The 54,387-nt window shown below is 46.8% G+C and overlaps 4 protein-coding genes across 7 annotated transcripts; 2 read left to right on the plus strand and 2 right to left on the minus strand.

The window, feature by feature from the left end:
• Positions 1-3,806: 3,806 nt before the first annotated feature.
• Positions 3,807-29,837, plus strand: TMBIM1 (transmembrane BAX inhibitor motif containing 1). Of its 4 annotated transcripts, none has more exons than XM_027873716.1 (13): positions 3,845-3,901; positions 10,351-10,410; positions 18,746-18,972; positions 23,986-24,086; positions 24,447-24,511; positions 24,763-24,816; positions 25,346-25,396; positions 25,679-25,718; positions 25,979-26,016; positions 26,305-26,392; positions 26,675-26,770; positions 27,733-27,786; positions 28,232-29,837. In XM_027873716.1, exons 3-13 carry the CDS (start codon positions 18,783-18,785, stop codon positions 28,376-28,378), a joined length of 924 nt encoding a protein of 307 aa, XP_027729517.1. In that variant the 5' UTR covers positions 3,845-3,901; positions 10,351-10,410; positions 18,746-18,782; the 3' UTR covers positions 28,379-29,837. The 4 variants fall into 4 exon arrangements, with proteins under 4 accessions (XP_027729515.1, XP_027729517.1, XP_027729516.1 ...); XM_027873715.1 differs by having other exon boundaries at positions 10,351-10,407; XM_027873714.1 differs by lacking the exon at positions 10,351-10,410 and having other exon boundaries at positions 3,807-3,901.
• Positions 29,838-31,388: 1,551 nt separating this feature from the next.
• Positions 31,389-33,507, minus strand: LOC114051500 (collagen alpha-1(I) chain-like). The gene is made up of 4 exons (XM_027873914.1): positions 33,413-33,507; positions 32,986-33,372; positions 32,405-32,558; positions 31,389-31,741 (listed from the first exon to the last, which is right to left on the minus strand). Exons 1-4 carry the CDS (start codon positions 33,505-33,507, stop codon positions 31,409-31,411), a joined length of 969 nt encoding a protein of 322 aa, XP_027729715.1. The 3' UTR covers positions 31,389-31,408.
• AAMP (angio associated migratory cell protein) lies at positions 33,443-38,933 on the plus strand. The gene is made up of 11 exons (XM_027873889.1): positions 33,443-33,626; positions 34,076-34,234; positions 34,467-34,586; positions 34,945-35,084; positions 35,377-35,521; positions 36,509-36,592; positions 36,730-36,845; positions 37,109-37,212; positions 37,362-37,452; positions 37,602-37,756; positions 38,440-38,933. Exons 1-11 carry the CDS (start codon positions 33,506-33,508, stop codon positions 38,513-38,515), a joined length of 1,311 nt encoding a protein of 436 aa, XP_027729690.1. The 5' UTR covers positions 33,443-33,505; the 3' UTR covers positions 38,516-38,933.
• An 81-nt stretch (positions 38,934-39,014) lies between these two features.
• On the minus strand, positions 39,015-40,400 carry GPBAR1 (G protein-coupled bile acid receptor 1). The gene has a single exon (XM_027873890.1). The coding sequence runs from the start codon at positions 40,398-40,400 to the stop codon at positions 39,402-39,404; it is 999 nt and encodes a 332-aa protein (XP_027729691.1). The 3' UTR covers positions 39,015-39,401.
• Between the last annotated feature and the right edge of the window lie 13,987 nt (positions 40,401-54,387).

Below are 54,387 nucleotides of genomic sequence, written 5' to 3' on the forward strand. Positions count from 1 at the left end.
AATTGCCCTGTGTGTGTTTGTGTAGGGCCTTAAGTCCCCTGGGTTCTATTATCATCTTTATGAATATGACTCCCAGATGTACATATACAGCCCTAATCTCTCTGCTGAGCTCTATGTAGTCTCACACCATCAGCTGCTTGTTGGACATCATTACAAACTGAATGTTTCATGGGCATCTCTTTTTTTGTGGAGGCAATCCCAGTTACAAAGCTAGTAAGTTGTCTCATAGGCACCTTTTGTGTGTGTGTGTTTGTGTGTGTCTGTGTGTGTGTGTGTGTGTAGGCAATCAAGTTAAGTGATTTGCCCAGGGTCACACAGCTAGTAAGTGTCTGAGGCTGAATTTGAACTCACATCCTCCTGACTTCAGGGCTGGGGCTCTATCCGCTGCACCACCTAGATGCCCCCTCAAAGGCATCTCAAACTCAACATGTTCGAAACATAACTCATTATTTTTACCGCTAAATTGTGCCTTCAATTCAACTTTCCTATCACTGTTAAGGTACCATCATCCTCCCAACCACCCAGGCCAGCCTCTTCTACATCATCTTCAATTCTTCATTTATTCTCACCCCGTATATTTAGTTTTTTGTTGAAACCTATCATTTCTACCTTTATACATCTCAATTATGTCTTAACCTATCCAGTCACACAGTCACCACCATGGTATGTGCAGGCCCTCAGCAACTCACACCTGCACTATTACAATAATCTTCTGGTTGATCTCCCTCAGTCTCCATCTCAATTCATCCTCCAAATAGTTGTCAAAGTGGTTTTCCTAAAAAACAAACAGAAAACCAAAACAGGTTTGACCACATCACTCATATACTCAATAAATCCCAATGGCTCCCTATTACCTCTTGGATCAAATACAGAATTGTCTGATTGGCACTTAAAGTCCCTCCTAGGAGATGGCCCCCTCCTATCTTTTAGTCATTTTATACTTTGCTCCCCTCCACAGACTTCCAGCTACGTGGCCTTACTCAGTGCACCTTACACGCAACACTCCATCTTCTGATTCTATACCTTTTTACTGGCTGTCCTCCAAGATTTGAATGATCTCCGTACCCTTTCCCCAGCTCCCTTCAAAACTCAACACACACCTCACCTTCTATAGGTGGCCTTTAGCACATCTTCCCTCTCTTCCCCACTTGTATTTTCACCATATGTACATCGATATTTACATGCGGTCCCTTCCATTAGAACAAAAGCTCTTTAAGGGTATGGATTGTAGTTTTCATCTTTCTTTGTTTCCTTAGCAGTTGGAACAAGACCTAGCAGTAATATGAACTCCACAAACACTTGCTGACTGACTCCTCCCTACACACAAGGGTAGCAAGGAGCTCAAAGGGGCAAGCACAAAAGACAAGCTATCTTTCACCTCAGTTTTGCATATAGGCAGCTAAAGAGTCTGAGAAGGAGCAGAGACAGGTAATAGAAGCAGTAAAAGAAGGTAGCGTCCCCAAAACCAAGGTAGGTGGAAGGGCTGATTAACTGTATCAAAAGCCGAAAGGAGGAGAACCGGGAAAAGACCATTCGGTGTAGCAGGAGATAGCATTTTTAGTCACTTGGAGTCAGAGGCCAGGCTGACTCAGAAGTAGCCAGCAAGATGGCCAGAGTAGGAGGGAGCAGTCCAGCCTAGAGGGTAAATGGGGGGGGGGGGGGCAAGGAAATCTAGGTCCTGGATGTTCCCCAAATGAATGAATGAATGAATGAATGAATGAACAAATAAATAAATAGGGCCATTGCCAGTTGTCCTTATCTATATCTTACCATTGGACCCAGATGGCTCTGGAGGAGAAAGTGGGGCTGGTGACTTTGCACAGCCCTCCCTCACTTAAATCCAATTCACTTGCATGTCATGGCATCACCTCCCTGATATTATGGTCCTCTTTGAGAAAGGACAAATAACAAATAAATAAATAAGGAGATGAATGAATAAACAAACAAATAAAGGATTGCATATATAGCAAGAGATCTCTTGGGGGTAAAACTCAAGGGACATTTGTAAGGCACAAGATGAAGGTTTCTAGTCTGTCTAAATTGCTTTCTGAACTTCTACTGTGTGTGTCCAATGGTTTTCTGCAGAGGGTCTGGGCTCTGTGGGGATATCTGCATTATGTGGGTGTATCTATCATGTGTAAACAAAAAGTATCATGCTTTGTGTATTTGTAACATACATATGTATATGTCATATAGAACATATAAACACAAGGTTTTTTAATATGTGTATGTTATATGTAACAGAAATAAAAACACGTGTAACAATAATATGTATTATTATTGGGAACCTTAGGGATCACCTAGTCTAATACTTCATATGGAGAGTCATTGAAACTCCGAGAGATGAAATAATTTTCCCAAGGTCACACAGTTAATCAGTAGCAGAATCTAGCTTTGCTCAAGGTTGAATTTTAAAAGGTGCTTATAGAATTTGTGTCTAGTTAACAAGAATAGTTCCCTCTCCACACTCAGGAGTGTGGCTGCTTCCCAGGCGAGGTCCTCACTAGACCACCATTTCTGCTTCTTCCTCTCTGCAGCCTGTCTTGGCAGCCTTGAAAGAGTGCCTTTCATGTTGCTTTCCCATGGCACCGTAATTTCTAGTTACGCCTTTGCTCCCAACAGAGTTCCTTTGCTTCTACAGCTGAGGCTCTTTGGACTCCAGCTACATGGCTTCTGACTTGATACTTTGAGAACCAGAATATGGAGCATTCAGGGAACCACTTAGTGTTTACCTTCCTGGGCCTTTCTCCCTAGCAGGGGTGGGAAACCTGCAGCCTCAGGGCGCTGTGTGGCCCTCTAGGTCCTCAAGTGCGGCCCTTTGCCTGAATTCAAACTTCCCGTTCCCCACCCCTGCCCTGGAGGGTGTTCTCTTTATCTGGCCCAGCTGAGAACAGGAGCCCAAGGGTCGAGGCTGACCACTGCTTTTACTAAGAAATGCTTCCAGTAAGCACAGTTTCCTTTCCCTTTCCCCTATCAAAAGCTGCTGTGATTCTCGAGTAGGGGGACGGGGGAAGGCCTGCTGCGAAGGTCCCAGGGCTGAGAATTCCTAGCTCTAATTACAAGTAGGACGGTTCTTCGGCGCTCCTCCCAGGGCCCACACCTCAGCTTGGCTGGCGTCAAGGAGGTCTCACTGGAGGGAATCTTCTATGAAATGTATCCTAGGGCGCAACAGGTTTCTTTCCATCGTTGTAGTAATTTAGGCAACCCCCACAGAATATGTATATGTGTCTCCCAGCTGGTACTCAAAGGCAGCTTTGCAGATGCGAACTCCTCTGTGACACCTATGGATGAGTTTGGGAAAGTAGTAGTTGCTATTCCCGGAAAAGGCAACAGTCCCTGGAGCCTGGTGGAGTACATTAAGCGATGGCCATCGCTGGGAAATGGAGCCTCCGGTAAGAAAACGCTAGGCTCTCAGCAGCTCGCTTTGACTGTCCAGAAGGTAGGGGAAGGAGCACAAGGGCCTTTCCACGGACTCAGAGGGAGCGTCTGAAGGGACGGAAGAGAGAGTGAGGAGAGCCGGAGCGCACGGGAATGACGATCACAAAAGGCAAGAGGAGGGCAACTGTCTGCAAAGTCGGCATCCTCCTCCCGGCAGTCCCGGGCACACACAGAGACCTGGAAGCGGTGGTGCCCACTGGCACCACTGGAGGCGCGGCCGGGATGGTGGGGCCGTCGCAACAAATGTCCGGCTCCCTTGCGCTCTCTGCGGACAGAGCGGAAGCCGCGGGGCCGGGACAGCTGTGGCTAGAAGGACGCCGGAGAGCCGCTGGGCCCTTTGGCCCCGCCCTCCTTGGGGCGGCTCCGTGGGTGGGGGCATTGGAGACCAGCATCCCAAACTAGCCCCAGCCAGAGCCCGAGGGCCGGGAGCCATCGAGAGCGGCGTAGGTCGGCCGACGGCCAGGTAGGAAGGGGCTTCCCGGGGGTCAGCCTGGGTAGGGGAAGGGGCTCTTCCCAGCTGTGCCTTCTCAAACTTTTCCCCACTCAGCCGCCCAAGTGATTTTCCTAAAGCTCAAATCTGATCACGTCACCCTTAACTCCTACTTGGTAAACCCCAGTGGCTCGCCTCTAAGACCCAATATTATCAACTCCTTGGTTGGGCAATTAAAACGCTTCGCCACTTGGCCCCATTCTCCCTTCCCGGACTTCTGAATACTTTCCTCCATGGACTCTGTAAGAACCCTTCAAACCGACTTTCTTGCTGTCCTTCTCTCCCCACCCTCAAAACGAAACGAAACTCGACACTCCTTTATCCGAGCTTATATGCTCGTTCCCCAGGCGGGGAAGACGTTTCCTTCTTCCCCCCCCCCCCCCCCAAATGCCTAATTTCCTTTGAGACCCAGGTTTCAGCTTTGTGTGTATTTGTTGCATCCGCCTTTCCATGAACGTAGTCTCTTCTCTTCGAATATGAGCAACTTGAGGGCAGGGACTTTCGATTGCGTCTTTGTACCTCTCTGTACCTGGCCGGTAATCGAGGCTTAATTATAACTTGTTGGTTGATTGGAGCTATGTATGAGAATGGGGTAGGGAAGGGAAGGGGAAAAAGGAAGGCAATGGGGAAGGAAAGGAAAGGCCTGGGACGGGCTGCATTTCTCAGCCCTTTCTCTACTCGGGTAGCTGCCCAGTATTATATTCAGTCTTTCTAACAGCTGTCGGGAGAGAAGGGTTCCTGGTGTCTAGAAGTAGGTGTTGGCTTTCTCCTTTCTTCTTATCTGTCTGTTTGGATTTACGGCTTGGGTCGAGTCGTTCTCTAGTTCTGGAGGTCTCTGGTCTCGTGTCATCTACGTGTGTGCTTCCCTCTGTGTGTATTTGTATATGTATTTGTATATGTGTGTGTATATATATGTGTATGTATGTGTATATATCTATGTGTGTATTTATACATATATATATATATATATATATATATATATATATCTAGCTAGCGTCTTTCTTCCTCTGCGGTTGTCTTTGTTTTTATTTTGTTGCTGTTGTCTTATTTCTTTGCCTGACTGGCCGGGTGTGTCCGTCTGGGGTTTTTATAAATCTCTTAGTTGTCTGACTTTGGATAAGGGAGTATTTGAGGTGCACCTTGGTAGGCTTTAGAGATCTGGGAGACCTAGCCTAATCTCATAACAAAACTAAAGAGACTTACTCAGAATCTCACGGTTAGAATCGAACTCTGGTCCTGAGACTACAAAGTTAGTGTTCTTTCCACGGAAATTGGTGCTTGAGTATCATTTTGATTGGGTAGGATTGGGATGGGAGCTGCTCACAGACCAGAAAGGAAAGGGCAGTGGGTGGAGAGCCCTCAATTCTTGGAGCGTGCAAGTGGGCACTTAGTTCCAGTTTCCAGCCACCCTAGAATGGACTCATCCTTGGGAGATGCCCAGGGTTCCCAACTAAACTTCTTAGCTTTCTGTTTAGCAGAATTAGGGTCTGGCAGCAAGTGGGGAAATTTAGTGTAGAAAAGGAATATAAAGGAGAGGGAGTATATGGGGAACTCAAGCTGAATGGAGGGCACATTGTGAGGCCAGGATGAAATGACTAATTCAGCCCTGGTCGATGGAGTTTGCCAGGGTTCTTAATGAGTCAGCATTCAGTCCTGGCTCCTCCTCTCTTGGTGCCTCTTTGTAGCTCATTCCCTGCCCCGCCCCCCACCTTGGGCTTGTATGTGTTGGGGGTAATGGGGTCATGGCTTCGAATGGGCTCTGTGGACTGGGAGACAGGGGCAGAGTTCGAAGCCATGGAAGGCAGCCCTGGTGTCTGGTTCTCAGGGGCCTAAAATATTCATCCTATGGGTCAGATTTGGTTTCGAGGCTGATGACTCTGGCCTGGTTAGTGGCTGCTCAAAGAGCCAGGTACTTCTGTCAGATTACTCTGTGTTAGTCTGAACAGGATTAGGGGGAACTCCTTCCCTCCAGTCATAAGAACCACAGTTTGTAACCTGGAAAGAGGTGGCTCTGGGTTGTCCAGCATCAAGAGACACTATTCTTGGTTTTTTGTGTCCTTGCCTTCAGAGCCAGAGAGATGTCTTGGGGCCTCACTTGTAAAACGACAATTTGTAAAATAATGACAGGGTCTGGGGCTTGGAGATCCTTAGATGTCAAATGGGAAGTAATAATCACCTCCGTGGAGTCACTCTATCCCTGAGAATAGAGAGGACATCTATTCCATTCATTCTCCCTCAAACCTCCAAAAAGAAGTGAATGTGTGTGGGGATCCCCATAGTAGCATCTTTGATGACCCAAGGGGTAGGATGGTACCTCCACCCATCTACAATGATTTGTACAGTTGAATGAAGTTAGATTGCCTTGGTAGGAGACAGAGGCTATTTCCGAAAGGTTCTGGAAATCTAGATAACAGTATCCCGAATACCACCTGTTGATTGATTGAAAGAAAGTTAGACTATGATCATTATGCAGGGATTCTTAACCTGGGGTCTGTGAACTTGTTTTTTAAAAAATATTTTGATGACTGTATTTAAATAGACTTGGTTTCCTTTGTAATCCCATGTATTTTATTGCATGCACTTACAAACCTCTCTTTCATCCATCTCTTGGCTGACTCTGCCCTTCAGCCCTGGTCTTAGTAGAATTGGGGAGGCCAGACCTCTGAGAAATGGAGAAGAGGGTATTGTTTTCTTTCTGTTTTGTGGTCCGTGATGGCCCCATCCACCCTTTCTGCCTTGAAGAAGTAAATGGAGGGAAAGGACAGCAGGGGTCAGTGGAAAGAATTCAAGTCAGAGGACCTGGGGTTTGAATCCCAGCTGGGCTTCTTACTACCTGTGTGCCATTGGTGAAGTTGCTTCACTTGTTTGGGCCTCACTGTCCTGATCAGTTAAAGTGAGGGGCTGGAACCAGAGCCTGCTAATAAGGCCTTTTCTAGTTCTAAATCTATAAGCTTGTGATGCTCAGAGTTGGGAAAGCAGGAAGGTAAAGGGTGAGCATTATAGTTACCCAGCGTTTCAGAAATAACATACAGACCCCGGAGTTTTGGTTTTACCAGTTGTTGTCTGCCTTCCCTTCAGAAAACTGTTTCCTTTGCCTCTTTATCTTGCAGATTCAGACCATTAACTTCATTGAAATCACCCTGCTTGGCCTCACCCCTTACTGTCCTTAGCCAGCCTTCTCTGAAGGCTTTAGGGAATGAATGGCTGCAGGGTGGGAGGTAGGGGTCCCTGTTTATTGGTGAGGGGGATAGACACACACTTATACCTAAACTAGCCTTTCTGACCTTTTGTCAATGAATGGCTTCAGGCCAGAAAGGGACTGAACTCTTAACTGAACCATACTTGGTATTTGAGAGACTAAAGGCAATCCTAATGAGGCTAAGGGCTGCTGTGTGTTTCTGGCTCCTGCTTCTGCTTGAGTCATTTCTTTACCATCTTTCCTGAGAGGTCTGTCTCCTTTTTTGGGAACCCTGTCAGTGTAGGGGAAACCTCTCTGCTTCCATCTGGGCTGGAGGTAGGGCCTCCTTGTCCATGGACAGAACAGTTGGACAGGGGATGATCTTTGGAGAAGCTGGGGATTCTGTGACATGAACTGAGGGCAGGAACCAGATGGCAAATACCAGGCCTTAGCCCTTACTATAGGGAGAGCAACATGTCTGAGCAAGAGGGACACGTGTGAGCTGGAAGAGTGGGTGTCTCCCTTCTGTGACATTCCTGGCCTCTCCTAGGAGAGAGGGAAAGGGGGTTGCGTAGAGAGAGAGAGAGAAAAAGAGAGAGAGAGTATTTGTGTGTGTTTTTCAATTTTGGCCCTGGCTGGGTTGGAAATGAGGGGAACTCATGGCCAAGGGGATACTTCATGGCCAGGATAAGAATTTCCAAGCCCCTTGTTTTTCCCCGCATAGGGTTTTTTTTTTTAATCTGTTCTAGATTCTAGGTCCACATTTGGGCCAGGAACTTTATAACCATGCCCCAAAAGCTTCATTAGATGTGGTTGGCAGTGGGCTTGTGTGACCTGCTCCTGACTCCTCGTGACTCATTTTACCCCTTCTGGTATTTTATGTGCTAAGGGGAGGTGTGGTATGGTGTGAATTGATTTGATGTATTGAGGGAAGTGGAGTAGAGTACTTTGGATTAGGAGGAAGAAAGATCTGTAAGTCTGGGGCCAGGGTGAGGCTTAGGGCTAAGCTTTTCCGAAGGGTAGAGAGGGGTGGGGTTTTTCTGAGAAGAGCCCTGCACCCATTCTGAGCAGCTCTTTCCAGTCCCACCCTGGACATCATTTTTCGGCGAGGAGGTGGGAAGCTTGCCTGGATGTCTTGGCTGTTCCTTTCACTTCCTCTCATATGCCTTCTTTCTAAACACTGGGAGTAGAGTCTTTGTTTAGCAGATTCTAAAACAATAACTCTTCATGTGCCAAGTTTTTGGGATTTCCTCTTTCCTCCTCAGAGTCCAGGGCTCCAAAGAGTCACTGACTCCCCAGGCTAGTTTGGAGATCTGATCAACGTCCTTTGGCAGTGTCAATCACCCTAGATCCTTGCTCCAGGACCGAGAATACAGAGGTCTTTGAGAGCACAACTTGGTCTTTATTCCTTCTTTCTTAAGGCTTATGATCTTTGCCTCTGGAAGTTAGTTCTTCCTGCTGTCCAATCTCTCATTTCTGCTGCAGTCTGAGCCCACCTGCTTCTCTGCCAAGATCAGAGACTCACAGAATGGCAGAACTGGAAGGGCCCACTGAGATGCACTGACCTGACCATCCTTCCCCCACCTCTCCTCCACTTTGTCAATTCAGGAAGCCAAGGCCCAGAAAAGTGACCATGTAAGAGGGAGATAAGAAAACAGAAATGTCCTAAAGCCTAGTATACTTCCTTGTCCTTGAGTTGTTGAAGAAAAGGAAAATTAATACTGTACTCTGAATTTTTGGCACATGTCTGCCAGAAGCAATTTTTATTAATTAATTCTAAATTCAATTACTCTTAGCTTAGATAAATGTCCAAACCTCCATAGTCCTCCCATGCTCTTTTCCCCCCACGATAGTTTGTTTTAATATTTATAGAAATCTTGACCAGGGGAAAGGCCACACAATGTGTTAAAATTCAGTTTTGAGTTAACATTCCAGAATAGTCACTCATTCTTCAACTGTTTCTAGGAGTTTGGCTGAGAAATGGAGGAGAGATTTTGGATGATAATGTGAAAGGATGGTGGGGTATAGTGAAAGAAGGAAAGAGACTTGGCCATGTTTATAGGCAGCAGGGAAGGAACCAGTGGTGAGGAAGAGATTGGAGGTCAAAGAGGGCTGATTGAGAAGGTGATCTGGGGGCAGCTAGGTGGCACAGTGGATAGAGCACCGGCCCTGAAGTCAGGAGGACCTGAGTTCAAATCCGGCCTCAGACCAAACACTTGACACTAGCTGTGTGACCTTGGGCAAGTCACTTAACCCCAATTGCCGAAAAAAAAAAAGAGAAGGTGATCTTCTGGAGAAGTGGAGAGAATGGGATGAAGAGGATACATAGAAGGGTTGATCTTGACAAGGAGAAAGGCCACTTAATTATCAGAGGATACAGGAGACAAAATGTGTATATATATGTGGGGGGGGGCGTCAAGGTGAAGAGAAGAGAGAGTTCACAGCAAATGGCCTCTATTTTCTAACTAAAGTGTTGGAGGGGAGGTCCTCAGCTGAGAAGGTTGAGGGAAGGGTAGGTATGGATATTTGAGAAAAGAAGAGAATTTTAGAAACTGTCTCTGTGGGGAATGGGATAGAGTTGAATTAGTAAACGGGTTGACTTGTTGTGAGAGCCCAGTAAAAGAGAGCACAAGTCTGTAGTGGCCTCTGTCAACTGGGCCTTCTTCTAGTTCCATTCAGCAGCACATAAATAAGGAGCAGAGAAGATCAATGTAATTTTAATCCGGGGCTGGGGTTTAATAAGTCATGAGCAATCTTGAAGTTCCTTCTTTCCTAGCCTATGGACTTTCTTTCTGGGGCAGCATGATGAAATGAAAGGGCATTGGGCTGCCATGAACTTGCCATATCACAGATTAAGGTAAGTCTTAAGTAAACTAAGAGTCAGTTCTCCAGGCCTCAGTTTCCTTATCTGTAAATTGAGGCAGTTGAACCATGTGATCTCTGAGGTCTGTCCCAGCCCTAACATCCTACGATTTATGATTTTAACTGGCTCGACAGCTTTCTTCTTTGCCCAGTTGCTAATACGTTGTGGGATTATGAGGATGTCAGCATGGCTAAACTTTCCCATGGAGCTCTGTTCCTGTGTTATTGATTGTCCCACCCTCAGTATTGTTGCATCAGTTTGGAAGAATGAATTGGTTTCTATGGTAGTGTCACCAAACATAGAGATTTGCTGTTAGATGTTAAGATTTAGACCTTCAAGGTATTTAGAACAATCCTCTCCCAACCTTCCCTCATTTTCTAGATAAGAAAACTGAAGCCTGACGAAGTGAAGTGATTTGCGGGAGGTCACGTGACCCAGGTAGGAGTGGAATTAGGATTTGGAATTTGGGTCTTCTGGGGATTCCCCATGCTCTTCCCCCATTCTCTTTCCAGGACATTGCATTTCTTAACTGCCTCTGGCGAGGAGGGTTTGAGGAACTGGCAGCATAGGGCTAAAGCCTGTTTTTCCTCTATTGGTGGTTCCCAGCTCTGGCTCTCAACTTTTGTCTCCAGTGTTTGCTTCTAGGTTCTTGTTTACCCAAACGAGAAAAGTGAGAGGAATAGGGAGGGACTGAAGGGCTCCTGTTATAAGTCAGCAGCCAGGACTCAAGCAGGAGCAGAACCTGTTGATCCAGAGGTTAGATCTAGAACCCGGAGGGACCATAGAAGTCATTCAGTCTAGATTTCTCCTTTTATGGGTGGAGAAACTAAGGCCCAGAGAGATGAAGAAATTTGCTCAGAATCCCATATGTGGACAGCAGCAGAATTAAGATTTGAAACAAGGTCTTTTGGTTCCAAATCCAGTGTTCCTTTCACCATGCTGATTCCCCTCTATAATATCCCTGACAAGTGGTTATCCCTATCTACTCTTCCCCAGCAATCCGAAGACCTCCAGGGATGGGACCCTACTTAGATGTTAGAAACCTAAATAAAATGGGTCCCAAACCAATTTCCCTAAAACATGCTAATTCTTCTGATTTCATTATTTCTCTTAATGGCATTATTAACTCTACCAAGAACTCAGTAAGACCATCCAAGTTCTTTAAATAGTTTATAACTTCATTAAAAAGAGGAAGATGGGAAAAACAAACAAACAAACAAACAAAAAACCCCCCAAAAACCACAACAGCATTGAAAAGTTGGCTCAGGCATTAAGGACCAAAAGACTAGTTGAAGGCCTTATGTCTATGTAGCAATGGTTTTTAATCTTTTTTGGTACGCTGGACTCCTTTTGCTGCTTGGGGAAGCTCATTGACTACTCAGAATAATGAAATACATAAAATAAGGTAAATAGAATTACAAAGGGAACCAGTTATATTGAAGTACAATCATAAAAAATATTTTTAAAAGTTAATGGATCCCAGGTTAAAACTACTGCTGTATAATAACAACAATGATAATATAGTTTATATAGTATATAATTAGCTATTATATATATATAATAGCGTTTATATAGTGCTTTAAGGTTGGCAAAGTGATTTACAGATTATCTCATTTTATCACAACTATCCTGGGATACCTCCCAGGGAGCTATTATTGACCCCATTTTACAGATCAGGAAACTGAAGCAGACAGTGGTTAAGTGACTTGCCCAGGCTCATAGAATTAGTGTTTGAAGTTGGAGTTGAACTCTGGTCTTCCTAGTTCCAAGTGCAGCACCAAACTACCTAGCTACTTATAGTCATCAACTTTTTCTCCAAGAAGAGAGGGAGTCAAGAGTCATAAGACCTTAGAGTATCAAATGTTACCACCAGAAATAAAATTGAATATATGTTAAGAGGAAATAACTGGTTACTGAAGTGGTAGACATTGCCAGTTTAGCTTGTTGGAGCAGAGATCAGAATTGATATCAGATGAGAATAAAAATGATAAAAGTGTGGCAGGTCATTAAAATATGACCTATTTAAAAAAGCTGAAGATGCCCTTGGCAAGACTTGTCTCGGCTTCTCCCAGCATTGGCCTCTGTGGGTCATGCCAGGCTTTTATTGGGGTGTATAGGAATCAGTTTGCTACTGTTCTGTCTCGAAAAAAAAGGCTGAATCAGCCTCTGGATAGGACAAAGGGCAGGCCTTACGCATCAAGCTCCTTCAGAAAATGTCTAATCACAAAATGTTTGACCTGGAAGGGATCTCAGAGATTGGTCCATTTAACAATCAAAGAAGCATCTTGAAAGTCTTAGGAGGGAGAGTATTTGTTTTGTTTGGAAGCATACAAGCTAGCTAAGGCTAAAGCTGGTAAGCCAGCTTTGTCTGGACTCTGCAGTTCTCTGCATCAGTGCTTTCTTCTCTCCCCACTCTAGTGGCCCACCCAACTAGCCACTCATGCATCTCTGCCTTGTAAAGAACTGCGTAGCTTTGCTGGTAGCAGTTGTGAAGTCCCTTCGGTGAAGTCTTTAGAGAAGAGTTGGGTTTCTTCTTGGCTATGCCCTTCTTCCAGGGGTTTTGTGACACCACTCTTTCCTCTATCTCCCTACCTGTCTGACTGTTCTTCTCACTCTCCTTTGCTGGATCATTGTCCATTTCCCAAGGAACCCCAAGGCTTGAGCCTGGCACCTCTTTTTTGTACATTTAGCTTTTGGTAATCTTATCAGCTCCCATGATTCAGTTATCATCTCTGTGCTGATAACCGCCAAATGCACACATCCAGACCTCCTCCCTCTCCTAAAATCCTGTCCTTCATTACTGATGGACGATGGACATCTTCACTGTGATCTCCTGTGGGCCTCTCACAGTGTCTAAAATGGAACTCATTCTCTTTGCCCCTAAAGCCAGCTCTCTTGCCTATTTCTGTCAAGGGTACCACTTTCCTTCTGGATATCCAAGTGTGCAACCTTAAAGAAGATAGCTTTGATTTCCTCATTCTAAAGTCGTGCACCTTAGCTACTCAGTTGCCAAATCTTCTCAGTTCTGCCTCCCCAGTCTCCCTACCACCCCATTCTCTTCACTAGCATGGCCATCCGCCTTGTTTAGATTCTGGTTTCCCCTTTCCTTATCTGTTTCAGTAGTTCTGACTATCTCGTGACCTCAGCCCCTTCGAACTCCAGTTCCTCCTCCACTCATCTGCCAAGGAGATAGTCCTAAAGCCCACGTCAGATGGTGTTACTCTTTTGTTCAAGGAGCTTCAATAGCTTCCTGTTGTCTTCTATGGTACAATACAGAATTCTCTGTCATTTAAAGTCCTTCACACTTAGGCTCCAAGTTATACTTCTTCTCTGACCATTTTCACATTATATCCCCTCACAAAGTCTATATCCCAGCCAAACTGTCTCAATATATATCACTTATCTCCTGACTCCACACCTTTGCATGGACTTGGAATAGTCTCTCTTCCCACATTCGCTTCTCTAACTTCCTAGCTATCTTTAAGACTACACTCAACTGTTCCCCCTGCCCTGAAATTACTTTAAAAAAAAAAAAGCGGTATGTAAGTATATAGTGATTATAGTATGACTGTACACACATTTTTTAAAAAAATTTTATTTATTTATTATTTAATTTATTTATTTATTTAATTTATTTTAGGAGGCAATCAGAATTAAGTGACTTGCTCAGGGTCATACAGCTAGTAAGTTTCTGAGGCAGCATTTGAACTCAGGTCTTCCAGATTCCAGAGCTGATACTTTAACTCCAGCACCACCTAGGTGTCCCTTGTACACACATTTTTAGAAATTTACACCCATGCACATGTTTCCTCTCCTTGGAATGTAAGGTCCCTTTTTTTTAATCTTCATGTTTTTATTGTTTCCAACAGTGCCTGACACATTGTTGTTATTCAGTTGTTTTCCAGTCATGTCTGACTCTTCGTGACCCAATTTGGGGTTTTCTTGGCAGAGAAACTGGAGTGGTTTGCCATTTCCTTCCCCAGCTCATTTTACAGATGAGGAAACTGAGGCAAACAGGGTTAAGTGACTTATCCAAGGTCACATAGCTAGTAAGTGTAGGAGGCCACATTTGAACTCGGGGGAAAATGAGTTCCAGACTCCAGGTCTGGCATTCTATCCACTTAGTCACCCAGCTGCCCCCTGACACATAGTAGGCATTTACTGTATGTTAAATTTAATTGAATAGAAAAGTTGGGTTCTAGGAAGAGCTGGGACTGGGAGAATGTATGTGGAGTAAGAAACTGCTGTTTTCACTAAGGACTCCCAATGAGTCACTTGGGGCTTTTGTTATGTTTCCCTCATCCAATTGAAATGCAGGAATAACTACCCTTTTATTAAGATAACTATGGGAGGGTGGTTTTTCTGGGAGGAGGAAAGGAAGAGATAGTGGGGGAAATCTAGATGATGTAACAACAGTAACTATCTACAAAGATCTATTTTTTAAAAAGATAATTATAGGTGCCCTAGATGCCTGTGGCCACCCACCTATACCCTGCCTCCAGACGATATGATTTCACATGATTTCTGGAGACCTTAGAGATAATCTAGGGGTCTGGAACAGACCTTGAGGTCATCTCGTCCAGCCCACACATTTTACTTTACAGGTGAGGAAACTCTTAGGTCCAGAAAAGGGAAGTGACTTCCTCACAGTCATAAGTAGTAGAACCAGGATTGAAGCCCAGATTCTCTGACTGCAGATATTCTCTCTCCTTTGTCTCTCCACTAATCCAGATAAAGGAATTGGGAGGGGGCACTGTAGTCTGTGGGGAAACCCAGGTGGGGGTGGGACGGATGGTCATGATCTCCAGGAGGTAGAAATTTCATGGGCTTTTTACACGCATTTATATATGCCTTACTATGTGCTAGGCACTATGCTAAGCACCTTTTACAAATATCATCTTATTTGATCCTCACAACAACTTTATGAGGTAGTAGGTGCCCATTTTATTAAATTATTAATTAAATGATCTCCATTTTACAGTAGAGGAAACTGAGTCAGAGGTTAAGGGGCTTGCCCAAAGTCACACAGCTACTAGGTATCTGAAGTCACATTTGAACTTGTGTCTTCCTGACTCCAAGACCAGTGCCCTATCCACTGTACTTAAATAAATTTTTTTTATTTAAAAAATAAATATTATTTAAAGAAAAATTATTTAAATAAATTTTTTAAAAAGTTCTTACAGGTTGTGAATACTTACAGTTCTTTTTTTGGGCCACCAAATGAAACATTTCCACAAACACTGAATGATAGATTGGTAGTGGTGAGAGTGAAGCGTGTATCTTTGGTTTGTGGAAAGAGTGCTGGATTTGGGGACCAAAGGCCTAGGTTTGAATCCTGGCTGTGACACTTGTGGGACCTTGGGGAAGTAACCTCAGTTTCCCTGGGCCTCAGTTTCCTCATCTGTAAAATAAGGGAGTTGATCTTTGAGATCTCATTCGGCTCTGTATTCATGATTTTTATATATTCAGTCACTAGGTTTTCATTCTTTTGTTTATCCATCATTTTCTGTAGTGCATTCTACCCTCTTGGTTGGTCCATCCGTCCTGTGATATTTAAAAAAAAAATTATACTTGGGGTAGCTAGGTGGTGCAGTGGATAGAGCACTAGCCCTGGAGTCAGGAGGACCTGAGTTCAAATTCAGTCTCAGACACTTGACACTAGCTTTGTGAACCTGGGCAAGTCACTTAACCCCATTGCTTAGAAAAAAAAATGCTTATATATTTAGGAATTTCTGCCATGAATATGCCATAGCTTCCCTTCATTCTCTTGTTCTAGTGTCCCTAAAAACCTTGTATTAGGAACTCCTTCCCCTTGTTTCATGTTAGTGGGCCTGTCTGCTCTGACTCTGGCTTCTTCTTTCCTCAGTACAGAAGGATAACTGCTAGGTCTTGGTAATACCAATTCAGAGACTCAAAGCCTGTTATTCAGTCTCTTTCCTCCCTCCTAGCCTTCCCTTTTCTGAATCATACCAGTTCCTGTAAGTTAGTAGAGAAGAGATGAGATAAGCCATTTTTTTCTGAGAGAGTTCATGGAGACCTGGAGAATTATTTCTTGCTTTTTTTTTTTTTTTAAAGACTGGATGGCTGGAGAGAGATATCTATATACCTATATATCTATATCTATACACACACATATATAAATATATACATATACATACATATGCACACATAAATATACACATATATACATATGTAATTTTTAATTTTTAAAATTTATTTTTTCTTAATTACATGCAAAAAATTAACATGTTTTTAAAAAAATTTTAGTTCTAAATTCTTTCCCTCATTTCCTCCCCTTAAGAAGGCAAGCTATTTGATCTAGATTATATATGTAGTCTGTAAAGCATTTTGATATTAGCCATGTCTGCAAGGATATTAAAAAAAACTTTTTTTATCTGTTTTCTTTCCTACTCTCTTGTCTTAGAGGTGGGAAAATAAAAACAAAACCTTTGTGACAGATATGCACAGTCAAAGCAGAACCACTTCTGTCATTGGCCGTGTTTAAAAAGTCTGTGTCTCCATGTGCTCCCTGAGTCCGTGGTCTCTCCGTCAGATGCTGGGCAGCATGCTTTATCAGTGGCTCTCAGCCATTGTGTTTGGTGGCTGACAAAGATATCTTTCATGAGCTCCAAAAGTTTTCCACCAGATCACACATCTAGAGCAGGAATGCTTCTTAGAGTTTTGAGTTCATCTGATCTAGCCTCCCCATTTTACAGATGAGGAAGCTGTGTCCCAGTGAGGTAAAGTGCCTCTTGAGTGACTTGCCCAAAGTCACACAGGTAGAAGCAAATGGCGGAGATGAGGTTTGAACCCAGATCCAAGGACTTGTACCATGAGGGCCGGCCCCTACAAGCAGAGCTCTGTATTAAACCCATGCGCCATCATCAGAAGGGCTGAGCAGGGCAGATGTTGGATTTATAAGGGTCCTAGAAATAATTACTGTTAGGACTGGTCACTGAAGTGGTTCAGGGACTTCTCAGGCCTCTTCCTGGCTTCTTAGCCCATTTACATAATGAGGGTGGGATTGTGTGGGTGGAGGAATTGAGACACAGGAGAGAACATCCTTTTTTGATGGAAGTAGCATTGGGAAACAGAATTCTGGAGCCCAGGACCTCATCCCTGTAACCTTTTCTCTGCTCCAACCCCGGAGCCTTTCCCCAGCTCAGGTAGTCTTTCACCTGATGGGAAGGTCATTAATAACTTCCTTCAAGTCCTCAGTTCTTTGCTCTACCTTGGTGAGTTCAAATCCTGGAGTGAGGGCTAATGGGCCACACGTGGTGCTGTTGTGGACTGTGGAGAGATTGGGCATGAGCCTGGCATCCTTGCGTCTTCTCCAGGGTGGTTGTATGTGGTTCATGTGGCTTTGTTATAGTGTTGCAGTGACTATGACTTCCATGTCAGAGAGAGAGATGGAGAGATAGAGACAGAGAGAAAGAAATGAGAGACTCTAAATCTCTGGGCCTTAGTCTAGCTTGGATATCTAATTCCTAATTGGGCTCTCAGTCCATCCTTCACATAGATGCCAAATGGTATTCCTAAAGCACAGTTAGGATGTCATTCCCTTGCTCAAGGAGCTTAGATGGTTCCCTGTTGCCTCCATGATAACATAGACTAATCTGTTTGGTTCTCTAGATATCCTAGGTCCAGCCCTAAGTAAAATTGTAGGTTCTGTACCCCAACCATGCGACTACTGACACACCCAGATTCAGAGGTGATGGAAATGTCTGCCCAACCTTAGCTCAGCTCAAGCTCAATATTAAAATTACTCATAGAAACAGACACGCCCCCCTCCAGTCCCCCCCCCCCAACATGCCTGTCAGTTGAGTCATATCTGTTATTTGAAGAAACCAGAAAGTCTTGTCCCAGCCCTACCCTTCCCCATATGCCACGATCTCTCACCTAGCCCCAGGTCCCTCAGTTGTTCTTCTTACCCCCAGCTGCCACTTCATAGGTCCCTCCATTCCCTTCTCTCATACCCCCCCCCCCCAACCAGGGCCTCTCCCACCCTGATCCTGGATGACTATTTTCTGAAAGCTGCTTCTCCTCTTCTTTCAGCTAGGCTAAGAGTCCTGGCCCCACCCCAGGTCTGGCTCCCAGCCCTGCAGTTCTCTGCCAGCTGCTATGGGGGCTGGGCTGACCCCTTCAATGGGCCCCAGCTAGCTCTGGGATTCACTGCTTCCCTGGGCCGGAAGAAACTATGACTTAACTGTGGCCATCCCCCAGCTTCCTAGCCCTGCCCTAAAACTGTGGCGTTAGAAGATTTTTTTGAACATCCATAAATAAAGTGATTTCATTGACTCGGTGACTATCGTCTCATACCACTGCTGTTCAGGAATTTTCCACGCTTCACCTCAATTCCTCCTTTTGCTATCCTTCCTGCCCAGCCCAGAAAACTGCTTGGTACATTGAGTGAGGCAGGCCCAGAGAGAGCTGGCAAGGAGTGGAGAACTGGGGAGTGGGTGACTTTGGGAGACAGGATTTGGGACTTGGGGGAAGGGATTAGGAGTGAGGGTTAGGGTCTGTGGAACCAATGAGGAGGAGGCTAGGGAAACCACTGAGACACGTAGTCTAGAAAAGATAAGCATTGGGGTGTGTGTGTGTGTGTGTGTGTGTGTATAATCTAAAGGTTTTACTTGTGAAGACAAAATTGTGAGAAGGGATTTGGAATGCCCTACTGGAGGACCCCACTACAGAGGAACAGCATAGTGGGGAGAAAAAGACAAGCCAGGTTGGACTGGATACTAATGATTTCTTTCATTGTCTCTCTCCACTGTAGGTGCAGGAGGCTGAGGCCCCCTCCATCTTGAGCAACCATGTCAAACCCCAGTGCTCCACCTCCATATGAAGACAGAAACCCCCTTTATCCTCCTCCCCCACCAGGGGGAGGTTATCCTGGGGGAGGTTACCCTGGGGGTTACCCAGCATACCCCCAGCCAGGCTTTGGACACCCAGCTGGATATCCTCAGCCTACGCCTCCCATCCATCCAATGCCCATGAACTATGGTAAGCTGGTGAGGGGGATGGGAGGGCTGAGTATGGAAACAGTAAATGTCTCCAGCTGCATCTGTGGCTTCATTCAGACTTTCATCTATATCTTTGTTTTTTCCTCTTCTTTTTTTCTTCCCTCTCCTCTTTCCCTGTCTTCCTTTTCTTCTTTTTCTGTCTCTTCTCTGCAAGTCCCCTTCCCTTCTAGGCTGGAGCTGCTACTTTGTGGGCAGGTGCCCCTCCCCACAATCCCTTGCCTGTGCTCATTGTGGGCAGCTCTCTACGTGTTCTTTGTAAAGATTGCAGCCTCTTTACTTCCAATCAACAAATGTCTGTTATACACCTATTATGATTATACATTAGTAGTCTGTAGTTAGGATGTGATAAGTGCATAGAAGATCAGAAAGAAGAACATCAGAAACTCAAGGAGGGGGAGGGATCATGTTTGGTGATGGCCATAGATTAAAAAAAAAAATGGCAGGGGTGACTGAGCTGGGTCATGAAGGAAGAGAAGAATTTTGACAGACTGAGAGATGGGTTGAGACCATTCCAGGATGAGATGTAAGGGAATGAGAAATAGTTGGTTTGCCCAGGACATAGAGTATGTGAAAGACAATGCAGTCTTCAAAAGCCTAGAAAACTTTTTAAGTTGGAGCCAGATATCATATCTTGATTTTTTTTCTATCACTTTCCTCATGATACCTAGTCAAGAGTAAGTGCTTGGGTCACCTGATACATGTGGCTGCTTACTTACTCCATAAAAGCTTTCTCAGACTGAGCAGAGGAGAGGTGATCACCAGCCTCCCATAGATGCCCCATCCCTTCCTTCAAGACTATAACCCATAATATACCTGCTTTTAACATACATGCAACACATAACTCTTAGAAAGACTGATGTAAAAATCTATAACTTATACCTCTCTGGCGGGGTGGGAAGGATCCAGGAGACCAACACTTAGCAGTAGCTTGATGATTCCTGGGCTTTCACATATTCTGAACCTCAATTTCTTCATCATTAAAACCGGGGTAAGAATTGAATTCAATTTAATAAACATTTAATTAAGCACTAACTCAGTCCAAGAGTAGGTTGGCTTGTTTAGGATAATAAGATTAAAAGGAACTTTTCAAGCTCTCTAGGAATATGCATTCTTTTTAACTGGCCTAGCTGGGGGTTGTGGGGAGTGGCTTTGTCTAATTCTAATCTCCATAAATAGAAGATAACTATTCTTATTCAAAGTTATCCCCCTAGGAAATTATTAACTTCTTTCTCCTCTCCTTTCATTCTCACTCCCTCCCCCCCACTTTTCCTGAGAAATGCCTCAGGCACCTCTGGGATTGCATAATCTCCTTCCTTTGAGGATGGCGCACATCACACCTTTGGAAACTAATAGAAGCCACTTGACCTCTGATAGATTCAATTCAGAAAACCTGTGGTGGTTTACAAAGAACCATACTAAGCTACAGGCTGAGGCCCCATCCTCCCCTATCCCGTCCCCCTGCAAAAATGGAGAAGTGACTCCTCTTTCCAGATGACACGCCACAGGGCAAAACAGCATGTTTACAGATTTAGTAGATACAAAATTGATATAAGGTAAATCCAAAGTGATTTCCAGTTTGGCATAGGGAGTTGGTGTCAGGAAGACTTAGGTTCAGATCCCATCTAAGACAGTCATCCCCCTAAAACTGCAGATTGCAGAGCAGGTACAGATCTGCATTGGTAGAGGGAGATTGTACTAATGAAATCAGAGGTTCAGGTTCCTACCTCCCCCCCCCAAAAAAGAAAAAAAAGGCCCCTAAGTAATTTGGAGAGTAAAGCAGCATTAATAGCTGAGGGATGTACTAGGCTTGTATCCCAAAGAGATTTTTTTTTTAAAGGGAATGGGACCTATTTGTAGAAAATATTTATAGCAGCTCTTTTTGTGGTGGCAAAGAATTAGAAATTGAGGTGATGTTCATCAATTGGGGAATGCCTGAACAAGTTGTGGTATATGATTGTGATGGAATACTATTGGGCTATCAAAGATATGATGAGCAGGATGACTTCAGAAAAACCTAGAAAGATTCACTTGAACTGATACAAAGTGAAGTGAGCAGAACCAGGAGAACATTGTACACAGTAATAGCACTATGGTATGATGAAGAACTGTGAATGACTTGGCTATTCTCAAGCAAAATCCAAGACAATCCCAAAGGACTCGTGAGGAAAAATGCTATTCACCTCCAGAGAAAGAAATGCTGGAGTCTGAGTGCAAATCAAAGCATACTATTTTGTGCTTTCTTTATTTTTGTCTGTTTTCTTTCATAACATGACTAATTGAAATATGTTTTGCGTGATCATATATTTATAACCTACATCAAATTGCTTGCCTTCTCAATGAAGGGGGAGGGGAGGCAGGGAGGGAGAAAATTTGGAACTCAAAATTAAAAAAAAAAACTTAAAAACTGTTTTTGCATGTAAGTGAGAAAAAATAAAATAGTAAAAAAAATATATTGTTAAAGGGAAAAAACAGCAGAAGGGTATCAAGAAGTCTTTCATCTCAAAAGGAAATGGTACCTCAGATCAGCCTTGAAGGGAGCTAGGGATTGCAAGAGCTGGGAATGAGGAGGGAGAGAATTCCAGGCATTGGGGATTGGACAGCCCATACAAAGATTGGAGCCAGGAGATAGAATGTCATGTAAGAGGAACAACAAGCAGTCCAGTTTGGCTGGAATGTAAAGTTGCGAGGGGAAGTAATATGATATCAACCTGGAAAGATAAACTGGAGACAGATTATGAAGGATTTTAAATCCCTAACAGAGAAGTTACAGAAAGTTTGTATTTTTTTTTTCTCATGGAGGCAATAGGGAGCCACTGAAGCTTCTTGAGGCTCCCTATAGTAATAACATAGAACTATGCTTTATATCACTTTGGTAGCTGTGTGGAGGATAGACTAGAAAGGAGAGAGACTGGAGGCAGGGAGACCAGTTAGGAGGCTATTGCAAGAGTCTGAGAGAGAGGTTCTTCATTTCAGACGGAGGCTTTGTTAGAAGGGGATGGATGCAAAAGGGCTGTGGACCTAAAATTGGTATTCAGTCTTTAGCTTCAGGGTAGTCTAGGCTTATACATACTTTGTCACGTGATATTAGTAAATAGTCCTTCAAGCATAACCCAACATTTCTAGAGTGCTTTGAGAATGAAGTAGATTCTGTTGACACTGTTATTCCCATTTCACTGATGAGGAAACTAACTCAGAGAATTCATGTTCTACCAGAGGTCACATGGCTAGAAAGTATAAGAGGTAGAAAATGACAACAAATTCTATTTATACAGCTCTTTTTTATAAGGTTTGCTAAGCACTTCGCAAATATTACCTCATTTGATCCTCACAACAACCCAGGAAGATAGAAGCTATTATTGTCCTAATTTTACAGATGGGGAAAAAACTGAGACAAATGAATGTTAAGGGACTTCCCCAGCGTCATACAGCTAATAAACACCTGAATCCCAGATTTGAACTCGGGTTTTCTGACTCCAGGTCCAATGCACTGTGCCACCTAACCAAGCTTAGCCCGAGTCTCTCCTGACTCCAGGTTTTTCCACTGTGCCATACTTGTTCTTCTGATATTCTGATAGATCCCACCATCTGTCCTTGGGCAGGTCTAGCCAGCACACTGAAGAATGAATCCTCCATCAGGCAGGCTTTGATCTCTCCCACCTCCTATCTCCACCCCCCCAATGCGCTTTCCTTCTGCCATCTCCAGTTTCTGGGAGCGGAGGAGGTTCAGGAATCTGCAGCTTATTCTCCAATCGAATTCCATTGCATTCTGTTTATGTGCAGCTTATTCAAGGCCTGAGACACCAATTTACCTGTGCTTCATGAATGAACTTAGAAGCCTACCACAGAGCAAAAAACATGAAATTCAGTGCACATTGTTCCTATATATGATAGAACTTAATAGCATTGACAACCCATTGAATATGCCATTGCTATCAATTGGAATTCCCAAACATTTATGAGACATCTGTAATTAGAATCAAGTCAAAGCCCAGTTCCTAGCTTTTTATTTTAATCAAATCTAGACTTAAAATTATGACTGGTGATTTTTGGTGAGCTCTGCTTTTATCTGAAAGCATAATTCATATATCCTTTAACTCCTTGTGTGAAAAAAAATTATTCATATAGACAAATTGATGCACAAAATTCCCAAAATACAGCCTTTTATAATTAATTTTGTGTTGAAACTTAACACTTTACTTTAGGTAAATGTAAGAAAATAAAGAATAAAAATGTTTGTAATCTATATCCCTGGGATGATCTTGTACATGTCTGTGTTGGGAGTAGTTTTGGCATCAGTACCTGATTCGGCCTCCATAGTTATACCTATAGATTGCTTGCTAATCTACTACTGTCCTCCATACCTCCCACTTTGGGTGGGTGGGGGAATCTGAGTCATTTCTATAATCAGACTCTTTCTTCCAGCCCCGGTTTTAAGACCCACTTTCTCCACAAAGCTTTCTTCAGTTTCTCTAACCTACAGTGATCTTCTCTTTGTAGGTCCTTTTACAGCATCAAGTGATGACCTCAAAAATTAGACTTAAATGGTTAGTTATTTTCTAATTATTTTTAGGCCAGTCTCTCCAACTAGACTGTAAGCTCCCTGAGAGAAAGACTGCCCTTATTTATAATGCTGGGCACTTGGTACAGGCTGAGGATCAAATGAGATAATGTTTGCAAACTTTAAAGGACTAGCTATTATTGTTATTAGATAAGGTGATGGGTTTTTGTTTTTACTTTTTTTTTTTTTTTTGGATAGGGATCTTGGTTTGAATTGCTTGGCATTGGAGCATTCCCAGCAGCACTTTTTGCATTGGTATTTAATGAAAATTTCTGAAGAGGTAGAACTAGCCAGGAAATGTCCAGATGTTGAAGGGGCTTTTAATTTAGCTAGAGAAGGTTATGAGGTGGGGAGAACAGAGGGTGAGTAGTTGGGAATCTGTGGTCTGAGGGCATGTCTTAGCCGTCAGGTGATTTGAAGGGACTGTCCCTACAGGCAGAGGTGAAGTCTATGGAGGAGAGGAACCAGCAGTGAGTGACAACTTTGGGACTGGAGAATGGGAGGACAAGAAGGTCCGACACCGCTTCATCCAGAAGGTAAGAAAAGAATAGGGAGAAGACATTGCTGTTTCTTCTTTGTGGGCCCAAGGGAGGAGCTCCTTATTCCTGCTCATTTACATAAACTACCATCTTATAAGCATGTAAATTAATGCCATCCTGCACCAAAATTCCTGTTCCTTCTTCCCCAGACTCTCTCCCCCTTTCTGTTATTCCAAACCTCCTGGTCCTTGGGTCAAGAATCCAATCTAGACAAAATGTTTGGCCTTTCCTGACATGTTTTTAGTCTTTCCCCCATAGCACATTCTCCAGGATAAAAACTACATACTGGGAAAGGGCTTCTCGTCATAGGAGTGGCTTTTCCTTGGGTGACCATCTCACCTTTGATCTGTGTTTCAGGTTTATGCCATCATCTCAGTCCAGTTGCTCATCACAGTTGGCATCATTGCCATTTTCACCTTTTCGTGAGTCTCTGAGGCTTCTTACCCACTTTTCTTACTCCCCTTCCCTAGTTTTTGAGTTTCTGGGGATCTTGGCCTTGAGTAGTCTCCCTATTGGGGAGGGACACAGATTTTTTCAGGAACAGGGAGAGTGACTGAGGGTTAGAGACTTGGTGAAGAGGCCATAAGGGAAGTGGTTGCCTTTGGTACATTGTCCAGGGCAGGGCTGTGCTGACTTTTCTCCTGGTCCTTTTTCCCCTTCCCTCACCACACAGGGATCCTGTTCGAGCTTTTGTGAGGAAGAACTTGGCTATCTACTATGCTTCCTAGTGAGTATGCTTTCTTTCCTAGGCTCAAGGTCAGGTGAGTGGGGGGAAGAAAATCCATGGGGCAAGATAGTGTGACTTGAAGTTTAAGTCTGCAGGTGTGTCCCAGCTTATTATCCATCTTTGAGTGGTTTTATAAAGTTGTCATCGCCGGGTCTTGGTCTTCAGTTCTGCTAGCAGATGGCAGCATGTGGGTGTTCTGTCTCCAAAGAAGAAGAGTTGGAGTGGCATTCAGTGAACAGTGCTGTAGGCCGCTGGAAAATAGTCACCAGCCATGTTTGGCCTCTCTCTGCCGTGCTAATCTTTCTTCCCCCACCCCTGGGAGAGAGGTTTGGAATGTTTTCTGGCTGGCAGTCTCATTCCTCTGGCCACTGTCTTCCCACAAACAAATTTTCATTTTCCAAACAGCTTCCTGCATCTCAGCCCTGTGGAACTAGTGAGGGCTAATGCATTGTACTGGGGGGTGGGCTGGAGGGGGAGTAGAAAAAAGCACAAGTGGAAAAAACAGACTGCTTCTCATTGTTCCCTGTAGTGCTGTCTTCCTGGTTACCTACCTGACCCTTGTCTGCTGCCAGGCACCCAGGTGAGTCCTTAGGGTTTGGGGAAAGTGTCGTATTATGTGTGGGTGTGTGTGTGTGTGTGGGTGGGTGGGTGTTGGGGGGAGGTAAGGGTAATAGAGAGTATAATCTCTGGAATAGAAGGGGGCCCAAGACAGAAAGGTGGTAGGGGTTGGTGAACAGATAATCAGGTATGAGAAATGAACCTTGGTCCCACCCCAGGCTTATCCCCCTGTGGACTATGGAGACCTGCTTTTGTTGGGAAAGCTTGGGCCCGATTCCTGACCCCCTTTCCTCTTCCATTCCAGGCGCCGGTTCCCATGGAACATCATCTTGTTGACCATCTTTGTGAGTCTAGAGGAAGCAGATGGGGTGGGGAGGGGAGTCTGGGAGGGTTGGGCAGGAAGATGAAGGGGAAAGGTTGACTTCTGTGCAATGCCCAATGGGAGAGGTGTTTTGAAGAGGGTCTGTTGTATTTGCCACCACCCTTGTTGGCTACCTCTTCTCACATTACCTGATGATTACTTAGCTTTGTTGATCTGGAAGTCATTTGTCTCTCCCTACCTCATGTCTTAGATGTCTTATTCTCTTCTTGGTCTCTCTTTTAGACCCTAGCAATGAGTTTCATGACGGGCTGCATAGCCAGGTATGTATGTTTGGGTAATAACCCCAACCCATTAATCTTGGAAAATGTATGGTTGGGGATGTTAGCTTGAGGATCATGGTTCATAACCCATCCCTAGGCGGCAGAAAACAGCGTCCAGCCCCCTCTAAATACTGCTGGACTTCTCCCACTGCCTTATATAGGGAGTATAACATTTCCCACATATTTCCTGTTTAATTTTCTTTCTTCACAATGGCATGGTGGACCAGGAATGATTTAATTTGCATGGATGGGTCAGTCTTCTGGTCAGTAACCTCTGTCTTCCCACAGTATGCATAACACTAAAGCAGTCATCTTGGCCATGATCATCACTGCCATCGTCACCATTGCTGTCACCATATTCTGCTTCCAGACCAAGGTGAGGGCACTGCACTCTCATCCCTCGGGCTTTCCTTAAGCACATTGACTCCATCCCCCTAAACCCCAGAGGTCGGAGACAGTTAAGGACTGGGGATACAAGGGGATACCATTTCTCTACAGTCATAAGATTTCCCCCCTTTTCTCCCCCAACACCCAACCGCTCGGCTTTTCTTCCTGGCTCCTCTGTGACATACTGATCGGAGGGCTGAGGTAGTATTCATGTGAATTCGTGGCCAGGGTGGTCATTTAACAGACTCCTTCTTTCCCTTTCCTTTGGCAGGTGGACTTCACATCCTGTGCAGGGCTCTTCTGTGTGCTTGGGATTGTGTTAACAGTGACTGGGATTGTCACTGCTATTGTGCTAGCTTTCAAATACGTGAGTATGATTATCCTCCCTTGCCAAGAGCTAAGGATTCCTGGGCCCCAGAACAGGCCTTAGGCACTGGTGGAGCATAATAAGCCCCTGCCTGTTTGTTATGAATTTCAGATGTTAAAAATAATCAGGAAGTTTGTATAATTGATAAATTGCTTGCCTTCTTAATGGGTGGGGGAGGAATTGGAGGGAGAGAATTCAGAACTCATTTTTTAAAAAAATGTTAATAATAAATAATTCATTTTTTTTATCTGGAAGTTTTAGGAAGGCATCCCTCCAACCCAAACCTTCTTCATTGGCCTACCACAGTCTTTCTTTTTTTTTTTGGTCTCCTTCCCTGGCACAGCACCCCCCCCCCCTTAGATTAAGTGACTTGCCCAAGGTCACACAGCTAGTAAGTGTGAAGTGTTTGAAGCTGAATTTGAACTCTTGTCCTCCTAACTCCAGGGCTTGTGCTCTATCCATTGTACTACCTAGCTGCCCCCATAGTTTCTTAAAAGATATTATTAGAGGTTTATTCCTTTGGATTTAAGACAATCTTGGTTTAAAAATACTAAAGGGAAACTAAACTTATCAGTAATGCTGTAGTGGGAAATAATTTGGATTAGCTGAGTTAGCTGAGACCAGGTGTTGGATTGTGGTGGCACTGGGAAGGAAGGTCAAAGCCTTGGGGGTCAGACTTGGGTTGGAGGACCCTAAGCTGGAAGGCTACCTGAGGGCACAGGACCTATGGGAAGAGGGGCACCTCAGGAGAGGTGGTAAGATAATGAGACAGACTGGGTTTGGAATGACTGGAGAAAGATCCATCTCTTTTACGGAGAAGTAAGGCCCTTTCCCTTTAGGTTTGTGGCCCTATCATCTAGAGAGGGGACATGATTTGGTATTTGGTGGGGGGGCTGGCCTCTCCTCATCAACACCTCCCACCAGACCACCAGGCCCGTAACTCATACCCTTTGCTTCTACAGGTCTACTGGCTCCACATGCTGTATGCTGCCCTCGGGGCTATCGCTTTTACTCTGGTGAGTGGCCCTCCACTTCTTCCTCCTCGGGGCCCAGACAAAGGGTCTTGCTTTATTGCTTCTTGCACAGCACATCTGTCCCATCACCGTGCCCTGGCCGAGGCTATCCCCAACTCCAAGAACACATTTCCTCTTTGTCTCAGCCTTACCTTCCTTCCAAGGCTTGGTTCAGACACACCCCCTCTCTGCAGCCTTTCCTCATCCTCCAGGCCTAAATTACTTTGTTATTTACTTTGAAGACATTTTCTGTCCACTCCTATATTTGTGTTATTTCTCTCAACAGAATGTAAAGCTCTTTCCAGGAAAATGCTGTTCTGTTTTTATCTCCAGTGCCTGGCACATAGGAGACACTTTGGTGACTGGGGGAAGAGAGGCTTCCCATGCTTGTGGGGTGGGGGTCATGGGAAGGGACAAGGGGTCCTCATTATTGCTCTCCTCTCTGCAGTTTCTGGCATATGACACACAACTGGTCTTGGGGAACAGGAAGCATACCATCAGCCCAGAGGAATATATCACAGGTGCCCTGCAAATCTACACGGACATCGTCTACATCTTCACTTTTGTGCTGCAGCTTCTAGGGGATCACAATTAAGGGGGGGGGCCTCTCTTCTTGCCCATGCTTCTTCTTTGCTTTCTCTTTCTGGGTTGGCCAGTCATTGCCGTGGCCTTTCTCTCAGTAACTACCCCAGGAAAGGTTTCACTTGTTGCTTGTGAGATCTGGTGGGGGCAGTCCTGTCTGGGGCTTGTCTGTAGGGAGGGACATGCTGGATTGGAGAAGCCAGTAAGTGACTCATCTCTTCTGACTCGTCCAAGACTGATTCCGAGGTTTCTTCTCCTTTTTGTCAATACTGCCCTGTCAGGGGTGTGTGATGAGATCACTCTGTCTCAGTAACTAAAGGGAAACAAGGTGCAGGGATGATTTCAATCCATTCTCTTCAGGGGATTCCATACTGAGCTGCTATCTACAATGCCCTTCCTCCCTGGCATTTTCCCCTATAGGACTGGAGAATGGGATCAGTGTCTACTTTCTCTCTTGCACTAGGCTCCCAAAATCCTGTCTTCTCAGTTTTCCCCTCGCCCCCACCACCCAAATAGTTGTTCCCCTTTACCCTTTGTACAGACACAATCCACTGATGTGTATATATTGTTTAGTGGGAATTGGGAACCATCTATAATAGTGCCCAGCCCTGGCCTACCTACCATAAACCCTGACCTCTGCCTAAGGCCAGAGGGTGAACCTCAGTCTCTGCCCATCTCCATCTGGCTCCTTCCCATCACCCCCGTCCCTGGAATTACTTCAGAAGGGTGTTTGGCCAATGGGAGTGGGGGTAGTCTCTTCTTTGACCTTCATCTCTGGCATCCTAGACTTGCAGCGAAGGGATGTGTAGTATGAGTTGGAATGGGTTGATAACATGACGGGTGCCCCCGCCCCCCACTTTTGGTATCTCGCATGGGGCTCCTGAAGAGGTGGGGCCAGTGACCCAAACGTAGGCAAAACATGGAGCTGGCAGGGACACAGACAGAGCTGGGGTTGAAGGATGCTCTCCGGTTCACTCCGAGCCCTGTTGTTGCTCAACCTGTTCAGAACATCCCAGCCTTAGACTTCTATGGAATTTTAAACCAGAAAGAATCACCTTCAGCTATTCTAGGGTAAGCCCTCTATTATACACATGAAAGATCTGAGGCTCAGAGGTAAAATGTTTGCCCTAGACCTCACGGAGTGGTAGAGCTACCACTAGAACCTGGCTGTTGCTTCATACCATCCTTTAGTTCTGGGGTAGCTGCTGGGGGTGGAAGATATGCCCCGCCCCTCCTCTCCCTCAGGATGGTTGAAGTTGAATCCCCCAACAGCACCTCCCTTCCCTCCTCCTAGGGGCTAAGCTTTTAACACCAAGTGCCTTATGAGGGAGGTAGGGACTTCAGGGACAGTGTTCTTGACTTAGGCCCGGCACAAGGGTCAGAAAAGGGCTTCTGTATATGATCTTTCTGGAGTTTTGAGCACCACACGAGTTGTAACAGGAAATACAATAAAATTCTATGTTAGAAACTCAGTGTCTGTTTCTGGTTCTTTCTGAAGGGTTGGAGGGGAGGGGGGCTAGCTGCCTTATTCTTCTTGTGGCTCTCACCCAGGTTACAAGCCTCCTAGCTGGTTTCTGCCTGAAGTCCTGTCCCCCTCCAATCCTTCTGCAATGCTGCTATCTGATGATCCCAAAACACACATCTGACCATGGCACCCCCTTTGCTCAGAACCCTAAATGACTCCCTGTTGTTCAGTCATTTTTCAGTCATGTCTGACATTCATGACCCCATCTGGGGTTTTCTTGATAAAGGCACTGGAGTGGTTTGCCATTTTCTTCTCCAGCTCATTTTACAGATTAGGAAATTGAGGTGAACAGAGTTAAAGTTAAGACTTATCCAGGGTCACACAACTAATGTCTTGAGGCCAGATTTGAACTTGGGAAGATGTCTTCTTGACTCCAGGCCCTGCTCTCTATTGCCTTCAGGATAAATGACAAAATCCTTACCCTGTCATTTAAAGCCCCCAAGAGTCTGGTTTCTGGTTACCTTTCCAGTCTTACTCTATTCATGCAGGAAAATGGGTAGCTTAGTGTACATGGACTGCCCAGGACACCCTGGCTGTGTGACCCTGGGCAGGTCACTCTGAGCTCCTTGCAGAGATGATGCCAACTAGCACCATTTTCTGTACCAATATATAGTCCAGTCCTGATTCCTGTTGTGCATTCTCCATTCCAGGCAAACTGGCTCCCCCATCAGCACTCCTAACCCCCACACAGAGAGGGGATGATTTTGTGTCTTTTATCCTCAGTACCTCAAACAGTCCCTTGTATATGTAGCAGTTCTTTTTTTTTTTTCTTTTTTAGGGAGGCAATTGGGGTTGACTTGCCCAGTCACACAGCTAGGAAGTAGTGTGTCTGAGGGCAGATTTGAACTCAGGTCTTCCTGACTCCAGGGCCGGTGTTCTATCCACTGTGCCACCTAGCTGCCCCTGTAGCAGGTTGTTAATAAAAGCTTCTTGAATCCTTAAATTCTCCTTTTTTTCCTCCTATCCAACACATGGCCTTGGCCGCTCTGGGACAGGCCAAAGGACAAAGATGAGAGACTGGGTGGCTGAAAGAGTAGACTTGGAAGGGGCCTGGGGAATTGGGGAGGTGCCGGTCACTTACTCTAACCTGGTCCTTTTATAAACAGGGAAATGGTTCAGAGAGATGTGACTTGTTCAAGGTTACGCAGCTAGTGAGGGACTAGTCAGGTCCCAAACCCGGGTATTCTGACACCTCATGCTTCCGTTATGAGGGATGTTAAACTGCTGGGAAATACTTAAAAGCCTTATTTGTTCAGAGGGCCGGCAACTTTGAGCCAGACCCGTGCCTCAGTTTCCCCACCTGTGAAATTAAAGCTCTTTTCCACTCTCAATCCTATGCTCTAATAATCTCCCTTTCCAAGGGCTCACTGGCCAGCCTGCAAGTCTGGAAGGCCTTTGTTGCAGCAGCGGCTCAGGTATCTCCACTGTCCCCAGCTGGGTGGTTTGGGGCCGGCAGCTAGGCATGTGCGCCCTTCCCGGGCACGAAGCTCTGGGCTCATTTTCTGGGAAATAATGACTTTATTGGCCTGACTCACACCTCGGGGAGGGCATGGCCTGGCCCGGGGAACCTGGGTACCTGATGCCCCCTGGTGGAGCCCGAGAGAACCACACGTCCATCAGTCCGTAGTCCATACACGGTGGGGTGAGGGGCTCCGGCCTCAGGACTGCACCCCAGCCCCGGCCGGCGGAGTGAGGGTCTCTGGGGCCGAGGCCTTGAACCTCTGCCTCTCGTACTGGCCGCTGTTGGCCGTCCGCATGTTCTGCAGGGCCTTCATCTGCTGCAGGCGATTCTTGTCCACTTCTCGCTTGGTGAGCAGGAAGAGGAGGATCCCGCAAGGAAAGCCGATGGCCCTGGAGTGGAAGGGATGCGGGTTCGGCTGGGCCCGAACTTCCTCCCTCCTGCCCCCACCATTCCTGAGGGGATGGGGAGAGGGGCTTGTCTTCCCGTGCCGCTGATTAAGAGAAGGGGCCGAAGCCCAAGCACTATGGCTCCACATTAGGAACAGTGGTGCCCCTTCACCGCAGACTCGGGAGGATCGGCCGGTGACCAGCCTGTACTGGGACCCTCGGCCCATGCACCGGAGGGGGATGGGCCCTGACTCGTGGCATGTGCACCGGAGGGGGCTGGGCTCAGAGGGAGATGGGCTCTGACTCGTGGCACGTGCACAGGAGGGGGATGGGCAGGGAGCAGGGATGCAGACATGTGCGGACAGACGGCCAATGCGTGGCCTTTGCTTGACTAATTGGGGTGTTTGTCTTTCTCAAGGCAAAGGGAATATGAGACGGAGGTTAAGGCAGATTTTTGTTGATCGGAAAAATACAATTATAAGAAAAATAAGACGCGTGTCAAGTGCTTTCTAAGTGGAGCCCTTATTAAGGATCCACCCGCCAGGCCCTGTCCAAGTCAGTGGCCTGAGCCACTCGTACCCAATAGGCCGTCCCCTTGTCCCCGAGTCTGAGCCAAGTGGCGCCAGGGCTCCTTCTGGGCGCACCCGCCGCAAGGCCGGGACTCACCACGCCAGCCCCACCGGCTTCATGGGGTTCTTGGCCTTCTTCTTGGGGATGTACTCCAGCCCCGGGGGCCAGGGCCCGGGCTCGGGCTTGGACGGCAGCGGGCCAGCGTAGTGCCGCAGCGGGGCCCTGCGAGCCGCGGCTCCCTGGAGAAACCCTGCGGATGGAGGAGGGGAGTGACCACCTGAGCCGGGTCAACTGGAGAGACCCCAGCGGGCCCCGGAGGCGGGACCCAAGCTGGGGGGGAGGGGGAAGTGACTTGGCCAAGGTCATGCCATAGGCAGGTGGCATCAGAAGCCAAGCCTGGCCCAAAGAAACAAAAGCAAAGGGCCTCAGGAAGAAGCGCTACCAGGAAAGGGAGTGAAGGGAGGGGTGTCACACAGGCTGACAGCCACTGGGGGGGCGGGGCGGCGCGCTCGGAGACAGGGGAATGCCTACAATGACCCCTGCACAAGCGCCTGCCCCAGACCCCATGATCCTGCGAGGAGGAGAGGGGAGAGGAGGGAAGGGAACCCGATGCCCTCGGATCCGAGGGTGGAGAAGAAGAAAGTCCGGGTCCCTGGCCCCAGGGCCCCGCCTCTTACCCCCGCGCCCCGCGGCACCCCTCAGCCCCGGGCCCTTCAACGCAGCTACAACCGTCGCCGCCATATTCTCGGTCCTCAAGCCCCGCCTCGTCGTCTGCTGGGAGTTGTAGTTTAGGTTCAAGGGCGCCGGGGGCTCGGAGGCTGCGGATCCTCGCCCTCTGCTCGGCCCAGCCAAAGGGACGAAGACTACACTTCCCAGAATCCCATGCGGCAACCTCGGGAGAACTACCCTTCCCACAAGCCTCTAGCGGTACGCAGGCGAGGTTGTTGGCGTGCGGGGGCGGAGCGGGTTCGCGAACCCTTCCAGCCCGCCCTTTCACCCCCGCGCCGTCGGCCAACCCCCCCCTTTGATTGGCTGCTCCGCCGGCCGGGCTCCTTCCCAGTTGGCTAAGTCGGCGTCGCTCCGCGTTGAAGCACCGCCCCCTGCCCCATCTCGGCCGGACCGTGGTAGGTGGCGTCGCGCGGCCGTGGCTCTGGAGGCGGCTGGGCCGCGGGTGGTGGACCGGCTTCGCTGAGTCTCATGGAGCCCGATCCTGATCCCGGGCCCGAGGACGGGGCGGCCTCCCCGGAGGCCCTGCACTTCCATGGGGACGAGGAGATCATCGAGGTGGTGGAGCTGGGTCCCGGCCCGCCAGACCCCGGTTAGAGCTGCCCCCTCCCCCCCCGCGGAGCTGACAGGGCTCTGACCCTTGACCCTTGACCTCACCCTGGCTCCTCAATCACTCCTTCGTGGCCAGCTGTGGTGACCTGTGCCCCCTACCCCGGGACATTTGCCCCCTTGTTTTCCAGCCTTTAACTCCCTTTACTTTATCCCACTTCCACCTCCCAGAGGTGGTGACCTTTAACCTTTCATCTGATGATCTTTGAACTTTAGCTCCCCTTTCCTGTACCCCTTAAACATTCTTCTATTTTTCACCACCTTTTTAGCCCCTCTTTAATGCTTCCTGCCTTCATCCCCATTAAATTCCTGTTTCTCCCCTAACCCAACCAGCTCTCCCCCTGGCTCTTCCCATCCCCTGAACCCCCTAATCTTCCCCGGGGAAGGAGGGGTGTCGATTATTGTAACGCCTGTTTCCTGTCCCCAAAACAGATGACCTGGCGCAGGAGATGGACGGAGTGGACTTTGAGGAAGAAGAGGAGCTAGAGGGGGAGGGGGCTGATGAGGCTTGGGGGGACGAGGTAGACGAGGGTGTGGATGGCGGCATGGAGAGCCCCGACGACAGCGAGGTCACTTTTGCCCATCACTCAGGTAACACCCGAGGCAGGGGGACCCTACTGCCCAGCCACCCTCCTTGGTGTGGTCTTGAACTTGTCCTGGGAGTTGGGTGGTGTGGTGGGGAGTGGGGACCTCTTCCTGATCAGCTGTCCCTCCTGGACCTCTTTGGTTTGGTAGGAGAGAACAGAAGGGGAGGGTCTCTGCTGTAGGGGGATGTCCTGAACTCCCCCATACAACCCTGGCCTGCCTGTCTCTTTTGGAGCAGCCTCTGTGTTTTGTGTGAGCCTGGACCCCAAGACCAATACTCTGGCGGTGACAGGGGGCGAGGACGATAAAGCCTTTGTATGGCGGCTCAGTGACGGGGAGCTGCTCCTGGAGTGTCCTGGTGAGGAAGCTGGGGGGCTGGGGGAAATGGGGCTGGGACAGGGAAGAATGCACACAAAAGAGAACGGGGAGGCTTGTAAGGGAAACCCTAGAAGCCAAACTGGGTTGGATTCTGTTTAATCAAGGGGACCGGAAGAGGGAACTTGTAAATTTGGACTTAGGAAATGGGTGGGCCAGGGATTATAGATGCAGCTTTCCACTGGCCCCTTTCCTCAGTTCCTCTGCCTGTCACCTGGTGGTGCCAACCCCAGGAGGCAGGGTGTCTGAGTCCACATCTCCATTGGTTGCCTCGTGGGAGCAGTTTACCAGCATGCTGCTATTTCCCCAATATCCCTTCTCTACCTACTGTCACCTCTTAGGCCATAAAGACTCTGTAACCTGTGCGGGTTTCAGCCATGACTCTGCCCTGGTGGCCACTGGGGACATGAGTGGCCTACTCAAAGTGTGGCAGGTGGACACCAAGGAGGAGGTTTGGTCCTTTGAAGTGGGGGACCTGGAGGTGAGAACTCGTGGGATGTGGGTGGACTGTGTTGCTCCACTTGGGGAGCACTGGGCTGGGAGTTGGAGTGGCTTTGAGTCTGCTCTCTGGCCTAATCTCCCAGCCCCAAAGATACTAAAGAACCATCTCATTCTGTCGCTGTTGCCCTGACAGTCCCATTCATATATAATGTCTTTGAAGCAGTAAATAAGGGAAGTCTGGAGGGATTAATGGAACTCCCTGAACTCCAGTGAAGTGGGAGGCATGGGGCTCTCTTGGCTAACTGCTCTCTCTCTTTTTCTGGCCCACCCAGTGGATGGAGTGGCATCCTCGGGCACCCGTCCTCCTGGCAGGCACAGCTGATGGTAACACCTGGATGTGGAAGGTCCCTAGTGGCGACTGCAAGACCTTCCAGGGACCCAGTTGTCCGGCCACCTGTGGCCGAGTCCTCCCTGATGGTGAGAGCCCCTTCCCTGGCACCCTTTCCACGTCAAAGATCCCAGGCGTCAGTGTATTTAAAGAGTTGTCACGTGCAACAGATTCGACCCATTCTTCTTAGCCTCGGAAGACAGAGCAGTGGGTAGAAGTTAGAGAGAGATGGGTTTAGACTTAGGGTGAGGAAAAAGCTTTCTGAACAGTTAGAGTAGGGGTGGGAAACCTGCGGTCCGAGGTCCTCAAGTGTGACCCTTTGATGGAACAAACTGGATTCAGTCAAAGGGCCGCACTTGAGAACCTAGAGGGCCACATGTGGCTTCAAGGCTGAAGGTTCCCCACCCCTGGGTCAGAGAATGAGATTAATTTGAGATGTAACGGGTTCCCCCTTGTTAGGCTCCTGAGGCGAAAGCTGCTTGACCATTTGTCTGGGGTGTTGGTCCCAGACAGTGGTCTACTTCTGGGTGTGGGTTGAAGGAGATGGCCTTTGAGGCACCTTCTAGTTCTTGGATACTGTGATTTTGTTGTCAGAAGACTCTGGCATGAGTCCCAGTTTGGTCACTCATTAGCTTACTCATTTACTAGCTTTGTGACATTGGGCAAGTCATTCAACTTCTTTTTGCCTCAGTTTACTCATTTGTAAAATAATGGATATAAGAATACCTGTATTGCCTACTTCATGGAGTTTTTGCAAGGATTTGATGAGTTCATGCATGTATAAAGTGCTCCATAAATGGCAGAATACAACGTGAACGTCAGCTATGATCATCGTCATTATCATGCTTGTTGTCCACAAACTCTTTTCAGGACAAGAAGCTCCCAACAATCCTCTCTGGGTTTTGTGGCCCTTAGCTTCCCTTCTCCAGGGACACAGTCCTCCTACCTTGCTGCTTCCTCCTGGGGCAGCATCTGGCCCTGCGCCCTATTGTTCTTAATTTGAGATACCAGGAGTATCTTGAGTGTCTGAGAGCCTGTTTCCTCCCTCTCTGTTGGCTCTGTCTTTGGGGCACCAGGGAGGAAAGCCGTGGTTGGTTATGAAGATGGCACTGTCCGGATCTGGGACCTGAAGCAGGGAAGCCCCATCCACGTACTCAAAGGTACAGCAACCACAAGTGCTTTTGGTGGGACTGGAGGGTTCAGATGGAGAAAGCTGCCAAGTCTGAGGAAAGGGGGTGTGGAGGGATAGGGGGAGGCAGGCCCTGCCTTATCCTTCATCCCTTTCTCTCCGCTTCAGGAACCGAAGGTCACCAGGGCCCACTGACATGTGTGGCCACCAACCTCGATGGGAGCCTCGTTCTCACTGGTTCTGTGGACTGTCAGGCCAAGCTGGTCAATGCAGCCACTGGCAAGGTGAGTGACGAGAACTCCTTTCTATGGAACCTAGAGCTTATAAGCCTGGCTCCAGGGCTGCCCTAGCTACCCTGTCACCAAGGCTTCCTTTCCCCAGGCCTTTCTCCCCATGTTGGAGCATAGGATTGTCAAATGTTAGAGCTGGAAGGAGCCATAGAGGTCTTCTATTTTACAGATGAAGAAACTGAGGCCAGCTCCTGGGAAGGAAATGGCCAAGATTTTCTGTGTGTGACTTTGGCTCTGGCGCCTTCTCTTTTCCCTAGGTGGTAGGTGTTTTCAGACCAGACTCTGTGGGTCCCCAGCCTAACCCTGGGGAGGATGAAGAAAGCGAATCCAATTCAGTGGAATCCTTGGGCTTTTGCAATGTGTGAGTGAGAGTGGGTACGGGACTGTAGCAGCTCAGACTAAAGTGGAGGAGTTGCTGGGAGATGGGTTGGTAGCACAGTGGAGAGGAGAGGGCCGCAGGGTGGGCAAGTAGGTGACTGCACTTCTGCCTGATGCTGCCCCTCTGCCCAGGATGCCACTGGCTGCCATTGGCTACCTTGATGGGACCTTGGCCATTTATGACCTGTCTACCCAGAGCCTGAGACACCGGTGCCAGCACCAGGTAAGGCAGCTCCAGTGGTGGGGGGGAGAAGGCCCGCTGGAGCTTCCTTGAGCATCTCCCTCTTCTCTCCCCTCCTCTTCCTATGGGGAGAAGCGTAATAGCCCCACTGGCTGAGCTGTGTCTCATGGCCTCTGCCTTTCCTCCTGCAGTCGGGCATCGTGCAGCTGCTGTGGGAGGAGGGGGCAGCTGTGGTGTATACCTGTAGCCTCGATGGAGCCGTGCGGCTCTGGGACGCTCGAACAGGACGCTTGCTTAATGACTACCGAGGCCACACGGCTGAGATCCTCGACTTTGCTCTCAGCAAGTGAGTGGACGTGGTGGGGGAGGGGAGCCTTGAGAGTATGAGGATCTTGGGATGCCTGACCCCTAAGGGGAGCCAGGATCCCTGGGTCCTGAAGAGGTCAGTCAGTTGACATTTATTAAGCCCCTACTATATACCCAGCACTATTCTAAGCATTAGGGATACAAAGAAAGGTAAAAAAAAGAACTCCTAGGTGGTGCAGTGGATAAAGCACCTGGAGTCTGGAGGACCTGAGTTCAAATGTGGCCTCAGACACTTGACACTAGCTATGTGACCCTGGGCAAGTCACTTAACCCCAATCGCCCCATCAAAAAAACCCCAAAAAACCAACCCCTGCCCTCAGGGAGCTCATAGTCTAATGAGGAATACAACATACAAACCAACAAGTGTGTCCAAACAAGTTGTATATAGGAAACATTGGAGATAGTGAACAGAGGGATGTCACAAGTATTAAGGGGGCCCAGGAAGGGCTTCTCATAGAGGCTGGGACTTGAAGCTTGCCAGGGGCCGAGATAAAGGGAGGGGGAGAGCCGGGAGAAGCCAGGTCACCAAAGCCGTCGATGCTTCAGGGCCTGCGGAGGACTCAGGTGTGGGTGCAGTACCAGCCCCCTTGTGCCAGCAATCATCACCCCCTTTCCCCACCCCTCCCCCAACACTCACTTCTGCTTTGTGCTCTTTCTCTACAGAGATGCCTCCCTGGTGGTGACCACGTCTGGAGACCACAAAGCCAAAGTGTTCTGTGTCCAGAGACCGGACCGTTAGTGGAGACTCCTGTCCCTGGCTCTGGGCTCTCGTTTTATACGGAGAGGGGGAGATGGAGGGGGGCTGGCTCCCCCACACCCAGGGGGCTGCCAGGGAGGCCGCCCTCTGACTTCATCTCCTAGATGCTGCCACCTCCCACCTTTCTCCACATAGACGCTGCCCCCCTCTCCCTCATGTTGACCTTCCTGAGGGAAGCTCAGCTCTGCAGTTCTCACCTTCCAGTTGTGGTGTTCCTTGGGGCTCTGATTCATTTGGGGGTTGTAGGAGATGAGGAGCAGATCATTAGAAGCTCTTTTCTTCTCTCCCCCTCCCCGCAAGGCCCCCTAGGACCTTGAGATGTGGGGGGGTGCGGGAGTGAAGGGAAAGGGGTTATGATTACAGAGGTTTTAAAAAATGTAAATAAAATATGATTCCCAGAGCCCTTGTCTAAAGGAAGATGGGAGGGGCAGGGAGAAGGGCGGTGGGAGGTATGGGGGGTGGGATGTAGGCCCTAGCCTGGTGGTCCCCAGCGCTAGGTTGAGGAGGCTGTTTCCCAGGTCCCTCTTTCCTGCGATCACCCACTTTGAGCAGCATCGTATCCTCTTCGGAGGGGTTGCCACGCATAGACTGGCCTGCTTCTCCAGGTTCTTTGCCCTGAGTCCCTGGGGAAGGCAGGAGAGCCTGAACATTTCTTCAGGGCAGTCCAGCAGACAAAAAGACGGGTGGACAGGCAGCTCCATACATGGGAGGGGTGATACCTTGGACTCTGAGGAGGCTTCCAGGGAGAAGGAAGGAGGGGTCTTGGGTCAGAGGCAAGAGTCAGTGGGGGAGATGGTGCCTTGGAGGGGGGCAGTAGACAAGTGTCACTGGGAGCCTTGCAGCTGGGTCTTGGAAGTTGCGTCGACTTCTACCTGTCGTTTCCACTGTGCGTGCTGCCATGTTGGCATGGGGCTCCAGATTCAGGGTGGGGTCTGCGATGGGTGGCTGTTCTCTGCAGTACTCCCCAGAAACTCAGCACGGCTTGCCTCCAAGGGGCCGTGTATCTCCGGTCCCCAAGCCCCATGGCTACAGGTACAATAGCAGCACTGGTACTGCCCAAAGAGTTGAGTACTAGGAGGGTGCCGGGTCCCAGAGGGGGTCGTTGCTCAAATGCTAGCACTGAGAGGAGGAGTGTAACAACATATGGGCCCCAGCACAGCACAAATAGTAGTGTGGCACCTGCCTGTGCCCTCGCTTGGCGCCAGGCCAGGGCCCGTGCCAGTGCTGAAGGGGCATCACGGTACACTGCCCTCTCCAGGCGGCGGATATCCTGGAGCTGGTGCCGGGCAGTGACCAGCACCCGGGCAGAGAGGAGGGCAGCAGCCACGACAGAGGGCAAGAGAAGGCCATAAACTTCGAGGTAGAGGTAAGGGGCAGGGAAGATGGCCTGGGATGTACAGTTGGCATCAGATGCCCAGTGATTCCAACCTAAGGCAGGCAGGCTGACAAAGAGCAAGGGGGCAGTCCATGCTGCCAGTAGGGCCCAGCGGGTTCCTCGGGGAGGGCGGAGGGGCCTCAGAACGGCCAAATAACGTTCACTGTGCACCAGAAGGAGGTTGGCGAGCAGAGAGAGGAAGGAGAAGTTGGGGGTAAGGTGGAGGAGAAGGCAGGGCCAGTAACCGTGCCTACTCTGACTCCACAGCCCAGGCAGTGTGGGTAGGGCCAGCCCTGTGAGCAGTCCGGCCATGAGCAGGCTTAGGAAGAAGCAGCCGGCAGGAGGGCTTCGGAGGCGGCGGTCTCGGGCAATTCCCACTGCCAGGAGGAGGTTGGCACCAACAATGAGGCCTGCCAGTATGAGGGAGAACCAAAGCCCAACCTGGAGCAGGGGGCCTGAGTTCTTCTCTCTTGTGGTGTTAGATGCCGTCATGGTGCCCAGGGCTACAATTCCTGGGGAGGAGGAAGGGGCCACAGATTAGGTGTGAGGCATTAGTTTCTAATTCTGTTGGAGGGCTGGGTTCCTGAGCCAGGACACCTGTCCCCTAACCATTTTTTCTATGCCTTTACTGCCCATCAGGATAACTTCTGAACCACAAGAGGGGCTTGGAGCTGTGGTAATTACTGTTAAAGTCAAGAAGGGACTGATAAGAAGGAAGGCCTGAATCAGGAAGATGAGCTTGAGGACTGGGGCTGTCCCTGGCACCCTCCCCCCTTGCTCCCCACACTCCCAATGTGTCACAGATCATTGAGCAGCCTCCGGGTCGGACTTCCAGCCCATAAACTCGGCTCCTCGATGTACTAGCAACAGGAACAACACAGGGCAGTCCCTGAGGAGGTGGGGGCCCGAAGGGGGAGAGGGAAGAGCAGCGCCACGTGGTTCCTGGGAGGAGACCTCAGAGCAGGAGTGGAGAGGTTGGACCCTCCTGATGTGGCCTGATATCCCCATTTGGGGCAGGTGCACGGCAGCAGGGAAGAGATGGAGCCTGAATCTTAGTTCTGTTGCGCCTGGCCAGATGGATGCCTCTTTCTGGCTCTCAGTACCTCCCACTTCTCCCTGATCCCATCTCATGTGCTTCCTTCAGATGCTCTAGCCAGGCTGACCTCATCCTGGGAAAGCAGGGACCTTGCCATCCCAGCTCTGCCCAGGACCGAGAGTTCACAGCTGCTGTCAATAGGAGAGTAACTGCGTTGCTGGGAACAAAGTCAATAAAACTAGAGTTTCTATACTCCCCTCATTTCCTCTCTAAAATGGTCCCCTCCCTTTTCCTGTTCCCCCCTCAAGTCCATCAGAGAACCAGAGGTACCCCGAGCTAATGGACAGGCAGGCTGTTCTCCCTCTTCTCTGCAGCCTAGGCTCTGTTTCACATACACAGCTCAAGGTACCCCTGTCTTCGCCTCCAAGGATTCCCTGCTAGTATCAGGGAGAGCCAGAGTCCAGCCCAGGATCTGGGGACCTTGTGGTGTTACCCACCCCAGGCATGACTTGACCCAGTCCCCTTACCCATGTCCCATCCTTTCTCTTCCTTTCTCACTTGGCCATCCAGTTCTGTTTCTACCCTTGCCTCAATTCCACCCCACTGAGGTCCCACAGAACCTTCAGGGGATCTTACCTCACATTAGGGTGCATTATACTTTACTCTGGAGAAGGGAGAGAAAGCAACCTGCTGGGTTCAGATGAACCCACTTTGAGAACACAGCCACAGCCCTGGGCTGCCCAGCCCTTCCCTGTCTCCTCTGCTCTGATTGCTCTCCTCTCCATTAAATGCTACCCCCAGTGACCTCCCTCTGCCTCCTCATCCTGTACCCCTCCCCAGCCAAAGCAGCAGAAAGGGTGGAGATTCATGTAATCTACAGCTGGAAAGGGAATGAGTTCAAACCTCAATTTACAGATAAGGAAAATGAGACTGAAAGAAGGGAATCAGTTTGTGAAATGGCAGAGCTGGGATTTGAACTCTGTTCTTGTGACTTCAAATTTAAACTAACTTCCAGCATCAGATTATGGGCTCCACAGACAGACACAGATGGGCCCTGTGCTGCTGGGTTAGAGGTGGGGGGGGGGGGCTGGTGACAATGACCTCTTCAGGATCTCAGCTGGGCTCTGGTTTGGGGTAGGAGTCCTCTCTCCAGGGGGTTCTTGGGGAAGGGAAATCATTACTTACAAGCCTCAGCTGATTGGAGCCTTGAGTCCTGTTCTCCAGGCCCCAGGGTGCTGCCCTGGGCTCCATCTGGCTTGTGGTACCTTAATGAGGACAAACTGCTGCGTGCCTGCCTGCCAGGGCCCAGGCTCTGGGCTGTGCACAGCTGCCTCCCGGGCCCCCACCATGGAAGGAGGGAAGGAAGGAAAGGTCCGCCCTTATGAGGCGGGGTGGGGGGTGGGTTCAAGGGAGGAGGTGGAGGAGGCATCAGAGAAGGATCTGGCATCTGGCTCACCCACAGGGGTGAGGAGGGGATCTCAGCTGGTAGCTGTCCAAAACTGGACAAACCTGTGAAGTAGGTGAATGTCATTGTCCCTCCACCCCTGCTTAGGGTCCCCTCATTTCTCGGTTTAGCTCTGGCTACCCTGTTTCCTTCAGCACCCCAGCCTTGGACTTTTCTGGCCCTAGCTTATGGTATTAAAACCTGTCTTCTCTCAGGCTCTGCCTGAATAAACAGACTTTAATTTCAGTTAGGAAAAGATAAGATTTAATGTGTTAACTCTTCTCCCTACCCCCTCCCGCTGCCCCAATACATTTATTTTTTAGTATCAATACCTTAATCCAAAAGAGTTATGTAGGGGAGATATTTTTGGAGTGGGGTTTCTTTTATTGTCTCACCACCCCTCCTCCAATCCCACACCAAATGGACCTATGTTCAAATCTCGATTTTGCCATCACTAGCTGTTACTTTGGGTAAGTCACTTAAGTAGTTGGTGGAAATATGATAGCATTTATTAAGTGTTTACTGAATCCCTGTGGGAATACAAATATAAGCAATGTAGACCCCTTAAAAAGCTTACATTGAACAGAGGAAAACAATGCATAGAGTTGTTCAGTCATTTTCAGTTGTGTCTCTCCATGACCCCACTTGGGGTTTTCTTGGCAAAGAGACTGGAGTGGTTTGCCATTTCCTTCTCCAGCTCATTTTACTGATGAGGAAACGGAGGCAGACAGTTAAGTGACTTGCCCAGGGTCACATAGCTAGTAAGTGTCTGACGTCGTGAGAGCTGCTAGAAAATAGTGGGTGGTGGGGAGAAAGGGTGACCCTTCAGGGACGATGCCTGAGGTCAGGAGGTGGAGTCCTGGAGTCCAGTGAAGAGTGATGTAAAGAGGAGCAAATAGGTGGCACAGTGGATAGGGCACTGGCCCTGGAGTCAGGAAGACTTGAGTTCAAATGTGACCTCAGAAACTTACTAGCTGTAGGACCCTGGGCAAGTCACTTAACCCCAATTGCCACCAAAAAAAGAGAAAAAAAGTAATATGAAGCACAGTTGCAGGACTTCCTAAAATGGTGACCAGGAAGTTAGCAATGAGGGGAGCGAAGACTGCCCCGATGACAGCGCAGGACATGTTGAGGATGAGGTGGAATTGAGTGAGAGGTGGAAAGATCAATGAATTTGGAGGCAGAGGCTTGTCTCTGCTGCTTCCGATCTGGTTAACCTCGGGCAAGTCATGACCTCCCAGCCTCAGTTTCCTCATTTGTAAAATGAGGGGATTGGACTAGATGATGGAGATTTCTTTCAGCTCTAAATCTACAATCTTGTGTGTGTGTGTGTGTGTGTGTGTGTGTGTGTGTTGGGGGGGAGGCAAGCATGGAATCTCCCTCACTCCTTTTCCTCCCTTCTCATTCAAACATCCAGGCTAACGAGAGGCCCAGAGACTATGGGAACTTTACTCTCAGGGGCAGAGAAAGGAGAAGGGAGGGAACCAAGAGCCCTAAATCTCTTTTTTCCCTTCTAGTCGTGTGATGAGGTCTTTGGGGGCTAAGGGAGAGGGAGAGAAAAGCATCTAAAAAATTAGGAGATCAGCTCCCATGACAGAGACCAGAGGGAGGCCTACCACAGGAAAAGCAGGCTTGAAACCAGGGGAGGAGGGAGAATAATGGCTTACTTGAGTCCTCATACTCATTCCATGATCTAGGTAGGTAATGCAAATACATGATGATGCCCATTTTACAGATGAGATTGAAACTCCGAGAGGTTGTGACTTATCCAGGGCCACACAGCTATTAAGAATTGGAGCAGGAATTTGAACACACACTTCCTCAGGGCCAGGGTCTTTTCCTGTGACCGTGCTTCTGAAGGAAGACAGGAATGGCATCTGATTTCCTTCCTTCTGAGCTGAGGGAGGGGTTGAGGCTGGATAAGACCCTGAGAAGAGTCTTTTTAATAATTGACAAGGTATTGTGTTAGTCATTGGTAAGAGTTCTTTTCCTTAGGGTCTGGGGATAACTCCAACCTGGAGAGGCAGATGAGAGAGACAGAGCCCTGGAGAAACATGAATCAGGAAGGAAGAAAATTCTCAGACCTTCACCTCTTTTCTCAGGAACCTCATGCGTAGGAAGATTGTGGGTCTCAAGAGATGTTCTTTATACCCTCCCACCATTGGATAGGAAGGAGATGGTCCTGGGAAAGTCTAAAATTAGATGTGGGCCTGGAGAGAAATGTAGGCTATAGGGCTTTTGGATCCCAAGGATAAACAGACCTCCCTCTGGTTTCCATCCTCAGCCTCTATCTTGCTGGGCCTCAGGATGTCTGCATTTTCTCTCTGCTGTTTAAACACTGTGTGAAGGGTGATGTGGGAACACATCTGATTCAGGGGGCTCAGAGCCAGCCAGCATGCTTGGGTTCTGTTCTGGCCTCCGTCTGGTCAGACCCTTGACTGGTCATCTACATGACTCAAGTCTCATCCTCTTATATCTTCTGGAACTGGCTCACCCACCCTTTCTCAGTTGGGAGGACCACACATAGTGTTTTTGGTTCATTTTGCTGCTTTCCTCGCTACCAACCCTTCAGCCTTCCGCCTGTCCCTGGATCCCTCCCGAAGTTAGCTGTCTAGGTGATAGCTGCCAGAGCCTCTATTCCGGACTCAGGTGTTTTGCTTTCTTCTTTGCTAATCTCTCTTTATTTTCCTAAATATTTAAATTCCTCTGAGCCATCTGGTTAAGCTTGGGGACTGGCTGGGATGTGCTGGTAGTATCGACTATGGAGGACTCTCCCAAAGATTCTGGTTAACTCATATCCCTCCTAACACAAAGAAGAGGTCTAGGGGGAAGGGTGTAGGGCAAGAACTCTGTTCATTAGGCACTTACTGAGCACTCTTCTCTCTTTATTATCATGGCAGAAAACACTCTTTAGGGTTCCTCTGAAGGAGGAACTAGGGAAGAAGAAAGGGAAATACTAAATTCTAGGAGGCCAAGGAGAGGCAGAAGGAAGTAGGCCTGTCTAGAAGACTGAGAACATCAAGGTAATAAGGTTCTTCTGAGTGATGACTTAGGGGAGCAATACCCAGAATACTACCAGCTGACATTTCACAGGGCTAAGGCTAAGACTTCACCATTCCCCATTCGATAAATGCTTAAATGATATGAACAAATAGTTCTCAAATGATCAATTTTGAAGTATTCACAACCACATGAAAGAATGATCCAAATGACCAATTATAAGAGAAATGCAAATTAAAACAACCTTGAAGTTTCACCTCAAATCCTGCAAATTGGCAAAAATGACAAAAAATGGAAACAGTCAGTGTTGGCAGGGTTGTAGGATAGGCACACTAATACATTATTGGTGGAGTTGCGAAATAGTACAACATTTTGGAAAGCAATTTGGAATTATGTAAAGCACCTAAAACGCCCATACCCTTTGAACCAGAGACTCCATTAGTAGGCTTGTACCCCAAGGAAGCCATGAATAAGAAGGCCCCCATATACTCCAAAATCTTTAGAGCAGCACTTTCTGTGATAGCTAAGACTTGTAAACAGAGTAGATGCCCATCATTTGAGGGAATGACTATATATTTGTGGTACAGGAATGTAACAGAATGTTACTGTGCTGTGAGAAATGATGTGTGATGAATACAGAGAAGCATGGAAGGAATTATATGAACTGATGCAGAGTGAAGGAAGCCGAACCAAGAAAACAATTCACTCAGTAACTACAACAATGTAAGTAGAAAGAACAATGACAAAAAACTAAAAAATCAAAAGTAAATGTAACAAAATTATTGAGATCAAACAGATCTCAAATGAAGAGATATGAAAAGATACCTTTAGGGGCAGCTAAGTGGCACAGTGGATAGAGCTCTGGCCTTAAAATTAGGAGGAATTGAGTTCAAATCCAGCCTCAGACACTTGACACTTACCAGCTGTCACTAGGCAAGTCACTTAACCCTGATTGCTTCACCCCCAAAAAAAAGAACAAAAAGACACCTTCAATGTATCCCTTGGTGAAGGTGTGAGATCCACAGGTGCTATACATTGCATATTTTCAGACTTTTTCCAATGTGTCAGTCAACTGTGCAGCCTTTTTTTCCTCCCTAAAAATACCATATTTTGTATGGGATGGTTCTCTGAGAGGGTCTGGTGGAGAATACTTGGGTAACTATCGTGTTGTAAAAACAGAAAATATCAATAAAAACTCATAAAAAAGGATAGGGCTTTAAAATTTGCAAAGCAATTTTTTATATTAGCTCATTTGAACTTCACAACAAACCTGTAATATATATTGCAGGCATTATTATCGCTCTGCTTTTTTTTTTGTTTGTTTGTTTTTTGGCTAGGCAATGGGGTTAAGTGACTTGCTCAGGGTCACACAGCAAGTAAGTGTCAAGTGTCTGAGGTCAAATTTGAACTCAGGTCCTCCTGATTTTAGGGCCCGTGCTCTATCCACTGTGCCACCTAGCTGCCCTCCATATTATCACTCTTTTTACAGATAAGGAATAGGCTCAGAGAAACTGTGACTTGCCCATGGTCAATCATTCATTAAGCACCTACTATGTGCCAGGCATTGGAGATACAAAGACAAAATGAAACAGTGCCTGCCCTCCAGGAGCTAATATTCTACCAGGGAAGATAGCATATACATAAATAAGTATAGACAAGATATATACAAAAATAAATACAAGATAATTTTGGGAGAGAGGGCACTAGAAACTGGGGTGGGGTTGGTGATGTGGAATGGGAATTAAGAAAGGCTTCATAAAGAAGCTGTCTTAAAGGAGATAAGGAGTTGTAAGAAGCAGGTGAGGAGGGAGGGCATTCCAGGCAAGGGGCACAACTGGTACAAAGACAGGGCGATGGGAGATGGGTGTCACATGCCATTTTTACTGGACTGTGGTGTGGGAAAGAAAATGTAGAACAAGATGGGAGAGAACAGGTATGACCAGACTGCGAAGGGCTTTCATTGCCAAAGAGAGGAATTTATATTTTTTGGTCAAGGCAATAGGGAATCATTAGAATTTATTGAATAAGGGAGTGATGGGTTTCCCGATTTAACACTCTACTACTCTGCCTCTCGAGAAAAGCTTCCTGAGTTTGAGCAGGATGGATCCCGGTTCATTCTCAGTGGTTTGAGACCAAGCCTGACTGAAGCCTTTTTGGGGGGGAAGGTAGGGGATGGGGTGGGATAACACCAGAAAACTGCAAGGGCTTAACAATCCCCAGAAGGGGGCAGTGTGTCCTAAACTATCTGCTCAATCTTTTTTCAAAGCTTCGGATTAGGAAAAGGTAAAGGTTGCTGCCTTTGGTGGGGAAGACCAGAGTTCGAATGCTACCTCTGAAAACTGGCTTTGTGACACCGAGCAAGTCCCATAATCTCTCAGTGCTCTAGGTACGCTCTAAATCACAGACTAGATCTTGCTTCCTGGCAGTGGCAGAAGAAATTGTTTCCTGGGAATTTGTAGTACAAATGAAATCACTGGTTCTCTCCTTATCCCAAGTTAGCCAAGAAGGGTCAAACATCAGCTCTTCCAGATTAAACAGGATGCCTGGAAAGGGCTTGAAAAAAATCCATGCAGAGGGGCAGCTAGGTGGTGCAGTGGATAGAATACCGGCCCTGAAGTCAGGAGGACCTGAGTTCAAATCTGACCTCAAACACTTACTAGCTGCGTGACTCTGGGCAAGTCACTTAACCCTGATTGTGTGTGTGTGTGTGTGTGTGTGTGTGTGTGTGTGTGTGTGTGAGAGAGAGAGAGAGAAAGATTGACTGACTTGAACATCCACCCCTTCTTCCCTAAGACCACATCAGTTGGGAGGAGATGAGACATGAGTGAGAAGCCCCAGGCAAGGGAACAGTTTTAAAAGTGGGGTGCCAAAGTTGAAAAAGTCACAGCGTGTGCATAAACACGTATCACTTATGGTCAATAAGACCTCCGATTATTGTTCCTCTATGTTCACTTTCATTTCATGTGACAATCATTTTTCAATCATTGACTGCAGAGCACTGAGCCAGAGGGTGAGAATGGGAGGTAGCATACTTTGGAAAGAGAGCTGAATATAGAATCACAGGACTTTGGTTCAAATATGGGTTTGCCCCTTTCTACTTGTGTGACCTTGGTCAGTGAATCAAGCACTGAACTTGGAGTTAGGAAGACCTGAGTTCAAATCTGGCCTCAGATATTTACTAGCTGTGTGAACTTGGGCAAAAGTCACTTAACTTTTCTGTGCCTGTTTTCTCATCTATAAAATAACAACAGCACCTTCATCCCAAGGCTGCTGTAAATGAGATAATATTTATACAGCACTTTGCAAACCTTAAAGCACTTTATAATACTAGCTATTAGCTAAATCACTTAAGCTCTCTGAGTCTCTTTCCTCATTTGTCAAATGATGATGTTGAATTAGAAGTCTTCTAAGGTCCCTTACATACAAGAACTACAGTTTTAGGTTTTATGATTCTGTGCCTATCAATGTAAAATATTGTTTCTGTCCTCAAAGAACTTGTCTGTTGTTCAGTTGAATCTGACTCTTGGTGACCCTGTGGACCATAGCACCCCAGGCTGCTGTCCATGGTGTTTTCCTGGCAAAGATACAGAAATGGTTTGCCATTTCCTTCTCCAGTGGATCACCTTTTGTCAGAACTCCCCACTATGGTCTTTCTGTCTTGGGTAACCCTGCTCCTAGTTACATTGAGCAATACAAGCCCCTCTGCCATGTCAATGGTGTGTTCCAGGAATTTACAGTTTGGTAAAATAGATGTGATACACACAAAACTCAAATTTTCAAGCATGGATAAAGCATCTATGTGCTTAATAAATGTTTATTGATAGATTGCCAATGTGCACAGCTAAGTGCTAGGTAAAATGGGGATTTAGAGCATGATCCCTGTCTACATGAAATTCCTAGCCATATGAATGAATGAAGCAATGTAAAACATTTATTAAATATTTACTATGTGCAAGGCACTGTAAATATACACATAGTTACATTATACTGTATTACACGATGTGTGTCAGAGAGGTCCTAATCAAAATTCTATGAGAAGTCCTAGGTCTGATAGACCAACGCCATTATCAGAATCAGCAAAGGCTTCTTAGACAAGTTTGTATTTGAATTCTGCTTTAAAGGATTGATAAAAATGCAGCAGCTGGAGAGGAGGACTAATGACTAAAACCTAGTCAAAATGCTTCGGAGAATGGTTCTGTCGGCAAGGTTAGAACCCAGTCTGAGTAACAACGACAAAAACATCAAACTATAATACCTACTATGTGCCAGGCACTGAGCTACTCTTTTTTTTTTTTTTTTTTACACATGTCTCATTTTATCCTCATGACTCTGGGATATGGGTGCTATTATTGTCCCCATTTTACAGATGAAGAAAGGGAGCTAGACAAAGGTTAGCTGACTTGCTCAGAGAAACACAACTAGTTAGTGTCTGAGTCCATATTTGAACTCTGGTCTTCCTGACTCCAGGCCCAGCACACCACTGCTGTATCCCAGAGGTGAAAAGTGAAAAACTCTGTCAATTAGTTAAGTGCCCAGTTTGATAAGTAATAGTCTCTCTAGCTACTAGTGACATCTTCTTTAAGATTGCATTGTATTTATTTTATATGTATCTTGTAAATAATGACACATGAACATATTGTCTCTTCTGTTAGAATGTAAGCACCTTGAGGACTGAAACTACCCCTAAAGTAGACACGATGCTTAGCATATATCAGGTGCTTAATAAATTGATGATTTGGTAAATTATCTACTAGCTGTTTTAGATCAGGGAGAGGGAGGGATACTAGTAAAGTGAGAGAAATGAGGAAGCATAGAATATTTCTTTCTTCCTTCCTTCCCTCCTTTCTTCTTTCCTTCCTTTTCTCCTCCTCTTCCTTCTCCTGCTCCCTCCCTCCCTCTCTCCCTAGTTTCTTCCCTCCCCCTCCTCTAGTACAGTGTCTGGCATATAGTAGGCATTTAATAAACGTTCACTGAATTGAATAGGTAGGAGCAGAAGAGCAGGAAAAAGAATACTATTTGAGCACATAGATTTAGAGCTGGAAGGAAACCTAGAGGTCAACTAATCAACCCCTCTCATTTTACAGATGAGAAACTGAGGCCCAGAGAGATTAAGTTAACTTGCCCAATGAGACATCCTCTGAGTCAAAGACAGCACTCTTTGCACTGTATCACACTTCCAATCTGAAGTGCCACAGCCGGAAAGCATTTGGGAGAAATATCTATAGTAATATGAAAATATCATACCTTTACAGTTTACAAACACATTGACTTCTATAATCCCATTCAATCTTCATAATGCCATTCCCCTCTTCCCCACAGGCAAGGTAGAGATTATGAAATGAGGAAACAGAGATTGAGAAAGGAAGTCAATTGATTTCCACTGTCCAATAACAGATAAGTAGCAGAACCAGGACTTGAATTTTCCAAGAGATCAGTATTCTTGCTCCTATACCAAGATGCCTTTCATAATGGTTCAGTCATTTGCTTTTGTTTCCCTCTTCTGTTACCAGTTCAAACCAGTATAAACAAACCAATATAAACCAGTTTAGTTCAAACCAGTATAAGCCAGTTCAGTATAAATTAGTTCAAACCAGTATAAACCAGTACATATAAACTAGTTCAGTTCAAACCAGTATAAATCAATTCAGCATAAATTCAAACCAGTATAAACCAGTTTGAACCAGTATAAAACAGTACATATATATGTGAATGGCTTATTTTACTTTCATATATATATATATCTATGTATATATGAATGAGTATAATATTCATATATATATGAATGGCTTATACTCTTTTATACTGGTTTGAATTAGATTAAGCTGGTTTATACTGGATTAAACTGGTTTATACTTGTTTAAACTGGTTTGAACTAGATTCACCTGGTTTAAACTAGTTTATACTGGATTCCACTAGTTTCAACTGTTTAATAAAAATTTTTCATATTTACTTATCTGTGTATTTGTTATTCTCCTGCAGTAGAATGTAAACTTTATGAAGGCAGGGACTGTTTTGCTTTTATTTTTGTATTCTCAGTGTCCAGCACTAGCCACATAGGTGGCTTTTAATAAAGGCTTGGTGACATGAAATGTATTGGAATGTTGGATTGGTGACATGGTTTTTTTTTCTTTCTTTTTAAAAATTTATTTATTTTTAGTTTTCAACATTGACTTTTATAAGATTTTGAGTTCCAAATTTTCTTCCCTCCCTCCTCTCCCCCCTCCCCAGGACAGCATGCAATCTGATATAGGGTCCACATGTACAATCATGTTAAACATATTTTTACATTAGTCATGTTTTGAAAGAATGGGAAAAACCACAAGAAAGAAGAGAGGCAACATGTTCTGAGCAATGAAAAAGAGGAACTGAAGGGGCTGAAATCAGGTGACCTCACACTTAGTGAAGGAGACTTAGTCATCTGCTGTCATTGGGGTGTGAGAGCTTGGTTGAGGGTGCAAGGAGAAAGGAAAAAAGCTTGAAAACAATTACTAAGTGGAATGAGGTAGGATCTTGTGATCTAACCTATACAGAAATGCAACTGAACAAATTCAGCAGATGTTCATTAACTGGCTACTATGTGCCAAAGCAATGTGTTAAGTACTGGGTGGTGAAAAACCCAAGCCAAACTTTACCAGGAGATAATGGTGGAATCCTACCTCACAAACATGGATAGCATCTTTAGCTGGGAGGTACCACCCTGGGGCTGGCCCCTTGTCTGAATGGGTGGGGCTCCACTGGGCTGTCCTGGGCCATTTGTCAAACTAGCAACATGAGCTATAGCTGAGCATATGGTGACAGCCCTCCATAGCTTCAAGGCACTGAAGAGGCCTTTGCCATTCCCCCAGTGGTCAATTCCCTGTCCTTGAAACCAAATTATCAATCATCTTACAAGACCTTTACCTTCCAGATGAAGAAACTTAGAGCCAGAGAGTTTAAATGCCTTGCCTAAGGTCATACAGGTAAATCAGTGGCAAGCTGGTATATTTGACCTCTACCTGGGAGTTAAAAGTCCACTGAGTCCAAATCCCGCCTCTTTTCCACTGAACCATATTCTTTAAATTTACATGTGCCCAGATAGTATTCCCTTCTTCCCTCATAGGATGTAAGCTCTCTGAGGGCAGGGACTGGTTCATTTGGGTTTCTGTATCCCCAAACTTAGCACATTTATTACTCACAACCAGTGTCTGTCGAATTGAATTTTCTGTCGGATGAAAACATCTTTGTTTTCTTAAGTGTGAAAAAATGGGTCTCAATTTTCTTCCTTGTTCATATATTTTACCGTTAGTTTGGCCCCTTGATAAGGAAAAAGCTGGATAATGGCTCATTTTTCTCTGTTATTCCTTCTCTTTTGTCAGGCAGGTCCGGCCCCTTTCCATCTCTCCCGTTTCTGGATCTCACGCTTCAGAAGCTCATAAGCCCAGAGTATTCAGTGTGTTGCCTTCAGAGGCCTGGCTTTTAACCAGAGAATGAACAGGAGGACCAGAAAACCATCAGAACATCTTGAGTGCTGTTAGACCTTGTTTAGAGCATAAATTGCTAGCTCTTTGGTGGTGTCCTTTCGTCTTCTCTGTCCCCCTGCCTTCTCCTGGCAGGTCTCCTGGTTGTGTCTGGACACAGCCAGATGCTCAGGATAGCATAGGCAGGTAGCAAGGGTAATAAAGTGATAACAGGCATCCTCTCCCAGAGCTCTAGACTGAGAGGTGAACCATGTCAAAATGGTTACAGAATCAGCAACCTCACCGCCATACTCTACCAGCCCACTGTTGTACACAGATGGCATAGAAAAAGAGCACCCTATTAATTTTCTCTTTTTCTCCCAGGAAAAATAGGGATAACTGACTAAACACTCTCTTTTCCATTGTGGACCTGGCACTTGAAGCCTAGCTGACCATCTCAAACATTCTGCTTCTCTGCATGATCAATTCCATCAGATAAAGATGAGTCAATGATGTCAGGGTTTACAGTAGCTATCCCAACAATGATTCAGTAAAGGCACTTTTAGAACACACAAGGTTTTTATCTGCCTAAGGTTAAAAAGACCTACCTAAACACTGATATGACCTAAGCTCTATACTCTGCCAGGGCTGTGTGCTACATAATTGTCACATGTCACTCCCCTACTCGATAAATTCTAATGATTTCCTATTGCCTCTACAAAAAAATATAAATCCCTTGCCAGCCTGGCCTTACCTGTCAGATTCTAAGTTATTCCTGCTCTTCACATGCTAAAAGGAATAATCAGTGGGGAGATTATGGGTCAGCCAGTGTCTCCTCCATTCTGGGGTGACAATTTCTCACTACACTTCAGGTTTGCCTAGGTTGTGAGCCCCTAGCTCCACTATGACCATATTCATCCACCTTGAAGCAGTTTGGGGTAAATAAAAGCCCAAGAGCTGGTAAACTTTGAGATTCCACAGGGTCCCCTGTCTGTTTCCTCTGCTCCTGTGGAGGGCACAGGACATCACAATTCAGCCTTCTACAGCATTATTTTCAAATTGTAAACTCTTAGAAAGCAAGGGGCCACTTCTTGGCCCAGTGGGGAAGAGGGAGGACAGATGCTTTTGGATCGCCTGAGATTCCCCAAGCCAGACTAGCGCCTAGGCTTCCAGTAGGCCACCACCAGTGGCTTGAGGGTACACATCTCCACCATGTTTTCCTCTTCTGGCTTCTCCCCTCCTCAATGTGTAAACATGCTGACTCCACTGAAATTTCAAGATACGTACTTTTGGCAGGGGAATAGCAATGCACAAGGCTCCAATGTCTTCGATGAAAATCAGGCGCAAAAACTCCAAGATTTCATAGAAGCTCTATAAACAATTGGTCTTAATATGGTAAATGGAATGACACCACTGGTACTATTAACACTCTAAGACATCTCCTCACTTGGGACCTTGATTCTCCAAAGATAAACTTACACAATTAATGGTCTTTGGAGAGCTGTACTGAACAGGGTGGAATGGTAGATATCAACTTACATGGAAGTGTCTGTGGGGAAAAGT

The sequence above is a fragment of the Vombatus ursinus genome, unplaced genomic scaffold (genome assembly GCF_900497805.2).
Source record: "Vombatus ursinus unplaced genomic scaffold, bare-nosed wombat genome assembly UNPS02014802.1, whole genome shotgun sequence".
NCBI lineage: Eukaryota > Metazoa > Chordata > Mammalia > Diprotodontia > Vombatidae > Vombatus > Vombatus ursinus.

Coding starts and splice junctions, on each gene's coding strand:
- TMBIM1 (XM_027873714.1), top strand. CDS start 18,783: ATGTCAAACCCCAGTGCTCCACCTCCATATGAAGACAGAAACCCCCTT. Junction 24,817..25,345: donor GCTATCTACTATGCTTCCTA/GTGAGTATGCTT, acceptor TGTTCCCTGTAG/TGCTGTCTTCCTGGTTACCT. Junction 27,787..28,231: donor GGGCTATCGCTTTTACTCTG/GTGAGTGGCCCT, acceptor TCCTCTCTGCAG/TTTCTGGCATATGACACACA.
- AAMP (XM_027873889.1), top strand. CDS start 33,506: ATGGAGCCCGATCCTGATCCCGGGCCCGAGGACGGGGCGGCCTCCCCG. Junction 36,846..37,108: donor TCAATGCAGCCACTGGCAAG/GTGAGTGACGAG, acceptor TCTTTTCCCTAG/GTGGTAGGTGTTTTCAGACC. Junction 37,213..37,361: donor TCCTTGGGCTTTTGCAATGT/GTGAGTGAGAGT, acceptor CCCTCTGCCCAG/GATGCCACTGGCTGCCATTG.
- LOC114051500 (XM_027873914.1), bottom strand. CDS start 33,507: ATGAGACTCAGCGAAGCCGGTCCACCACCCGCGGCCCAGCCGCCTCCA. Junction 33,373..33,412: donor CACGGTCCGGCCGAGATGGG/GCAGGGGGCGGT, acceptor ACGCCGACTTAG/CCAACTGGGAAGGAGCCCGG. Junction 32,559..32,985: donor GGGTGCCGCGGGGCGCGGGG/GTAAGAGGCGGG, acceptor CTCCATCCGCAG/GGTTTCTCCAGGGAGCCGCG.
- GPBAR1 (XM_027873890.1), bottom strand. CDS start 40,400: ATGACGGCATCTAACACCACAAGAGAGAAGAACTCAGGCCCCCTGCTC.